The sequence below is a fragment of the Natrix helvetica genome, assembly GCF_964273705.1.
Source record: "Natrix helvetica genome assembly, chromosome: 2".
Taxonomy (NCBI): Eukaryota; Metazoa; Chordata; class Lepidosauria; order Squamata; family Natricidae; genus Natrix; species Natrix helvetica.
The window spans coordinates 247,287,362-247,359,450 of NC_138552.1; the positions used below are offsets into that span (position 1 = coordinate 247,287,362).

General features: G+C 39.4%; 1 protein-coding gene across 1 annotated transcript; it reads left to right on the plus strand.

Annotated features, from left to right (window-relative positions):
* Window positions 1-11,035: 11,035 nt before the first annotated feature.
* On the plus strand, window positions 11,036-49,175 carry PKDCC (protein kinase domain containing, cytoplasmic). The gene is made up of 7 exons (XM_081941215.1): window positions 11,036-12,181; window positions 27,553-27,675; window positions 30,544-30,815; window positions 32,066-32,145; window positions 33,450-33,557; window positions 43,135-43,308; window positions 46,342-49,175. The coding sequence occupies exons 1-7, from the start codon at window positions 11,441-11,443 to the stop codon at window positions 46,425-46,427; spliced, it is 1,584 nt and encodes a 527-aa protein (XP_081797341.1). The 5' UTR covers window positions 11,036-11,440; the 3' UTR covers window positions 46,428-49,175.
* The last annotated feature ends 22,914 nt before the right edge of the window (window positions 49,176-72,089 follow it).

The window sequence follows — 72,089 nt, forward strand, 5'->3', positions numbered from 1 at the left end:
ACGAACTAAAATAGGAAGATTTTCTTGCACATAATTAATGTTTCATTCATTCTGGAGGAATTTGCAGATATCCGTTAACCATAACAAATAAAAGCAAATCTTTGGGGAAGTAGGAACAATGAAGTTTAACAGACTACAGTTTGGCAAAGGGGTCAGCAGTATAGAATCTTCCTGATTCGGGAAAAGATATTACCATTTATTTCTAAATGTCTATCAATAGCAATAGCACTTAGATTTATATACCACTTTACAGTGCTGTACAGCCCTCTCTAAGAGGTTTACAGAGTCAGCTTACTGCCCCCAACAATCTTAGTCTTCATTTTACCCACCTTGGAAGGATGGAAGGCTGAGTCAACCTTGAGCCTGGTGGGATTTGAACTGCTAAATAGCAGTCAGCGGGCAGACAGCAGAAGTAGCCTGCAGTACTGCACTCTAACCACTGCACCACCGAGGCTCTATCAAGTCCTATATATAACTATATTGAAATGCTATGTAAATATATCCTCTTTTGAGGAAATAAATTCTGACTTTTTAACATTAACATTAATCAGGAAAACAGCTGGAAGAAACCTTGGAGGTCTTCTAGTCCAACCACCTGCTCAAGCAGGAGACCCTATACCATTTCTCTTCTTGAAAACCTCTAGTGATGAAGCACCTACAACTTCTGAAGGCAAGCTGTTCCACCGGTTAATTGTCCTCACTGTTATGAAGTTTCTTCTTAATTCCAGGTTGCTTCTCTCTTTAGTTTCCAGCAATTGTTTCTTATCTTGCCTTCTGGCACTTTGGAAAATAAATTGACTCCCTTTTCTTTGTGGCATCCCCTCAAATACTGGAATAGTGCTAGCATGTAATCCCTAGTCCTTCTTTTCTTTAGACTAGCCATATCTAATTCCTACAACCATTCTTCATATGTTTTAGTCTCTAGACCAGGGCTGTCAAACTCACAGCCTGCAGGCCAGATCCGTCACATGCTGGCCATGCCCATGCCCGGTTTAGTGAAGGGGAAAAAAAGTCCCGATACATCGACCATGACAATGTGAGTTTGACGTCCCTAGACCAGGCCTTTAATCATCTTAGTTGCTCTTCTTTGCAGTTTTTCCAAATCTCAAAATATTTTTTATAATCTGGTGAGCAAAATTGGATGCAATATTATTCTATCTAGTTATTAACAGAAATCAACCTAAGCTTATTCTTGCTGTTTATCAGTGTCTTTATATTACAAAAGTGGCTTTTTCAGAGGTCCTACTGTTGAACACCAAACCCTTATGTAGATCTTCCCTCCCATCTGATCTGCCAAGTCAAGCCTTTGCTTGTGTTGTTAAGTGCTAGAAACTAAATGGAATCCTCAGTTTTGCTACCAGTATGTGGTCTTTAAAGCAACTTTCAGCCTTCTGGCTTTTCCTTTTGGGCTATTGACATTCCTACTCCTGATCTATCTCAGGTAAAATTGTGATGCAAAGTCCCTGCCTAAACAAGACCTTTCAATAAGACAGAATTGGCTCCATTATCTGATCTGCAATCTCCAACAGAGCGGGAGGGTTAAGCCTCCATTGTGTGCTTGAGGGGAGGCTTTCCTTTGCTTATATGTGGAGGCTGCTAATCCCACTCTAAATGGATTCTGTGATTAAGATGTAAGGATGGTAAATAGCTGTTAGGTGTCTGAAAACAATGCCAGCAATTTGGAGGAATTATAACCCTTGAAAAAGGCTACTCTACCTAGAAGAGACTGATGGGGAGGATCTTTGTTCATGTCAAAGGGGAAATCAGAACCACCAATTCCACTAATTGGTTCCAAGAAATGGTTTTAATAAAAATACAAGAAAGGTGTTATCATGTCTAAAATCAAAAATAATGTTTGTATTTGCCAACTTTGTTTTGGGAAAGAAGAATCAATATTTACATGCATATTTATTCCTCTGATTTTTGTCCTAAATCACAGAATAAAATCAGAATATTTGTCTTATCTTTGACAATGCAAGTTTTCACTGATGAATGCAAATCATGCAAAAATATGGATTGAAGGCACTTTGGATGTTGGATATACAATCAGCCATTTGAAATTGATTTTTAGGATTGAACAAACAGTTCAATCACTGTTCATTGTCACTGGCCATTTCTTATGCTGGCTAACTTAGAACAAATCAACTGGAATTTGTAATAAATAACAACAAGATTAGAAAGACATGGCAGAAAGTAAATCAAGTATTTACTCAGAGGAAGATTTTAAAAAAGCTAAGCAGGGCTGACCTGGTTAAGTACTTAATTGAGAAAGCTACGGGAAATCTTAAAGCTATAGATTAGATTGTGATATCCAAGAAACATATTGAAAGAAAGGAATGATAACCATTCCTAAATGGTTGCCAAGGAAACTACACGGATGTGTTCATGGAGTGATTAGAAACCGAATTCAATTCAAGGAAGTATTTTTAAAAAAATTTAAACTGATATTCATTTGTCAACCAAATTTCAAAATGCTTTAAGAAATTCCATTGCCTGACATTCTGTTGTTCTTTTTAGCACTTTGGTAAGATGAATGCATACAAAGTATGTTTTCATAGATTATGACACACTGTTAGGAAAAAATATCTGATCTAATCTTGCTACTAATTATTTTATGTTTGCTTTCTTTTGAAAAGGTAGCTTATAATAAATCTATAGATCTGCAGCTCACTCTGTGGAAGAACAATCCTTGGGTGATTCATAGCAAAGTTTCTTCAGTTATGTCCCATGGAATACCAGTATTTTCCTAAAAAAGAAAAGAAAGTTTTCTACAAATTATTCCCAAAATCCAGAAGGTGAGTAATGAATCCATTCAGTTGGATTATCTGAATAAGTATTCAAAGATACTATTCATGAATTGAGAGGAGATGTTGGAAAATTTCTCCGACATCATGCTGAAAGAACAGCAAAAATTGCTAGATGATTTCTAGTTGAAAGTCCACCGTAGACATTCAGGGAAGAGAATTTGAAGGCCTACTACCATTTCCTTAAATGTAGCATTGTGGTAGAATATTTTCAATACAATGAAGAAAAAAAAGCCAAAATAATCTGAGTGTTATTCCAATTATGATTATTTTTTAACAGGTATCATTTCAGACTATTGTAATATGCTGTCATAAATCCTACTAGGATTCATAACTGAGGAAAGTAACATACTGTAAATTAAAATGTAAATTGGAAAAGGCAGAATTATTCAAAAGTGACTTATTTCAATATTATTCCTCCCCCCCTTTAAAAAAATAGAATCATGGGTATATTTCATTTTAAAAAGTTTTTTGTTTCATGGTCTTGAATATTTCTGTTTTACAGATACTGGGCAATAGCCATGGTCTTCCGCTGTGTAGATCATTGTTCATTTTAAAAGAGGTGTGTCTAAACCTGGCTTGGATTTTCAAGCCACGTTTCTCAAGCTGTATTAAATGTCCCTTTACTTAAATTACCCCCTCTGATTGTTATTCAAGCCAAATCATACACTGAAATGCACGAAGGAGCTTTTTGCTCTATTGGTTTGCAGGGAGACTTTTTTTGATTTTGAAATGCTCTCAAACAAAAAAAATTAACACATTTTGACATTAAAATATAAGTCAAATTAGAGTTAAAAAACCTGTTCCACTGTTTTTGGAGTTAAGCTATTTGTATCTGCTCTTTTGATCTCAGCTGTAGAATTAGTAGCAGTAGCAACAATGGACAATGAATATTATATTTAACAATATAATGATCATTATGTAAACTTGAACAATAATGGTGTACTAATATAACCCAACCAAATCATCAACTTCCTTTCATCAGAAATCTTCCCCTTGAGGACATCTGGAAATATTCAGGAGTTAATTGGGTACATCAGTCTCTTCACATCTGTAAAGTTTTCAACTTATTGACTAGCAACCTACTTTCTCCTGGCTAATCCATTTTCTGACCAAACATATACAAATATGATTCTGCAAAATGCTGAACACAAAGTAAGTGTTTTTTTTTTAACTAAGGCTTATTCATTTCCATTTGTTAGCTTAATGCCCTTATTATACAAACAATCATAATGGGAATAAATTAGAGACTTCAGTAGAAATTGGATGAGAGACTATTTTGTTTGGCCCGAATTTTGAAATGAATCAAACCATTTGAACCTTTGCTATATATAAAAAATGGGGGAAACAAATCTGCAGACACTAAGATCACATATGGGCCCTTGGGCAGTTTTGCTCTGCTTCCAGCAGCACCAGTAGGTGGCACTTAATTGACTGCATTTGGCCTAGATGTCCCTATGCCCACTCTGTTTGAATTTCATTCTGTGCTTCTTCTTAGATCATACATGCTTTCTGGAAATCTGCAACAATTAGAGTAGGATGTTCACACCATGAAATGTAAAAGCTGTGCTCATCAAAATCTCAATGTCACAGCTTATAAAGTCCACAGTAGTTCAATTAAGAGGTTTTTTTGTTTATTGCCGATTGCCTGTTCATTATATACCAGGATGCAGCAGTACACAATTTCCCACCATTTCACATTAAAATCTCTTTAAAACGTCATGATAGTTGCTTTTCTTTATTTGCTAAAAGGCAGTGTTATCATGAATACTAAACATGACTTTTAGGTGAAGGTCAATTGATACATGGGATTGCTGTTGTTGTTGTTAGTCATGGAGTCGTGTCCGACACATTGCGACCCCATGGACAATGTTCCCTTCCTGTCCTCTACCATCCTCTGGAGTCCATTTAAGTTCATGCCAAGTGCTTCAGTGACTCCATCCAGCCATCTCATTCTCTGTCGTCCCCTTCTTCTTTTGTCCTCAATCTTTCCCAGCATTTAGGCTCTTCTCCAGTGAGTCCTTCCTTCTCATTAGGTGGCCAAAGTATTTGAGTTTCATCTTCAGGATCTGGCCTTCTAGCAGACAGGATTGATCTCCTCTAGGACTGACCACTTTGATCGCCTTCCAATCCAAGGGACTTGCAGGAATCATCAATTCTTTATGGTCCAACTTTCACAAGCATACATTGCAACTGGGAAAACCATAGCCTTCACTATAAGCACTTTTGTTGGCAGCTTGATGTCTCTGCTTTTTAGTATGCTGTCTAGATTTGTAATACATAGTAAAGATAAAGGTTATCCTCACACATATGTGCTAGTCATTCTCGACTCTAAGGGGCAGCGCTCAACTCTGTTTCAAAGCCGAAGAGCCAGCGCTGTCCGAAGACATTTCTGTGGTCATGTGGCCAGCAGGGACGTGCGGTCAGCGGAGGCAGGGGAGGCAGAGCCTCACCGCTCTCATCATGAAAATAAAAAAAAGGGAAAAGGGAAAAGGCGCTGAGGAGCCTTCTGCACACATGGTCCAGGAATGGAACCACGTGTGCAGGAGGCTCCTCTAGCCTCAGCCTCCCTCCTGCACATGTGGTCCCATTCTCCGCCTTCCTGAGTCAACATGAAGGGGACCGCGGAGCGTGAGCCGTGGTCCCGCAGAGCGCGCTCCATGGTCCCCTTCATGTTGACTCAGGAGTCAGGCAGGAGGGGAATGGGACCACGTGTGCAGGAGGCTGAGGCAGCTTCAGCCTTCTGCACACGTGGTCCCATTCTCCTCCTTCCTGAGTCAACATGAAGGGGACCGCGGCTCGCGCTGATGATGTCACCAGCCTCACCAGCCATAAACCTCACCGCACGTCACTGGTGGCCAGCATGACTAAATGCAGAAGGTGGATGGAACACTGTTATCTTACCACCAGAGGTGGTTCCTATTTTTTCTACTTTCATTTTTACCTGCTTTTGAACTGCTATGTTGGCAGAAGCTGGGACAAGTAATGGGAGCTCATTCCGTTACACAGCGCTAGGGATGCAAACCGCCAACCTGCTGACCTATCTGATCGACAAGCTCAGGATCTTAGCCACTGAACCACCATGTCCTTTTTAATACATGGTAGGAAACACCAAATTTAGATCAGGAGGAGACTTTCACCCTCTCAAGGTTTAGGCAATTAAAGACCTTAGTTTGTCCAATTAACATGTGTTCAGTTTACATTCTGAGTGAATCACTGTCACTTTTTAAAGATTTGAATAATTACAATAATAAAAGATTGAGGGACACAAAATCCCAAGGGTTATAGATTGGTCTGCCTTTTCCTTTAAGGACTCTCTGCAAGTTATTATCAGATTCCCACCCCCTTTTAATTAGTGCTTCATGGTTGACATGCCATCCAGTTAAAAGAATATTGCATTTAAATTAGGAACATATTTTTGATGGAAGTTCAGATTCAGATTATCTTTTGGAATGTTCAGCATGTCACTAGAATTCCATTGTAACTTTAGAGTTTTGGGTTAAATATGGATCCTATCAGAAATGAGATGAATTTTCTGAGTTCTTCCTTCTGAGATAAGTTTATGGATCGTTTCAGCATTCCACATGGATTGATTGATTAAATAAATAACTTGGGGGTAGAATAGTTGGACTACAACTGGAGAGACCCAGGCTCAAATCTCCCAAGTTTCAGCCATGATTTCTGATCAATCATTATCTCTCTTTACCCTGCAGAATTGAAGTAAGAATAAACAGAGGAAGATAATTATGTGCAATCACTCTTTATGCATAAGAACCAGATCAAGAAATAAATATTAAAATATATTATGTAGTACTTATAATACAATATGCATTATATTTTATGTAGAAAAGTTGTTCTTTTGGTATCCAATTAGTTTCTTTTATGTATTTGTAAGCAAGAAAACAAATAAAAAATTGCTTCTAGGTTCTAAAACAAGATTCTACGTTCTACTCAAACATATTTTTGTGTAGAGAATTCAACTTGCAAGGTAAAGTGACTGCCCCCTCCTTTCTCTAAACTGCATTCTGTTTCCCTTGAGAACTGGTCAGCCACCATGCACAGTTGTCTGCACCAGGGAGGAGATAATTTACATGTAAATCTCCTACTTGCACTGTATCCATGAACAATCATATAGCTTTTCATTGGCATCACAGTACCATTTATAGAAGTAATGGACTACTCATCACTCTTTATACATAGAATTTTTACAAGGTAATATGTTGTCTGAACAGAACCCCTGTTAAGAATTAGAGGTATACAAAAAAAGGAGATAGGCACACTACTTTAAATTGTGTATTGTTGTTCCCCCTCATATTTCACCATTAACAGAGTTAGTTGCGAACTAAAATCCCAGGTAGAAATAGATTAAATGTTTTAAATCCTTCTGCTTTAAATTATTCATCTATTTAAACTGTCTTATTAACATTTGTATTTATACAAGGAAGCATTCAACAATCTTTCTTGGTTACTCTTGAGAGTTATTTCTTTTCCAATCCTTTGGCTTAGCCATTTATGCACCTGTTTCTTCTAGTTTTTTTCCCCCAGTGTAGATTTTTATGACTTGTTAAAGAAAAACAAATTCTTGGCTGGTTTAGGTTTCCTTCTTATCCCATTATAACCATCATTATCATTATTACCTATAGAAGCAAGTGTAGTACTTTTTCAGAAGGCTACAGAGGGTGCGAGGGTTAGGCTGGGGAATTGAAGTCACAAAACTTAAAAGTTGCTGAAATTGAGAAACACTAACTCCTGTGATTATGTTTCCCATAATCCGATTGATAAACTAACAAATACAAAGGTTGCTTTTTAGAACAGGTAGGTATTTCAAGCAGCTTTCATTTTATTTTTTTGCCTTGTTGGAGGATGCAAGAAAGAATGAAGAGCACGGTGGAGGGGAAACACGCATTTCATTATTTTTCAGCCACATTTAGTCAAGAGCTGTTACAAAAATACTACTGGGGTAGTAAACATCATTTTAAAGCAGATCGGGTTAAAATATATCACAACGAAACAAAGCAGACCGCTTGTTGTCTTTTCTCAGGCGCTTTCATTTCCTTTGCAGAAGGGACACGTTTCCCCGTTAGGGATGTTAGGGACAGCTTGCGCTTTTACAATTAGTACCGGTCCGAGAGGGACCTGACAAAGAAAATCGCCGGATCCAGAGCCACCTTTATCAAGATATTAGGCGGGCACCGATTCTTGTTCTTGCTTGTCCGCCCTTTTAACTCTTCCCTCTGGCAGACAATCCAAACAGCGCCTTAATTGCCGCGTTCTTGCTTGCTTTGCACCGGCGACCCGAATGACGCTCTCCAGCTAAAACTTTATCCATCCAAAGCTATTTCAGCTGGAGATCTCTCTCCCTCCCTCTCCTCCCTCCCTCTCCCCTCCTCTCTCTCACACACCCTTTTGTGTCCTTTCTGGGACTAATTTCATTTGTTAATTAGTTGCTAACAGCGTTGGCCCGGGATAGATAAGCACACCATTAGCACTCGGCTTCGGCCAGTCTCCAGCAGAGCTGCGGCGACCTCACGCCGAGCCCGGGAGATGCAGGAGGGGCGCAGAGCCTTTAACTCCCACCAGATCTCGGCGGGGCCCTTTCATCCCTCCCGCGGTAGCCACAACACAGAGCTCTCGGCTGAGGACTTTAATGAGGGCTAGGGCAAGCTCAGGGGGAGAAGCGGACTTCTAGGGATTTTTCTCTCTTTGAATCCGCTTCGCGCCCGGGCCTGTGAACCGGGAGAAGAGGTCAGGGAACTGAGAGGGAGCGCCCCTAATTTTCCTTTGTCTCTCTTTTTACATTTAAAAGCCACCAGAAAATTGTCCACTGTTTGTAAACCCGCTCCCAACTCTTAGCACGATGGTGAAATTGCTCTGCGTTTAGCCCACAGATGCCCATGAGGTGTGTGGGATTACAAGGCTCACCGTCCCCAGCCAGCAGGCCAGGAAAGGTGAGTGTTGGAGACTCGCACACCCACAGAATCTCGGGATAAGGCAAGCCAGCAGAAAGGTTCCTTGAAGCACCCGTCGACCCGTTCAATTTACCACGCCGTCCAATGAATTTCGGCACATCCCTCCTCCCCCCACCTTCCATGGGAGTTAAAACCCTTTGGCCTCGGGCGACGTCAGATTATAGGTGGAAAACTGAGCTGTAAATTTCTCACATAAACCTTCTCAGGAGATAAAGGAGCTCAAAATAAAGCTTTATTTCTCTCCGCCCCACAAACTTCGCAATCCACCTTGAGCAATGTTTGTACGTGCGTGCTTTAAGCACCTTTGGCCGGGAAATCGGCGAGCCGCTACGATTAATCAACCCGTTTCAATGGGGCTTGCATGTGCATTTAAAATCTGATTTTTATCCGGCCCTGCCCCCTTCGGTTATGCTCTGATGGCGAAATAGAAGAAGCCCATTGATTTAAGTATCTTGTCAGAAGAACGCTTACTTTTCTGAAGAGGGAGGGAGGACGAAGAGGAGGGAAATGGCCTTCATTACGTGGCTTTAAAATATCAATTCGTTCTTATATTTATTCTGTGAGTAAAGTCTAAACCCTTAACGTTGTTAAGACTTTGGGAAAGAAATGTAGGGCCCCTTTAAGCCAAACAACGGATTGGCCTGAAAAGCGTATTTGAAACGAGATGGCCAGATCTTGCCCTCGAGTTCAACCCAAATTGTTATGATTCCCACAGCGTGAAACTAACCCTATTTATTATCGCAGTTCATGTAATGATATTACTAATTCGGATACTCCGCCCTTACCAAATGATCCCAGAGCGAAGTTACCTCGATTATGCCTTAATACATGAATGGAGGGTAATGACACTTAATCCTTTGCATTGACATGGGGCGTGGTCCTATGCTACGACTGGATCCATTTATTTGACTATGCAAATTTAATACACCCCCCCCTTGCAATCAACTCTGGGAGGCAAACCAAAATAAAACCACATCCAGAGCAACAGATTTTCTTCCCGAGTTTTCACATTTTATCCAAACCATTGATTAATAAAATGGTCTAGGATTCCCCCTCCTCCCCCGCTCAAACCAAAGTTATAACTGAACAAGTTTCATAAATTATGCAAATTGGCCTATGAATGATTCTGGCTAAGCCTGTGATGTGAATACAAACCTTCAGGAGCCTCCCCTACCCGTGTTTACCGCTTGAGGTTGCTCTCATTTTACTAAGATTCCTAGTCTCGAGGATTACACTCGCAGCTGATTTTCCCGGTCAAATCGATCCGTTTGTCAGCCCGGTAGAGCGACCGATGTCACAGATTGATTGACATCCCTTCGCTGTGCATTTCGAAGGCATGGGGGGGGGGGGTGAATCACTTTCGTGGGAGGGCAATTCGGTCATTTGGCCTTAAGGGGGGAAAACGTATATCACATGTACGTACATATGTTCTTGAGGTTCATGATGGGCAGTATGAGTTAAATAAATATACATCCGATTTGCTTTTCTTTTTTTTAAACAGGAAAGTGTTTCATAAATAAAAGAAATCAAACATGCCACTCCTAGCTTCTTCTCTCTTTGGGGTTGCTACAGATTTTTGAAAGGTGGGCTATTAAAAAATCGAGTAATTAAACGCGGGCGCCAAACGTTTCCGCCTCGGGCTAACTGAACGTCTGTAAGTAACGCCGCGAAGACTGTCAAAACGGAACTGTCTGATGGTGTGAACAGGATGATGCAGGTCTATAAATACTCGCGAAAACTCAGGATGCCAAAACCAAATTCGTAACTAGAGATAAACACGCGGATCAACATGATTTTTGGAAGGTCCTGAAACGATCATCCGGAGGCTGGAAAGTGCCACTTCATTCCCGCTTTCTCGCAAAATGCAACCGTCTTTCCCACACCTCGCCACGGGATCAATTTAGAAACAGCGTGACTGGGATAGACGGGTGGAGGGCAAACGTCAAATCCCCTTTGGACCTTAGAGAGCGACGCCCTTGAAAGGCTCCTTATCTTTTTTTGCTCGGCCAAAGGCTTCGTTTCCCACGTTCTGCCTTCTCGAGGCGCGACACGACCTCGACCACGCAAGCGGGATATACTTTCCCCACCGTCCCGTTTCCTTCACGGCTGTCTTTGGGAGGCGACACCGTTATCGAGCCTCCCTGCCGCCTCTCCAGCCCGGAGCGTCAGGACCGTTTCTGGGAATTGTAGTTCTCCGTCCCGTTGCTCTCCGGCCGCCACCTGCGACAAGAAGACTTCATTTCCCAGCTCTCCTCTCTGCTGTTTTCCCTCTTCCACTGGCGAGGCCGAGCCGTCAATCAGTTGGCGTCACAATGAATGTAGCAGCGCTTGGGATTTTTTTTTTCTCTTTTTGGTATGTAAAAACTCTCCTTTTTTCCCCTCCTCGTTGCGGTGTGCCTAATAATAAGACTTTTAGGGCGGGTTTATAAAGGCAAGGCAGGAGGCAAGTGTCATGTGGGCTTCAGCTCGCCTCGCCGAGGAGTGGCGAGGCAACAGGGCTGAGTGAAGACGGGGGTTTGGTCGGGGTTCCTCCCCACCCCAATCTGTCCGTCCATCCGTCTGTCTTTTGGTCATCTGGAATGGTGCAAGCGAGACCGCGGCGAAGCTGATCGCGAAGGCAAAAGGCAGCCCCGGCAGGAAGATTCGCTGGTGGAGCTTCGCAAGGCAATGAAGCGGCAAAAGCTGGCCGTGGCAGCTGGCTTCTGTCTGTCCTTCTTGCTGGGCACTTTGCTCAACCTCTTATTCATCCCGGCCTTTGATCCCCTCCAGCAGCAGCAGCAGCGAAATGCGGGCATCGCGCACTCGCTGGCGGGCTCGCCTCGGGACAGGTCGTGGGAGGCGGCAAGGAGAAGCAGCGGCCGTCACCGGCGCTGGGATTTAGCCCGGCAGATCCGAGAGCGCTACGAAGAGGTGCTGCGGTACCAACAGAGGCAGCAGCCCGGAGAAGCCGGAGCGGCGAGAGCAGCCGCGGCTAAGTCTCGGCCGGCGGTGCGACCTCTGGAGAGGCGGCTCATGGATCTGGCGCCGCCGAGGCTCCCCTCCTCGCCCACTGACCGCAGCCCACGGGGGCTCCAGCTCAGTTCTCCCGGTCTCGTTGCCTCCGGGGCGCCCTGGGTCCCCGAATCTAAGCTAGAACTGTCTCTCGGGCCGCTTCGGTTGGGATGCCGGGACATTAGCAACGTGACCGAGGTCCATTACCTGGGCTCCGGCTACACCAAAGCCGTCTACAAAGCGGTGCTCAACAAGAGCCTGGCGGTGGCCTTGAAGTCCGTCGACTTTGCGGGGCACGACATCGACAATTGCGTTAAGCTCTATGGGTCTCTGGAAGACTGTTACAGACTGGCCTCCTATAAGATTGTCAAGGAAATGGTCCTTTTGCAACGGTTGCGGCACCCCAACATCCTCCAGGTAAGCAGGGGATCCCCTGGTCTTAGGGACTTCAGATTTGGGTAGACTTGCGCGGCCCAGACGGTGAAAGATGTGCGGACGCGGGGTTTAGGATTCAAACTCAGACTGGATTGCTTTTCCTTAAGCGGAATATTAAGGCGACGGCTGTTTTGTTATCAGCAGACAGAATGATTATTTGTCCTGGTCATAAACATATTTCTAATCTGTTCGCTTCCACCTGATGGGGTGGTGAAAGAGTTGTTCGTCTATCAAAATTAAGTTAAGACGTTCCAGCTGGCCAGGTGGGATTTCTTGTTTAGTGGGGGATGAGGTGTTGCAACCTAATTGGGAAGTTGCTATCAAGTGAGCTGAACTGGCTTGGAAGGTAAGGTAGGATCGTGTTTCAAGCAGTTGAAATCAGGGATAAATCCGGAACAAGATTTAGAATTTAAGAAGGTTGTTTTGGCTACCGATGTTCCTGTCAGAGGTCAAATGCCAGAGAAAAAGTTCTCAAGGAGTTTGCGGAAAAATGAATACTCTAGTGCCAGCCTCATCATCTTAAGGCCACAGTTCCAAACACTTTGAACTTTAAAGCATGTATAGATTCCCATGGAATTTATTTCCCATTTAAAGTCTCAATTGTAATGTCTAATGACATCTCTATAAATGAAGCTGAAAATCTTATGCAGCCTCCTGGCAAGTAAATCCTGCTGAATTTTCGCCTGAGCGAATTGCAAGAACCTGGCCATACAGTCATCAAGAGTCAATATCTGCTTCAGGGAGTCTTTATTTTTAGACATGCATAGTAAGGATGGTGTTATGACAGTCAGGGTGTTTGGGGACAAGGTGTGAAATGTTTCTTCTAAACTGGAAGTATTGATTCTATGGTGAGAAAGCTGGCAAAAAAACCGTAGTCTGAGTAATTGGACAAAATATGCAGTCACTTCTAAACTCTTCAAATTGTGTGTCTGTGTTTTAGGTCAGTTAGTTGTACGTGAATTAGGTATGGAATTTGGACCTACCTATTGGAAGTCTGTGAGTTCAGACAGGGAAGTGCTGCAATGATGTAAATGTGAGAATTTTACAGCAAAATGAAATGTGCAATACTCACCCAGCTGTTTCCTTCTGTCTGCATACTGAACTGGTGAAGGTTGGCAAAGCAGGGAGCTAATTTACTTTCGGCAACTCTTGAAATTTAATATTCTCCCAAATCATTGTGAATCTCCCAAATGAAAATGTGGGGCTTCACAACTTGTTGCTTGTTTTTGTAAGGATTTAATAAGGCACAGGAACACCTGCAACTCTGGGTTCTGGACTAGAACTTGACCTTGTTTCATTAGAAATCAGAATTGCTGAAAAAATAAAAAGTTTGAGTAAAGTCATTTCTCTATTTTTTTCCAAAGGCAAACCAAGGGCCATTTATGGTAACTCTGGTTTCCCAGTTGAATGTGCATCATACTAATTGGAAGAGGAGTTCATTGGTCAATTTCATAACTGCTTGAGGACCAATGTATGAAATTAATTGAATTTTGAGTGCTAATTGAAGCAGATTTGGAAATCATCCTGCCCAGAAATGATGGATGAAAAATCAAGGCTGATGTCAGAATGGGCATAGATGGATAGGCAGCAGCAACTCTCCTCATTCTTCATAAACAGCGAGCAGAGCAACAAGAGGGCAAAGTTTCTGTTACATGTAGCATTTTTTAAATTCTAGGTGCTTATTTGTTGTTGGGGGGAAATCACTCTTGTCAAAAGTACAGATAAGTCAATCAATGGAGCTTGACAGCCAAAACTTTTCCCCCCTTTTTCCTCCTTCTTCAAACCGACTTTTATATGTTTTTAAAACAAGGATAGTCTTTGAGATTCAAATTGACTTGCAAAGTCTCCCGCCTCTGGCATTGTCCAGAATGTCATACACTGGAGGAAAAACCCTCCTCCTTTTCATTTCCTCTTCCCACTTTCTTCTTTGACACTGTTAAACGTATGTCTGGGAGTAATCAGGGTTGTGGGTTTTTTTTTTGTTCCAAATCCTCATTTAAACCAATGCTCCATTCGGTTCTATTCTAGGTCATCAGAATCATTTTGTTACCTGTTCCAAATTTTCAGAAAAAGCATATCCAATAGGAAATCAGTCAGTTTTGTCCACATGGACATAGGCTTCCCTAGATTTCTCCCCAATAAAAGGGCCTACTCTAGAGGAGAACTTGATGCGACTTTTTCTTCTCCTTCTCTCCTCTGGACTCCATCCTATTTCATCCCAAGTTGTAACCATTTCTTTAGGTTGAGAACTGATTTTATGTGCTTCTTCTCTTGGAGAAAATAATTTGATGGTGCTCTTCAGTAATCACTGTACATGGGTACTTCCTGGAGAACTGCTCTTTGGAGAAGAAGGTGTGGATTTTCTGTAAAAAAACAGCAACACATCTTTTGTTTTGATTTTGGTCCATGAAATTAAGAAAAGGTGGACGAGAAGTTCTTTTAAGTATTTCTTGCAACTTGTCTTTCCTATCCTGTTTCTCCCCTTTTCTTTCTTGAGTGACTTGATGGCCACTTGGCCATGTTCCTTTCAACATCTACCTCTCTTGCACCTGCAGTTATAACTTTGTTAATTATGTGCTCTTCTCACACAAATATACCCCATCAATTATGGAATAATTCATTTAAATAATATGAACCATGTTCACCTATGAACATTTGTGCTTGTGAGAAAGCCAAAGCAAAGCAAGACTTCCTTGACTGGGATATCCTATACACAGCAGGAAAGACAGATGGAAAATAATAAAAAAAGCAATGTTACTGCTCCCAGTTTACTTAATTCTGTAAATCTTGGAGGAAATTGCAATGTGGATCTGTAAAATGCAAGTTAGGACTAAATAGTTGTTAAAAAAAATGTGAAGAAAATTGAAGCTGAGAGATTTAGCTAATTATGCTTCCTGTCCCACTCTTAGATTTTTTGTTTTTTCCCTGAGATCTTTGAAATAGATTTTTGAGAGGATGTGTAGAGTAAGGCAACACTGTGGCTTTCAGTTTCATGAATTTGTAGTCAATCCACTTCATTGTCTGAAGTGGGGTTACGGTTTTCTTTGAAGTTGTCACGAACTAAGTTTTTATTCCAGATAGTTAGTTCTGGTTTCATTCTGCTTCATGATAGGAAGCTGTAGCCCTTCAAAACTTCTAGATTCCTGTGTATTATTTAAATTTATATTACAACTTCTAATTTTGAAATCAGTTTGAAATGAATTGAAAGTCCCAGGCAAAGGAGTCTCACTGAATCTGCTAGAATACTGAATCTATTCTTTCTTCAGGGGTAAAATAAAATGGTATTTTAGAGTGTGGCTGAATATTCTGTTACTATTTCAGCTTTAAGCTGGATGTTCTATTGCTCAGCAGTTTTCATAGATTGCAAGAAAGGATCCATCTGAATATCCCTCCAGATAGGGGTGTCCAATTTTGGCAACTTTAAGATTTGTGGATTTCAACTTCCTGAATTCCCCAGTTAGCCATGCTGGCTGGGAAATTCTGGAAGTTGAAGTCCATAAGTGTTAAAATTGCCAAGGTTGGATACCCCTGCTCTAGACCAACATCACTCACAGATAGCCAACTGTGCTCCTCACGACTTCTTTCCCAGCAAGAGATGGCTTTCCTGACCAAGAGGTTCTGTTAGGGATAGCAATAGCACTTAGCATTATATACAGCTGTACAATGCTTTACAGTGGTCTCTGAGCATGTTATCTATTGCCCCCAGCAATCTGGGTCCTCATTGTACTGACGGTGGAAGGCTGAATCAATCTTGCGCTGGTCAGAATCAAACTCCTGGAGAGAGTAGTGAGTTAGCCTGCTATACTGCATTCTAACCACTGCCCCATCACATATCATGGTATCTTACCTGTGCATAAATACAGGTAGTGCTCAACTTATGACCACAATATCTGTTGTTAAGTGACCCATTTAAGTGAGTTTTGCCTTATTTTATGACCTTTCCTGCCTCAGTTGTTAAGTGAACACTCCAGTTGAAAAGTTAGTAACCTAGTTGTTCAGTGAATCTAGTCTTCCCATTGACATCACTTGTCAGAAGGTTGCAAACAGTGATCACATAACCTTGGGACACAGCAACAGTCATAAGTATGAAACAGTTGGCAAGCATCTGAAGTTTGACCCCATGAGCATGGGGATGTTTCAAAGGTTGTAACTGTGAAAAATTGTTGTAAGTCGCTTTTTTTCAGTGCTGTTGTAACTTTGAATGGTCACTAAATGAACTGTTGTAAGTCGAGGACTAATTTCACAAGGTTCTCCACTAGATATCCCTGACATCCTAGGTGAATTAAAGAGAAAAATAAGTCCCAGTCTTCTCAATAGTGACGAGAGAATTTAAAAATTTGCCTTGTGTCTAATATTTTGCCAAAGGCTTTTTATTCATTTCATTTCCTGTAAAATTGAATTTTTACTTTTCTAATATTTTTTTTGTGTTTTTTTTAAAAATTAGGTATTTGTTTTTAAATGGTTATTTAACTTCTATAAAGCCGCCTTAAGAAAATTTCTTTTGAAGATTGGGAAAAAAATAATGGTATAAATATGACTTAGCACACTAGAGAGATTTTTCCTGGTTTACTAAAAGTTTTTGCTCTACTTTCAAATATCTAAGACCATAAATGTGGTCATTTCTTCTGTAACGAATTGCATAGACCCAATGTCATGATGAGAAATTTGGCTTTCTTCTAAATTCTGAACTTTGTTTTCTTCCTTTCCGACTTGAAGGTAATAATGACAAAATGAACTTCTACTTCCAGGCACTAGCAATATGGGTGACTTCACTGATCTCTTTATATAAATTTCTGGGAATGCCTGAAACTCCATCCTTTTGACACCCCCACCTGAGACTCTTCTGGTTTCTGATTTAATTTTGACAGGGGGGAGGGCAGACTTTCTAAATAAACCCAGTCTGTTTAGGTGAATTTCCTAAAGCAAAGCTCTTAGTGTCCAGAGAAAGTGTAGAGAGCTTTCAAGAACAGAAGCTTATTTTCCTGTTGCTGCTTCCTTGAGTGCTTGGAATACACTGGAGACCACCCATTCTCCCGCTCTTCTCTCCAGTTCAGCAGCACATCCATCTACAGTGAGTGACGGGTTGCCAAGGGCCTCCAAAGCATTAGTGAATTAGTCTATTTATTCACGAATAGTGCCTTATTCTGGAGGGGTGTCTAACCCTCGGCCAGAAATCAGACTTGTGCAGGACAGTTTAGCGCACAATTAGTAACTCCCCTTTTTTGAGTAGGATAAGTTCTGGATGAACTCTAAAAATTCAAGGCACATCTCTTCCTGTCCAGTAAAAAAATATGTGGCCTTAATAAGTGACAATCTGATATTCACTCCCCATCTTTGGTTCATTAGAAGGCTCTTCCAATTTCTTGCTGTACTGATTCATGCTTTTGGAATTTCCAGGCTTGATTACTGCAATAAGAGTTGATCAGGGCAGCCGCTGAAAGCATCTTGGAAGCTTCAGCTCGGGCTCTGGGCACTTGAACAATGAGAGAGGCCCACCCAAACTATGGCTTGTTATAATAATATTAGATGGGTCAGTATTAGATGGGTCAGTACTTCTGATTCAAGACCACAGAGCCAATTGATTAACCTTAAAAGCCAAGAGCCATGTCAACGTTTTGGATATTTTTTGTACACTCATATTTATCTGACCTTTGGTTTCAGTAGACACCAATGCAATGGGTAGAAAATAATCCTGGATACAAGACACAGGGGGAAGGAATTATGGAGAGATCTGAAATGGTCACTGGGTTACCAAGCTGTTCAGGAGGTTTTTTTTTAAAATGTCCTGATTGTGCAGAATAATGGACAAGCCTGTCTGCTCCATGAAAATTGTTGGTGGACTTTGCTTAAGGTGGTGATTGGAACCCTGAACATCCCAAGTATTTGTGCTTTTCCTGCAATAAGTCAGCTTGCTCACATAAATTGAGATACATCTACCATTTTGATGTGCATCTTTATTTGCTGCAAGTCAGAGCAATAGCCATTGTTGTAAGAAATGTGTAAAGCTTCATGCAGGCTGATAATACAGTTGCTCCATTCTTTTTTACCATACAAGTAAGGAAAATCACATTGGCATGCTGCTGATCATTTCTAGAATGAAACTGAAGCTTAATAAACCAAACCAAACCTTGTCCAGCTTCTTTTAATCCCAAGGATGTAAGTCCTTGAACCATTGTCTGCATTTAGTTGACTCTCCAGAGTCAGACACGACTGGACAAGGGAACTATACCTTTTAAATGATTTTTTGGAGGCAACAAAACAATAAGTTTCTCAATTAGACTAACAGTAATATCATGGATATATGTTGTAGGATTGTTGCAAGGATTTCTGAGATCATATATATTAGCACTTGAAATTCTTGACAATGTTGGGCAATGTTATTTTTAATTAGTATGGTCAATCTATCCTTGGGTATAAAATTAGATCTGGTAGATGGCTTGGGACAGAGCCTCAGGTTTAATTTTGGATCGGAGTGAGTGAGTCAGCACAGATAGGGCAAAGGTTACTTATTCCGTATAGATTAGCCTTCCCCAAGTTGATGCTCTTCTAGTTGGAGGAAATTTGCATAATCTCTATCCAGCACAGGATAACTGAAAATGATGGGAATTGTAGTGCAATATATTTGAAGGTTACTGGATTGAAGAAAGGTGAGCGAAAGAGTTTGATCTTCCATAGGTGCCTTCTGTCATTCCTCAATCCATGGCAGGATGTTTGGGAAAGCTATTTGGATTTTTTTTTGTGTGGAGTTTCTTCTCTAATGGGAAGAACGAAGTCAAATGTTCTAAAACACTGAAAAAAAAATCTTTTATTTAGAAGATAGTACTTGAGTATTTGTAGTTTAGACATAGATAAGGAAATTGTCAAGTTTTAGCAGTCATCTCTTGAGGGAAAATGGTAGAGAAAAATAGTCTGGATGTGAGCAACATGTAATTGCATCAGGACTGTTAAATGTTTTCCTTTTTTGACAAGTACAGATAAATAGTTTAGGGCAGAAGGATAAATGGGATTTCTACCACCATAGTTAGGTTTACGACATGAACATTATATTAATCTTTTAGAAATGTATTTAGGATTGTAGACTAAACTTGTAACCTAGACCCAGTTGCTAGAGGGCAACTCCTGTTGCACTTACCTATGCTTATTCCTGATGAAGTTTATTTAGGATGACAGCCCCACTAAAAGGGGACAAATAAGAATGAATCTTCTGCTTCTGAATATAGTTTCCTGCAGCGTTGGATGATTGAAGTGGTAAGCAGATGAAAGACTGGTTTGACATCGCAACTTATTTGTAGGCAAACAGCTTTCCATACAGAGAAGTGTGGCAAACAACCCACACAAGGGATGTCAGCCTGATGATCCCATTTTGCTTCTACCTGGTTTGGCATAATTGAATTTAGTGTACAGTAATACAATACAATACAATAGTAGAGTTGGAAGGGACATTGGAGGTCTTCTAGTCCAACCCCCTGCCTAGGCAGGAAACCCTATACCGTTTCAGACAGATGGCTATCCAACATCTTCTTAAAAACTTCCAGTGTTGGGGCATTCACAACTTCTGGAGGCAAGCTGTTCCACTGATTAATTGTTCTAACTGTCAGGAAGTTTCTCCTCAGTTCTAAGTTGCTTCTCTCCTTGATTAGTTTCCACCCATTGCTTCTTGTTCTGTCCTCAGGTGCCTTGGAGAATAGCTTGACTCCCTCTTCTTTGTGGCAACCCCTGAGATATTGGAACACTGCTATCATGTCTCCCCTAGTCCTTCTTTCTCTTAAGCTAGACATACCTAGTTCCTGCAACCGTTCTTCATATGTTTTAGTCTCCAGTCCCCTAATCATCTTTGTTGCTCTTCTCTGCACTCTTTCTAGAGTCTCCACATCTTTTTTACATCGTGGCGACCAGAACTGAATGCAGTATTCCAAGTGTGGCCTTACCAAGGCATTATAAAGTGGTATTAACACTTCACGTGATCTTGATTCAGTAGTTTCTTATGATCTTCACAGGAACGGCTGCCACACATTTATTATGGCTACCAATATTACGTGGAATAACTCAGGGAGACTAAAAACAGTTAAATAACAAAAACATTAAATACTGATAAAGGGTAATCTTTGTAGCTCAGGGTTGAAATAGAAGGTCCTTGGTGTTCTCTGAGCTTGGTTATCTTGCAGACATTTCATTATCCAAACTAGGTAACATCATCAGTGCAGTAGCTAGTTTGGGTTAATGAAAGGTCTGCAAGAAAACAACAAAGCTCAGAGAACACTAAGGACCCCTAAAGTTAAACATCTCTCATGCCACCAAGTGCCAAAACAGACTCATTACAAAACTACATTTTTAAACTTAATTTTTTCAAATTTAGAAATTACCCATCTCCCTCACAGAAGGAGACTCTTCAAGTGAAATATTGAAATATAAAAACTGCATATAAAATTTAAATAAGAAGCAAAGATGGATAAAATTAAACATAAAAAGGTGTGTGTGTGTGTGTGTGTGTGTGTGTGTGTGTGTGGTCATCCAGATTCTCATAGCCTCCAGGCATTTAATGGAATATTTTCAACAGCAACCTTGACTAAGCTTATTGTTCTTTCCAACTCTAAAATTGTTATGGTCATTGTTTAAACCTGGAGTCTTACTTAACATTTCCTTCACATTTTATTATATAAGCAAGGAAATGCAGGTAAGAGTTCTCTGGAAGTATGTACTATGCATATTATCATGGAATCATAGCAACAGTGCAACCTTCCCCAATCTGGTATCTAAAAGTTTTGCAGACGGACAGCATTTAAGAAAACAAATACAAACTCTGTTATTGAACAAGTTTCTAACCTTGTGTATTTTTAAAAAAATAAGTGATTGCTTGATCATCTGGAGCTTTCTTATAATTTCACCTTACTTTGCATGCAATGAAAGACCTGATTAGTGCAATCCTAGAAAGAATGCTTTGTTTCAAGAGGCAGAGACTGCTTCTAAAATTTAAAAAAAAAATATTCTAAGCACCCCATCTAATATACAAATTATTCCTTGCTGACTGGTCACCCTTAAAGGTTATGCTTTCCTGGGCCTTTTCAAATTGAATGTGGTCACAAGTCTTTAAGTGGAAGGGGGTCTTCCCTTAGACATACATGTGACCCTGCAAGGGACATTTTCCTTGTAAAACTCTTCCAGATGACAGCTTGAAGTGTGTCTGTAAGATAACAGACTTATTCTTCTACTGTTTCAGCCCTTCCCAGTTCTTATCCTGCCAGGCCTCGCAGTCACCCTTAGATTGTGTTTGTATTTTTAAATGCATTCTTTCAAAACATTCTGCATGTAGTACATGTTGATGAAATGCTTTTGGTTAACTATAAAGTGGGTCATGATTAATTAAGGCAGTGTACTTTTGTTTTTCAAAATGCAGGTAATAGCTTAATGATGCCTATGGCAGAAAAACAATGCTTCCTTAAGAGCATTAAGTAGGAAAAGTCTGTTAAGTGCCCATTAGAAATTGAAATGGCACCATAGGGGAGGCAGGCAATTTTTTTAAAAAAATGCCTGAACATTTTTAGTCAGAAAAATTGCATTAAATAAATCTAAATAGGCTTAGCATCCTGGCAGCTAAATATTGTGTCTGTCTGTTATAGTTCCAAAGGTGATATTCAAATAATAAAGTATATTTTTTTCCTGAATTTTTCTAATACTATTTGGCAAGGGGAAATTAGAACGAATGAATATCTAAATCATCAGAACAGATTGAATAGAATAGATTAATTTCTACGTATATAGAGAGAATTAAAGCTGAGCACTCCTAAGGATCTCATTGACTTTGTGTGTATCATTTATTGACCCATTCATCTTGGATATGGCAAATCATTCACTGGGCATATAAGAAGTAAAGTATGATTCACAAGACTGGGAAGGTTCAATTGCTGAAAAATCACAACCTTCTATTTAACAAGAACAACAAAAATCCCCTCCCCCCTTTCTTTTATTACGGTGTCACTAGTACAGTTTGGATCAGTTTGTTCTGTATAACGCAAGAGGACAGTTTGGTATAGTGATTAAGGCACATGTTAGAAATCAGGAGTCCATGAGTTCTAATCTTGCCTTAAGTATGAATCCAAGTGGGTGACTTTATACCTATCGCTTTCTCTTAGTTCTAGGAGGAAGGCAAGGACAAACCATTTCCTAAATGTTTGCCAAGAGAACTGTGAGGACTGGTCCAAGTAATTGCCAGGAGGCAGCATTGACCTGAAGACCCAAACCCATGCAAAATATAGCACAATCAAGTGTTTGCTTGTTCCATCTCTTCCCTATTCTCTTAGCAAGTGGGCATTTTAGTGGGAGACATTTTGATATCCAGTTTAATGTTGCTGTGTTTGGAATGAAGGAAGTGGAAGAAGGAAAATCAGTTTAGTGAGGAGGAACCTTTGCAAAAGAGAGGTATCAAAGTCTGATTTTATTTCTGAAATTTTATTTAATTCTGTTAATTGCTATGAAGTTGCTCTCTATGAAGCCTGGTAGCTACTGGTAACTGCCTCTTTCTCCTGTTTCTTCTCGTGGTTGCTTTCTTTTGTGGAAGTGGAGGTAGGTGGGTTGAAGAAGGAGAGATTCCAGACCTTGCATTTTTGTTGGGAGATAAATATGCATAGTTGTAGTTCAGTGTCAAGACACTCTTGGCTACTATACATTGCAATGCGGAGAGGAAGGTTGAAAAATTATTTCCTTCAGAACTGCAGTAGTAGAACTGTTAATTTCAAACAATGGATGCAATTGTAAAGAGATAATGGTGATGTTTGATTTACTGTAATCAAATATAATTATAAGCCTTGTCGGTGGGCACAAATGCTCAGGCAGGCATAAACAGCATGTCTTAAATGATCCTTCTCATTTTGGGGGGGAGCCAATTACAAGGAAACAATTACTAAGGAACAGTTTTGTTTCTATTGTGCCTTATTCATCTAATGAAAACTTTTCCATATGGAAATTTTCTGGCGATTCCCCCCCCCCCCTTCTTGATAGAAATGCACTAAGGAGTAACTTTCTTCTAGGAAATATTTCATGCTTCTATGATATTATCTTGCAGCTGGTATAAAACAATGGTTCTATCTAAAGCACTTAAAGACAGGAAGGATAATATTAGTTAAAGATTAATAGCAAATTAATTATTATTGGTCTCGCTTCAAGTCCATACTTGATATGAATTTTGCTGAGTAGCCACATGTTATATCATTTCCTCTCAATCTGATTTTTCTTTTTGGATTTGTAGTAACTGTAGTAGTTTTCTTCTTAGATATTAAGTAGAAGTAAATTAATATGTGGTCTACTTGAAGACAGATGAAAACCTTCTTGGTAAGGGTTTTTCAAAAGTGGTTTACCATTGCCTCCCTCAACACTATTTAATATTTTTAAGTAAATGATTATATGCCCCTTAAATAATGCATGCAAACCTCTTTGTTGTTTTATCTTGATTCATGATAACTCTTTAATTAACAATTGAGTTGTCTTGATGCATACAAATTATTAAAGGGATGCATAGATCCAAATTGGTGTTTGATGGAAGTTAGAGAGGTCAAAGCAGTGCCACCTTCTGGTGATTCATTGGAGGTGGCCATATGTTCCTTTTCTTGTGCAACCCATGGGATTTGAGGTGGGGGGTGGGAGACAGGAGTCAGCCAAAAGAGCAGACAGATGCGGCTTGGTGAAGAAAGATAAATTACATAAAGTGCTTCTTTATTGCAAGAACGTTTCCCTAAGGCCCAGATGTTATCCTGAGCTTTTAAGAGTGAAGAAAAGATCTGTTAGCAGGAATTCTGCTCCTGCTAGAAGCCAGAGCTGATACAACTGTAAACTTGCCCTAACTATCCTTGTCATTATTAGATGAGTTGTGTGTCTCTTCCCTGAAGTAGCTGTAGCTGTCTAGATGCTAGAAACTATGAAGTGTGTGTGTGTGTGTGTGTGTGTGTTGGGGGGGTTGTCTTGTGTAAGGTGTGATAAGGAGGGGATCTTTTTACATAAGACACAAGGTACACAATGATGTTGGCTAAAAAAAAAAACCTCCACCACCCTTACTCACTTTGAGAACTGTCCTTCATGAGAAATAATCCAGGCTAATTTGTCTATTCCGACATATGCATCATATAAATCACTCCTAAAATCTCTGTTCTCAGTTGCTGCTTCTTTAATAGGAGCTGATGATTTGCAACCTCATCTATTTTCCTTAGGAATACTCCCTGGAAAGGCCTGCTATGGAATCAATTGCTACTAATTTCGGTACTGCTTCCAGGCTACTGACATTTACAGTGTAAGACGGTTTTATGTGTCTTAGGATGTAGAGAGCATGTCTATCTAAAAAGTAGACTTAAATTGATTTAGTAGTCAGTCCACATTTCACTTGAGAACAAAGGAAGGTATAGTTTGCTAAGGAGAGCTAAGGGGATCTAACTCTGAATTCTACTCTAACCATTACAAGAATTCTTTGGAGGAAACTCCAATCAGTGAAAATTGCAATGTGTGATAAATAATGTTATTTATTTACACACATCATCTAAGCTCTATTTTTCTGTACACTACTTCCACTCCACGGGGTGCACAAAATAGAGATGAGTTATCATGCATTTTCAGATGGTGATCTTTCCTCTTGGTTTGCTCAAATAGGTTCTATGCTAAATTATATACAACCTAATAGTGAGGTGATTAATATAATTGGAGTTGTACGTAATCACTTATCAAATTACACTGCTGATATAATTCCCCTTACTTTCTCAACTTTATATTTCTTCCTTAACAAGTCAATAATGTGATATCTGATCTTCGTTAAAATTAGTTCATGTCAAGGTGTGGTTTTCAACACGCTTAAATGAAGATGACTTTTCCTAAAGCAATTAAGGTTGGACATAGCACCACTGCGTCAATAATTCCTGGCTAGACTTCAGGGTGGCACAAAACTCAATGTGATATGATTTAAGAATTTAGTTATGTTGCTGCATTTTCTTTACAAAGTGGAACATCCACATCTCCCTAATGATAAGTAGCAAACGAAACCCAAATATATTCAAAGTTTTTTAAACTTTAGGAATATTGCCATATGACAGTTTCTCATTTGTCCTAGGCGGAAAGTTAATCCAGTTATTGGAAAGTTGCCCAGAGCACTGTTAAAACTGGTAGCTGAATTATATATTTTTGATGTTACAAAGGAGGAACACTATTCAATCCATGGAGACCAGCATTTAATCAATCTGATCTCAATTAAATTCAAATGTGGATTCTGCTGGCAGGAGCACTTTTTGGAATGTGACTCTGGTTCCTTCTAAATGTCTAAAGGATGTGCATAGCTCTGTCAAAGTTCTGCATCTTAAGGAACAAATCTGATGTTGGATTTTGTCAAACTTCCTTTAAAATCATAGTATTTGCTGTTGTAACAGCTTGGAAATTCTTGTACTCATTTGTTCTTTGTCTTGGCTTTTCCTGCAATAGTAATAATTACAGGCAGATGACAACACAATCCTCAATAGAATTCTCACTTCTCATATTTACTTGACATCCCCATCATCTTCGATCTTATTTCTGCCCTTCAACTGAATAACCACCTGACACTTCTCATTTCTCTGTTTCAGAAATCAAACTATATAGACTGAAAGTACAAACTATATAATGTTTCATGCCAAATTATCTACAGGTACTCCTTGATGTACGACCACAATTAAGACCATAATTTCCACTGTTAGGCAAGGCAGTTGTTAAGTGAGCCGCACCTGATTTTACAATCTTTTTTGCCAATGGTTTTTAAGCAAATTGCTGCAGCTGTTAATGAATCATGTGGCCATTAAGCAAATCTGACTCCCCCCCCATTGATTTTGCTTGCCAGAAGCCACCTGGAAAAGTTGTAAATGTTGAACACAACCATTGTAAATACATGCTAATTGCTAAGCACCCAAAATTTGATCACATAGGGATGCTATGACAGTTCTAAGTGTAAAGACTGGTTGTTTGTCACTATCTTTTAAGTGCCATTGTAATTTCAAACAGTTGCTAAACAAGTCAAGGACTACCAGTCAGAAGTGGTATTCTACCGATTTGGACCGGTTTCCCTGAACCGGTAGCGGAAATTGTGGGTGGCCCCGCCCACCTGCCCCAGCTCTATATCATCCCATTTAAGCCCTTTTTCAGTTTTTATAATTAAATAATAATTTAATAAATAATAATAAATATAATAAATAATAAATAATTTCCAGCCTAAGGGGACTCCTATCCAGGAATTCTGTGTCTCTTGTAGTTCTGTTTTGCAAAAAATTCAGTTGATTCTCAGGGAAAGCTAACAAAGCGAAAGGATAGAGTATAAAAACTTAAAGCATAATTAAAATTGATACTAAAATCAATTAATTATAATGGAAAGCCTGGAAAAAGAGAGGCGTTTTTACAAATTTTTCTAAACAGAGAGAAAAGGAGCTACATATACAGAAATGGTGAAATTGTAGGCTTGTCTGTAAAACTGTGTTTGTCTGCGGAACCTGCAAGAAAGCAGAGCAAATTACCTCTGTGCTGCTGCCAAGAAAAATCTGGGGACACGACCATATAGTTACCCAGGAGTTGAATTCAATTTGACGGAACCTTTACTTTTTATTACCTGCTTACCAGTGGTGGGTTCCTCCCGGATCGCACCGGATCGCGAGCGCTCCCTTTCAGCGCTCCACCTGGCTTGCGCGCTCCCTTTCAGCGCTCCACCTGGCTTGCACGCTCCCTTTCAGCGCTCCACCTGGCTTGCGAGCTCCCTTTCAGCGCTCCACCTGGCTCTCGCGCTCCCTTCCGGCGCTGAAACCGGAAGTACAGTTTTGTCCGGCCCTGGCGAAGCAACGACGCCTGTCTGCGCTCCACCAGCTCGGCTGGGAACGGAGATGTTTCCTCAGCGGAGCGGAGCGCCTGAAAAGTCTTTTCAGGCGCTCCGCTCCGCTGAGGAAACATCTCCGTTCCCAGCCGAGCTGGTGGAGCGCAGGCAGGCGTCGTTGCTTCGCCAGGGGCGGAGCAAGACTGTACTTCCGGTTTCAGCGCCGGAAGGGAGCGCGCAAGCCAGGTGGAGCGCTGAAAGGGAGCGCGCAAGCCAGGTGGAGCGCTGAAAGGGAGCGCGCGCGATCCGGTGCGATCCAGCAGGAACCCACCACTGCTGCTTACCTATCTTGGTGAACAGCCTCCTGCATAGAAGCATTTTATTTTGTAGGCTAACTCTTGTCCTGTTCTAAATATGCAAATTCTCTCTGCATAGTAAGGTTTTTGTCCAGGTTTTCAACTATATCGCTGTGTGAGGTCAGTAGATGATGGGATGATGGACAACTCCATAAAATAAATGGGTTTATAAGTTACATTTTCTATGTCTGCCTTTGCAGCTTCATGGATATTGTTACCAAGACAGCAATGACATCTCAGACACCTTGACTGCCATCACAGAACTAGGTTCACCTTTGGAGATGATACAGCTTTTGCAGACTTCATGGGAGGACAGGTTTCATGTAAGTACAATTACAAAGGTCTAATGACTGTTTTAATATGCACAAAATGAGTATGGGTAGTCCTTGCTTAGAGACTACGCAGCCAGCTACCTTTCAGAGTTATGATGGTATTGAATGAAGATGATCGATCCTTGTAAAGGTAGACCTCAACTTACAACCACAACTGAGCCCAAAATTTCTGTTGCTAAGCGAGACAATTATTAAGTGAGTTTTGATCCATTTTATGACCTTACTTGCCACAGGCATTCGGCGAATCACTGCAGTTGATGTTAGTAACATGGTTGTTAAGTGAATCTTATTTCCCCATTGACTTTGCTTGTCAGAAGGTCACAAAATGAGATCATATGACACTGTGACACTGCAACCGTCATATATATGAGTCAGTTGTAGGTGTCTGAATTTTGATCACATGTGATGAGGATTCTGAAATAAATGTGAAAAACAGTCATAACTCCCATTTTTAGTGCCATTGTAACATCGAATGGCCACTAAATGAACCGTTGTAAGTCAACGAGTACCTGTAGTTGCGGCACTTGCACTGACCCCATGGTCACCTGATCATAATTTAAATTTTTATCAACCGGCACACTTCTGTAATAGTTGTTGCATCCTGCAGTCACGTGATCCCATTTGCAATATTCACAAGCAAAATCAGAGGGGAAGCTGTCAGGAAGTATGAAGTCGCAACTAGGTGATGTTGGGCTTAGCAACTGCATGCTATTCACTTAATGATTGCAACTGCTGTAACTGCCATTGTGAGTTGGCACACTCATGTGATTTCCACCCCCCCCCACTTTACAACCATGGCACTTAGCGACAGAATTGCTGGTCCCAATTACAGCCATTCACTGAAGGCTCAAATTTTTCAACTTTCAATTTCCAAACATTAGGGGTGCTCAAACGTTGTGACACGCCTTGGCGATTGTAAATACATTTTAGTTACTTTAATATAATGTAGATGTGCCTCGTAAGCAACTGCATAAATATCATAACTTTTAAACATTGTGTTTATTTCATTATGTGAAGAGAGCCATTCTGCTACCTGGCACTTTTCAGCTGTATCGGGACTGGAGGTCTCAGCATAAAATACCATTTTGGTTAGGAATATGGGAGTTGAATCCCCTAAAAACTATTAGGACAGAGACTGATAGAAAAAAAAATGAAGAGGGGATCCCTGGGGGAAATATTAATATAATGGTACCCCGATACTCATCTTTAATTGGTTCTGGGAGGGGTGATGAGTACCAAAAATGATGAATACCAAACAGTTTTTCCCATAAGGAATAATGTAGTGAGCCACAAAGCAGCTGACACCAATAGGTTCTAGCTTGTATATTGAGTAGTAAACAAAGAATGACTATCGGGATAAAATTTTCAAATCAAAATGCGTTGATGAACTCGATGAGTTCCAAAGCAGTTGAGTACCAAGGCATCATTGTACTAATTCCAAGTTATTAAAAGGTAAGTGGGAAGTGCCAAAGCTTGTAGACTATGCCAGGGTACTGACACCATGAATATTTGCAATGGAAGAAAGAGGAAAATGATCACATGTGTGATAATGTCATACAAATAATTTACAAGTTACATATCTGTATAACTATGGCATTTGCATGATGATATCATTCATTACTGACCAAGACTTCAAAAGCTGTTTCAGGTGTCATGGACTGGCATTGGGTCTCATTGAATGTATAAGTAGTCCTCAACTTACAAGAGTTTGTTTACAACGACACATTAAGAAGTGACGTATGATTTTTTTCACTCTTACAACTGTTTCAGCATCCCCATAGCCACATGACCAAAATTCAGACGCTTGTCAACTGGCTCATATTTATGATGGTTGCAGTGTCCCAGAGTCATGTGATCACCTTTTGTGATCTTCCAACAAGCAACATCAATGTGGAAATAAGATTAACTTAACAACCATGTTACTAACTTATCAACTACAGTGATTCACTTAACAAATGTGGCAAGTATGATCATAAAATGGGACAAAACTCACTTAACAACTCTCTCATTTAGCAAAAGAAATGTTAAGCTCAGTTGTAGTCATAAATCAAGAACTACCTGTAAAATGAATACATTTTAAGGTGTGGCTTGTCTAGAACTTTATATTGTAGCAGAACAGTTTGCAACTGACAAGTATTTTTAATGGAGCAATGTTAGAAACCAGTTCATTCCATGGCATTTCTATGCCACATTGCTTCCCAAACAGACGCTCATGTGATGGAATTGTGTGGCTGCACCATGTGCCAGAGCTATCTGGAGGCAGTCCGGAGGTGGACTTTGAAATGTATCTTGCAAGATCATGCTGGCACATTGGGTAAAATTGGTTTCTGAGAAATTTGTGCATCAGGGGTGGGTTCTAGCCAGCGTTACTGACGGTTTGCTGATGTGCACTGGATGTGCGCTGAATGCACATGCACCTTTCAGTAAAAATTGTTCTGTGCATGTACAGAACTCCAAAACAAGATGGTGGCGGTGACTATGGCAACCAGGGAACCGGTTTGGGGGCGTGGCCAGCCTGGGTTACTGTCAGTTCTGCGACCCAGGCCAGCATACCACTACCGGTTCATTCGAACCAGGCCAAACCGGTAGGAACCCACTTCTGTTGTGCATGTGTGATGTAAATTTCATTTTCCACCCGGGACATCAGAGAGCCAGATTTGTATGCCAAGGACCAAGAAAAATTATTGAGCAAACTTTCCATGTGCACACTTGGCACTCATAGTTGTGGAATCTGTTTCTAATAATGAAGAAAGCTGAAGGCTTATTGTCGTTTTCCATGGTCTCAAACAATAAACAGATATTATTAGGATTGTTCTATTACAAAAGCCATGTGTGACAACTTGGCTTTTCTGATTTCAGATATGCTTCAGCTTAGTTCAGCTTCTGCATTACCTGGCCCATTCTCCTCTTGGCTCTGTAACTCTATTGGATTTCCGACCTCGACAATTTGTGATTGTGGATGGAGAGCTCAAAGTGACAGATCTGGATGATGCCAGCAATGAGGAAACCTCCTGCACTAGCAACAGAGATTGTTTCATGGAATTTCCAGCAAGAAATTTCACTCTTCCTTGTTCTGTTGACGGCAAATGCCAAAGCATGAATGAGAAGAGGAATCTTTACAATGCATACAGGTACTGATCCAAATAGACACCAATAATTTAACAAATCCAATTATTGTTTACATATTGAAACCAGAAAATAGGCATTAAGGAAGAGTAGCCTTATGTTACAAGTTATTGTAATGTCCTGAAAGTCACACTGTCCTGGAATATGAGAAGTTATACTTCAGAGACTAAAATAGGCTGGGCAGTCATTTGTGAAAGATTTTTGTTACTATATCCCACAAAGTTGATCCTGCATTGTGGAGAGGGTGAACTAGGTGAATACATCTCTTGATTATGGGGCAGGGCTAGCATTTTAAGATTAGTAATAGAGAAGGAGCTGGTTGATCTGTGAACCTAGCTTGGTAATGGTGATGCACATATATATAAGCTGAAAGAACAGTGAAATACATACTGTATATTTTTTGATTTATGACCAAAGTTTCAATGGATCCCCAAAAAGATACTTTTTCAAAATTCTGACAGCTGGGTGCTGTCAGGTGAACATATTTTTGGCACTTGGCAACTTTTATGGTTGTTTGCAGCATCCCATGATTTACACTTTTTTTGAATGGAAACGAGTGTTTATTTTCAATTTCCAGCAAAAAGCATTCATTGTAGACAATGGGTTTGCTTAATGACTGCCACAAAAATGTTGTACAATTGGGTTGGTCATAGGTTGGGCATAACCTACATAAGAATTGGCATGACATGCTCTTCTCTGCACTTTTTCTAGAGTTGCAACATGCTTTTTATAATGTGGTGCCCAAAACTGGTCGTTATGTACTAACTGATGTGGCTGACAAAATATCCTAAATGCAATCCTACATTGTATCATCAGGAGTGTGAAGAACAAGAAAAAATGTAATTTCTATCCATTCTGCGTTGTTGAAGAAAAATAGAAAAGTTAGGGGAAGTTATCTTACTCTGAATCATGAGATTTGCTTAATGAAGATAATTGGGACTGCAGAGATTGCCATCTCTTAAGTAATAAGGTCACACTTTACAACTGTATTCCTTACCAAGGGAAAGTTCAGTCCTAATTGCCACCGAAAGTCACCAACTACCTGTACAGAACATGGTTTTATTTTTTGCAATTCCCAGAGATGTGATAAACATTGATTGTGTGCCATTTTAAGTTGCTGTCGACCCCTAGTGATCTTATGGATAGATTTTCTTCATGAAGAATGTGCACATTACTGGAATTTTATTATTCATTGGTGTTCCTCAACAGCAATTACCAAACTATTGCAAACCTAACACGCTTCATTGTTTTCTAGGTTTTTCTTTACATATCTCCTGCCTCACAGTGCCCCTTCATCCTTGAAGCCATTGCTCGATGCGATAGTCAATGCTACCGGTAAGAACACACAAGGAATATTTCTGTATCAGACAAAAAAAAATCTGCATGATTCTGCACTCATCAGATGCCTCTGGATTGCACTGTATGAAGAAATACTTCATTTCTTGAATCCTAGTCCTTGATTTACAAGCACAATTGAATCCAAAGTTTATGTTGTTAAGTGAGACATTTGTTAAGCCATTTTACGACCTTTCTTGCTGCAGTTGTTCAATGAATCACTTCCCCATTGACTTTGCTTGTGAGAAGGTTGAAAAAAGTGATTGCACGACCTTGGGACACAGAAATGGCCTTAAGTATGAACCAGTTGCCAAACATCTGAATTTTGATCACATGATCATGGGGATTCTGCAAAGGTCGTAAGTGTGAAGTACAGTCATAAGTCACTTTTTCAGTGCCGTTGTAACTTTGAATGGTCCCTAAATGATCTGTTGTAAGTCGAGGACTACCTGTTCAGTACTGAATTTCTTTGGAAGACCTCCAATTTCTTGATTTTTAAAAATTTATGGGAAAGGGTAAGTGGATATACAAACTTTTTTGGCAACTCCATCGTGCTAGAGGTAGAAATCTCTCCAATTCTCACATTTTACAGAAAAGAAAAAACAAAAGATAAAAGATAAGCGGAAACAGCATCTTATTATACATTGTATCAACCATGTGTTCAATCATCTCTTTTGCCACTTTCTAATGTATCAACAATTACAATAATATTTCAAATACATTTATTTTTGTGACCTGAATCTTTCCAATATTGTTCCCTCCCCCCTGTCCCCAGGCGGAGCAGCGGCCCCTCCCTCCTTCATGTCTTGTATATTGTCACCTTTTTCACTACCTCTTATATTTTCGTCCTCTAGGAGGGCACTATGTTTTTTAATGAAGGCCTCTGCCTCCACAACTGTATTAATTCTAATTCTGTTTCCCTCCCAGAAGATCAAGGAAGACCTCCAATTTCTTGATGATTAGGATGAAGGTTCCTATTCTTCCCACTCAGCTACCTTAGCTAATCTGAATGGCATTTTTCAACCTCCTAATGATTCTATTCTTTTTTTCTTTCTTTCGCATTTTATACCACGCCATATAAAAGCGATACCTTTTTTTACATTTCTTTCTGGTTGAATTTCAAGGTGGAAATGTAAACACGAGAAATTAAACCTCCATTGATATCCCCACGCCTACTTCCCCTCATCCCCTCAATCAGTTAAAATGATAGGTTTGTGCCTTTCTTTCTATATTTCCTGGAGTTTCTGTACGGGCAGAGTTTATTTTCTTCTCTAAGTCATTTCCCTCCATTTTTCTTCTTATAGGAGAACTTCGCTGGGGAATAGATGAAACAGCCATTCATCTCGAAAGAGTTTTGTATATGTACAAGAGTGGCATGTATCTTAAGAACTCAACATGGCCACACAAATCAGGTAAAGTTCCAGCTTTTGAAATGGAGGAAATTTCTAGAATTTTAAAATACGATGGAAGAATCTGAAAACCATATTCAAACTGGTTTCCACAGAAAGTGGGAAGGGGAAATGGAAAGCTTCTTTAAAGTAGAACTTCATCTGTGGCACCAGAGGTGGGTTGCTCCTGGTTGGGCCCAGTTCTGGCAAACCGGTAGTAGTGGAGGCGGGAGGCTCAGCCCGCCCTCTTGGATGCTGCTGCGCATGCACAGAAGCATTGTGTGAGTATGCGAGCACGTGCATGAGCAAACTGGTAGCGCTGGAATTTGCAACCCACCTCTGTGTGGCAACATAGTCAATAAACATGCATCTGCATGAAAGCTCTTGTCAATCTGAGTCATCCCATAACTAAATGTTAATAAGATAAACCTTGGCTATGTTACAGAAGGACTGGATTCTTAAGCTTTCATTGCGCTTTAGTTGTAAAACGTTTTATAGTGCCATAAATTATATTCCACTGTAGTGATACAGAAACAAAGCATATGTGTGTTTGTGGTACCGAAGGGGAGATTTAATAGTTATGCATGTTCATTTCTAATCATAAATCACTGCATTATTAAAGTTGGTTTTCTGGAGACTCTGTGCAGATACTGCATTCAAAATATCTCAGTAGGTTAGTGGTACTGACTGCAAGGAACTAGGATAAATTATCAGCTGTAAATAGAACTTGTAAATAAAGAATTATGCATGCTCACTTTCTTGAGTTACTTATAAACTAATAAAGCCAAGATAAAAATCAAATCAAAGCAATTAACCAAGATTATTTTGAATCTACGGTAATTATACTTTGCAAAATTATTAAAAATAGTTTCCCACAAAACCCACGCTGATCAATGTTTCATCTGGGTCAATGTTCCTAAAATTCCATTTTGTGGAAAACTACTGAGCTCCAAATAAAACAAAATGCTCTTGACATGTTCTCAAGATCCGAAAAAAGATTTTTGGGGTCTTTGAACCATTTTTTTCCATTGATAAGTGCTGCATAAACCAATTATTTGTTTAGTGCTCCAAGTCCTGAAGTAGTTTAAAAAACACCAAACCAAGTCACCTTATTAGTTATATTTTTGGCTGAAATTGTAATGCTTGTTTAGAAGTAGGACAGATTTGTTATTTGTTTATTCTTATGTTCTGCCCTACATCAATTAGAGTGTGCATGAAAAACCATATGGTTTTTTCCAAATATATGCATTTTTAATATTCCCTTTTCATTATGTACTATAGGCACATTTATAAGATTTTCCCCTAATATGATCTGTTTTCTTGTTATTTTATTCAATATTCACATTTCAGTATTCATTTTTCAGAATAGATTTATAGATCACTGGAATAGAATTAGACATAGGTTTGTCAAGACTAATTGGCCCCATTAATTTCGGATGGTCTACTCTAAGCATGATTTTATCTGCATCTAACCTTGGCTTCACAAGTCATAGGCATATTTTACCATACTAAGATTTTGAATTCTAAAAAATAGTTAATTTTCCTTAATCCTCAACCAATTGATTTTTCAAGATTTGAACATGAAAGGAGGAGTAAAATAATGTCAAATAGCATATGGTGTAAATTAAGCAAAATAAATAATTGTAAAATTGGCCACTGGTTCTATTGTAAACATATTAGTGGTTAAGTTCATGTATATAAAGTGGAGACTTTTTTTTTTAAAAAAGTGGCCAGTTGTTATTCTGTTACATATAAAGGAAATTAATACCGATACTATGTTATTCTACAAATAAGTTTAAATCATGCTCATTTCTCTCTCTCTCTCTCTTTTTGGAAATCTGACAGAAACATTAATTTTGTCAATCCAACAAACAAAAGGGAAGAAAATACATTAGAAGTTTGATATACTGTAGGCAACAACCTGGGGAAAAAAAAGACTGGGCAGATTTCCAACTTGTAGCTATTTTAAAAACAACAGTCTGTTGCTGTGGTTGAAATAAATGGTCATTAGGACTGATTAAAGTCAGATTGAGAGTGATTCGAGCAAGTTAAAAAGAGGAAACGACTGCCCATTTTACCTAATTTATATTACATTGTAGTCCAAGAATTTGACTGGTTAGAGTAAAATGGGCTTGCTTACTATTCAGATAGTAAAGATACTTTTCAGAAATATTTGTTTTCCGTTCTATACTCACACTTTTAATAGTGTGCTTCTTAAATAGGGCATTCATTCGTATATGTTTACTTTCTTCCAGTAGCCACAAAGGTTGAGTTAAAAATAGTTTAAGCAGCAGAGGAAGCAGAGTTAACCAAAAACATTTTGCTGGCCAAGATGGTCAAGAATCCACCTTTTCCATGCAAGCTGATAATTCCAGCATCCAAAATAAAGTAGAATTTTACTCTGATTCTTGGGAACGGACAGAGTTCTTGTAAGGACAGCAAGCTATCTTAAGGTAAAGGCAAAGGTTCCCCTCGCACATATGTGCTAGTCATTCACAACTTTAGGGGATGGTGCTCATCTCCGTTTCAAAGCCGAAGAGCCAATGCTGTCCGAAGACATCTCCGTGGTCATGTGGCCAGCATGACTAAACGCCGAAGGTGCACGGAACACTGTTATCTTCCCACCAAAGGTGGTTACTTGCATTTGTACATGCTTTCGAACTGCTAGATTGGCAGAAGCTGGCACAAGTAATGGGAGCTCACTCTGTTATGTGGTGCTAGGGATTCGAACCGCCAAACTGCCAACCTTTCTGATAACAAGCTCAGTGTCTTAGCCACTGCATCCCTAGGCTATCTTAAGGAACAGCATTAAACTGCATGACCTAAATAACTCGGTTGCTCAATACATTTACTATTTTTAACACTTCAGTATCTGCTGTTTTTTTTTAAAGATCACTTCCTTCTGCTTACTGCTAGGAAAATTTCAGAGATGAAGGATGTCAGGCTTCTCTTAGATGAAACCAGAAATGTAAACTGCACAGGCAATGATTCAAAGAAGCAGATCTGTGTTAAGTAATTTTATTGTGAAAATTAGAACTGTTAATAAAGAATCACAGTGATTGCCAAGTATAAAATGCAAGCCCTATTTATAGTAAAACCAAGGGCCAACTTTTGCTTCTTTTGCTCCCATTGGCATAGACCCTCATAGTTTTGAGTGGAAGGAATGATTAAAGCTTGCTCCTTGTTACTGTAACAGACTAGTCTGATCTCAGCCTGTTTCTGACATTGCCAGAATTACTTCCAACCAACAAATCTCTACAATTGCCTTTTGGTTTCATTTATTAGCATTATAAGGCATGCGGTGTGGTGCCCCCTGATTGCTTTGCAAACTGTAAAGATAAAGGCTCCCCTCACACATATGTGCTAGTCATTACCGACTCTAGGGGGTGGTATTCAGCTCTGTTTAAAAGCTGAAGAGCCAGCGCTGTCTGAAGACATCTCGGTGGTCATGTAGTCGGCATGACTAAAAGCCAAAGGCGCACAGAATGCTATTACCTTCCCACCAAAGATGGTTCCTTATTTTTGTATTTGCATTTTTACATGCATTTTGAACTTCTAGGTTGGCAGAAGCTGGGACAAGTAATGGGAGCTCACTCCATTACGTGACGCTAGGGATTCGAACCACCGAATTGCTGACCTTTCTGATTGACAAGCTCAGCGTCTTAGCCACTGAGCCACCACATCCCTATCTGGAATCTGTATCTGCATGATAGCACTTAGATTCCATTAGCACAGGGGTGTCAAACACATGTGGTCACGGTGGTGTCACATAACGTATCGGGACTTTCCCCCCTTTGCTAAACTGGGTGTGGGCGTGGCCAGCGCATGACGCATCTGGCCCCTGGGCCGGGAGTTTGACTAGCAGCTCAGAGTTCCACTGTTGGTTCCTGTATTCTCTGACCTTGGTCATTTTATCTAGCTTGGTAGTGAAAGATCCACACTCAGAAAACATCAAGATCCCACCACTCAGACCTATTGGCTTTCATGGAAGCCATACATAATAAAAATAAATATCAACAAGAAACTGGTCAAATCCTCCCTGAACTAATAATTTTCTAGTTTTCTCACCTCTAGAAGAACAATAAAAATGGAATGAACTCCCTAGTTTGAAAGTCTAATAATTGCCAGTTTAGTATTGGTCTGCCATTTGTGAAAACCTGACCCAATAGTCTTATAAAAAAAACTTCAAATACACACAGCTACATACAACATTTGGAGAGAGAAGGAAAATACAAGCGATAGCTATAATCTTAGTGACACATGTCTCACATGCACATATAAAGGATATGCCATTCTTAGACAAAACTCTTAACTCATAAAAACCACTTATGCCAAATTCTAGGGGCCAAATGAAACAGTGCATGCTTTTATGCTTAGGCATTTTTCTTTTCTTTTTCATGATACTAAGCAAAATATGAGCAGGAAAATCTGTGAAGAAAGGGCTTCTTTTATTTAGCTGGTGGGCCAAATTGAGGCTTAATGCATTGAGTTTGGAACTTCTTCCCATTAACTCTTCTAATTCTATGCATATATTTAATCACATGCTTCAGATAAATTCTTCTGGGCATTTATAGTATAAATAAAGATATCTTCTATGGAGCTATAGAGGTACTCTTGCCATAGACTTATAGTGATACTTATGGGTTTATAATAAACCTCTGGCTTCAAATGGGCTAATTTTTAAGGACCCCCTTTAGCCGGCAGCTCTTCTATTTTTTAATAATCTTGCATCAATCTCTACTGTCTGTGTCAAGGCTGCTAGCATGTGCTGATGGGTTTATGTACCTCCTGGGTTTTCTCTTCCAGTCTGTGTAGCACAGGCAGCTTATGCTCCTGCCATTGGTTGGTTGCTTCTCTGTTCAGCCTTTCAGTTGTGTTGTAGCCAGTCAAATCACAGCAACACTGAGCAGAGCACAAATAACACCGTGTTGCTTTCCTTCATTGAGTGTCCTGCCAATTGTCAGCCAGTGTGGTCCAGTTGACAGAATGCTGGACTTTAACCTGAGTTCAGATCTCAGCTCAGCCATGAACTCAGTGGGTGGCCTTGAACATATAATTATAGTAATGTGAAAAACCAAGGCTGGAAGTCTGGGGTAAGAAAAGGCCTGGCTTACCCAGCTGTTGTAAGAGATCGGTCATACATACAGGGGTTGGTGAGCATTGCAGATTGTTATGCTTGGAGAATATTTCATTAGGGAAGGCTGAATTAAAGTATACCCAATCCCATTATCATTATATTGGGGTCTTGGGATTTCCTATTCAATGGGTTTTGTTTATGGAAAATAATTTCAATAATTTTTTTAGCTTTATTCAAATAGAATGAATACACACAGGCAGTATTAAAGAAATCACAGCAGGTTTCAGATTGCTTCCATTTCTCATATATATATATATGAGTATATATATATGTGTATGTATGTATGTATGTATGTATGTATGTATGTATGTATGTATGTATATGTATATGTATGTATATATGTGTGTATGTATATGTATGTATATATGTGTGTATGTATATGTATGTATGTATGTATGTATGTATGTATGTATGTATGTATGTATATATGTGTGTGTGTGTGTTATATTTGTACTGATAAATAAATAAAGGGAGACTAGTATAGATCTATTTCGAGCTAATTAGCTCTCATCAGCTAGCCATACCCTTACTGGGATTTGAACCCGGGCTGTATATATCTTAGGCGGGAGTTTTAGCCACTAAGCCACGGGCTCTGTTCCTTATCAGTTGTTCCTTATCAGTTGTAACACAAATACATACATACATACATACATACATACATACATACATACATACATACATACACATACATACATACATGTATATATGTATGTATGTATGTATGTATGTATGTATGTATGTATATAAACAACAACATATTATTAGCTGACTTTTGGGCTTACATGCTTATGGTGACCCACAAGAGGGAATATTTTAATGTTGTGTTTTGGATAAAATTGCTAAATTGGAAAATCAATTTGATTAATGATAAGCAATGGTGAGAATAAAATGCTACCCTGCCTAAAACTATCCTCGGTGAGTTGCTGTGGCTAAACTTAGATATTGTTGTGGTTGTCTGCTGAAAGCCCTTTAAGGACTATTAAACTATGTCTCCCATCATCCCTGGCCAACATGGTCAATAATAAGGGAAGATGGGTATTGCAATTGAGTGGCACATGTGCCAAAGGTGCTTTTTTCAAGAGGCAACTGGACTTTCTGGCTTTTCTTTGAAGACATTTTGCTTCTCATTCAAGAAGCTTCTTCAGCTGCCTCTTGAAAAAAGCACCTTTGGGACAACCATGACCTGGATGACAGAATCTCCATAGACACTGAGTTGCATATGGTGGCTCACATTATTCATCCCTCCTAAGGTAAATATATTTTAAGAACTGCACCCCTTATATCAGCTTGGTTAAGTTACAGTAATGGTCTTCTTTCAGAAAGGAAGACTTTCTCTGCAGCCATTTAGTTTGAGAATTTTCAAAGAGCTGCTAAAAAGTCAGTATTTTTTTTTAGTTCACTTCTAATTGCATGCATGTTTGATGTTGGAGTTTAAACATCTCCTCCCTTTGTAGTGTTTCTGAATCTCCAGTTAACTTTTATTAAAATGTCTAATCCTGTTTTAATGAGATTATAGTTCTGAAGTTTTTGAATTTGCAATAAAATGGGTTTTGTTAGGACTAAATTGCAGTTTAGCAAAGTTTATATAAATACAATAAATCTTTTCAATCTTTACTTTGCGTTGGTTAAGTAGAGCATAACGGGCAGATCCCCCACAGAGCTATTTAAGAAGTCCTGCCCAGACTGAACCTAATCTGTGCTAAATTCAGCTGCAAACTCTTGGTCCTTTCCAGCTGCCTCTGAACCTCTTGTCGTACAGTGTGAATTTATTTTCTTCGCACACAGTTTGAGCTTCCATCTTCTCTCAGCTGGAGGAATGTTAGCTTCCATCAGATCCATAAACAAGAATCTTCCAAGTTTGGAATCTTGTGAATCTTCTACATGCTCAGTTATGATGACTATATCAACTATTGAAACTCATGTGGAAAAATATCTGTCTCTGTCTCTCTCCCTCCCTCCCTCCCCCCTCTCTCTCACACACATAAACCTTCTTTCTTCGTCCTCCTCGTCCTCGTCCTCCTCGTCCTCCTCCTCCTCGTCCTCCTCCTCTTCCTCCTCCTCCTCCTCCTCGTCCTCCTCCTCCTCCTCCTCCTCCTCCTCCTCCTCCTCCTCCTCCTCCCCCTCCTCTTTTTCTTCTTCTTCATCATCATAATCATCCTTTTCTTCCTTCCTTTCTTCATGAAATGATATTTGGTTTTGGTAGTAGAACGCATACTGTTCTGATATTTAATTCATAGCATATCCTCTCATTTGAAATCTGAAAAGCTGTTGCCAGTCATCATAAAACTGATCTAGAATATGTTTTTATAGGCCTATTTATTTAATATATAGAATATACATACATACATACGTACAAGTGTGTGTGTCTTTATTCTTTTGAGAACAGGCATCAGAATTTCATTTTTTTAAATGTGTGCCAGTATGTTCACAGGAAAAAAAAAAGTGACAGTAAAGGTTATCTCATCTCATTAAACCTCATCTTAATGGCAGTGTAAAATAAATCAATATAAAACCAACATAGAAACAGAATAATTAGCATAATTATTAAGATAATAAAATAAAACATGTAATAAAATGACAATAATTAAATTAGCAATAAAAGGGTCTTTGGACATTAGCAATACTTGCTGCTCTTGTGGTTCCTGATGACATTCTTTCTGTTTAGAAAGTCAGCTGACATTTATTTCACTCAGTGCAGGGCACTGAATCTCCCATAGATAATGAATTCTATGTGCTACCCTTTCCCCATAGGCTGCTGTATTTGTAGAAGAAAAGAGAATAATTGTTGCAATGGGAGTGAATCCAAAATCTATGCCACTGCTGAAAATTTGCCAAATAGCTAATGGAAACCGTTAGTCTAGTTAGATGTCCAGGGTTTTCCATTCAACTTTACAAGCTCTCATATTCAATAACTTTCTATCTCAAGGCTCAGTTAGTTGTCTTTCTAAACAGTTGCATATATTTTTGTGGGCTTGTGTCTGCACATGCGCATCGCCTTCTGCACATGCATAGTGCTCACGCATGATGTTGGGATGGGTGGGCGAAATCTCCTGCAGCCGCCGCTACCAGTTCACCCGAACCGGAGAGAACCAGCTGAATACCACCTCTGCCAGAGACCTGTGGCTCCTGGGCTGTAAGCATCTGCCTGATGGGTGGTATTCCATATCCATGCAAGATGCCAAGAACAGAAAGATTATTTGTGTGAATCTTTTCACACAAGCAAGCATGTTAGGTAATGCTACAAGTTGTAGCATTAAATTAAATTAATTTAAGCACTAAATTCACTTTGTGGAGATTTCCCACTATTCTATTCTTTAAAAAGGGAATGGGGATAGGGTCTAGGTTGAGCTCTTGCAAATCAAAACAGATGTAATTATGGACTTCACATTTTGCACAACAGGAGAAATCCAAAAACACATAATTTCTAAATGTCGAATCACACAATCTATAATGTCCAAAATCAGTACAATTAGAAGTACACTATATGTATATGTATATGTATGTGTATGTGTATGTATGTATGTGTATATGTATATGTATGTGTATGTGTGTGTATGTGTATGTGTGTGTGTGTGTGTGTGTGTGTATACACAAATAACAAATTCTTGGGATGGGATTTTGGGAGTCCTGTGGATAAATAGAGCTATTCATGGTTAATTTAATTGATTGATGCATTCATTAGGGGTATCCTCAGACAGCTGGAAAACAGCACTGAGTTGTGAGCAAAACACATGCGTGGAAGGGAGACTAAATCAAAGTCAACCAAGAGTCTGTGCAGACAAGATGTGCCTGAACAAGAACCAACTATACTATTTTTACCTCATGTTTTTCTCTATGGAGCTCATCAGGTCACTGCCCTTTTGAACTAAACTGACAATGAAAAGTTGGCTTCATTAAGACTGTGCTTGTTCGTTATAAAATAGGTAAAACCCAGCTATGCTCTCCTGATTTTGAACAAGGGCTGGGAATGCTTATGAAGTCCTACTCTGTTCTTCCTCTTTGCATGTGTGGGACTACATTCCCCAGAATTCTTAGTCAGCATAATCAGTGATTGGGACTTCTGGAACTTGCAATCTTAACACACGTGAGGCACCAGGTTGGGGCTGATTTAAGAATAACAAGAGCTGAAGTCTTTGCTAATTGATGTAGATGATATTCACTCAGTCTGTCCACCAAGACCTCAGTGAAATCAAATACTTACTTTTCACAAGAAAGAGAAGTGGGATAGAATTAGAGGCACAGAGAGTTTCTTGGCAAAACTTATTCACAATTTTTTTTCTATCAAAGTGCATATAACAAAATATTCTTTTTGGCAAATGTTTGGTGCAAGATTAAAAGCACATACAGAGGCAGTTCATTAAAAAAATGGAGAAGAATGTTGGAAACATTTTTTAAGACACCATCAAAGCCCAATTTGCCAGAAACAATGCATTTTAAATGTGGATTTTCTTTGCTTTTTTCTAGATTATAAAAGAGTGCCTGAAGCTACAATAATCAATGAAAATTACAGATGCTGGCCATCCTACCATCATAAAGGGTGTCTCCTCTCTGTATTTGATGTAAATGAGGCTATAGAGGTATGCGAGAGTCATTCACAATGCACAGCTTTCGTTTTCATCAACCAAACAACTTGGACAGGTAATAGTTGCCAATTTAAAAAGTTTTATAATCCTAAATTAGCAAAATGAGAATGTTTTTTTTAAAAAGAAGATTGGCACATTCAGGCATCCACATAAGAAAATAATTAATTGTTCATGATATCACAATGATCTCTGTGATTATTGTACCTAGCTTTTAATATTCCTTGGAGACATTTGTTTATCAAGTAAATAGTAATTCCAAAATAGTTCACCAACTATGTAAATTCCAAAAAGGGATTCCTTGTGACTAAAGCAAATAGAATTGTCTGAATTAGGATCTACCATGTTTCCCTGAAAATAAGACAGGTCTTATTTTCTTTTGACCTTTGAAGTAAGCCTTATTTTCAGGCTTATTATTTTTGAGGTGCAGGGACGGTGAGTGTGGTCACCTCATGGCTGCTGCTATGTTGCAATATTTTCGGGGAGAGCTTATTTTCGGGGGAAGGCTTATTTTAGTGCATGTGCTCAAAAGCCTGATTGGGTTTATTATTCGGGGAGGTCTTGTTTTCAGGGAAGCAAGGTATGAATGGCAAATTGTGCTTTCCATCACATTTTAGTTTGCAAAAGGAATCATTTACAGTATAATTCAAATTTATGAGATGAATTACATTTGTTCTTGAGTTATGCCTATAATTCTCAGAATTCCAGCTAGGATGGCCAATAGTTATAGTGCCTGCCATTCTGGGAAATATACTTTCAAAGCATCTAGAAGAATCCATGTTGAAACAGGCTGCCTGAAGCTTTCAGGACAACAGTATACAATAATAAGAGCAGTAAAATTAATATCCAATATGAAATACAAATAGCAGAAAAATGTGAAACATTTTAAAATGGACAAATAGTGTGTGTTTGTGTGTGTATGTATATATACACACACATACACAGAAAAAAGATTAGCTGAAAACTTAACTATAGAAGATATAAAAATATAAAAGTCAGTCAAACATTACTTGAGGGAAAAACAGAAGAAAAAAAGGGATTTGCCTGGGATTCAAAATCATGAAAGATGGCTCAAAAATATCTTTATGGAGGGCATTTCATGGATAGGGACTGCTAATGAGGAGAATCATCTGACAAATCATAATGCAGAGAAAAACCCCTGGTATGCCTAATAAATAAATAAAGTGTCCTTTTATTTATTTATCAGCACAAATACAACACACACACAGACACACACACACACACACACACACACATACACATACATACATACATACATACACTTACTGTCTTGGGAGTATCCAGAGGACAAGTTCTTGATGATGATAGCACTTGAGAGAAGGGATTTAGGGAAGCCACTCTCGTTTGTGTTAAGACTAAGTCGGGGTCCATCAGCTACAATAATGATCCTGGAAAATACATTCCAACGCCTTTTCTTTATCAGTCTTGATGAGTTCCAAAGAGATTAGCCTGTGTGTGCTGGATGACTGTTTCCAGCTGATGCAATGTAAGCAGGATCTTCCTTTGACAAGTAGAGCATTCTGTTCTCATATCTCAGCACCCACAGTTCCTAACAAATGCCACCTAACTCAAAGGGCAGCCTATGAATGGTTTAATCATAGCTTTGAAATATGTGTCTGGCCTATGAAACAATTTACAAGAAATTAACCCAACAGAACATTTAACAATAATTAAATTACGTGTATGCAGACTCAAAAGTCATGCAAAATAATCTGGTGCGGCTTAGATAGCATATTATCCCCATTTGAACCTGAAAATTAGACTTTGTATTTTAGTATTATTTTTGGATGAACCTTCTTTGATTAGAACATTGTATCTCAATTTGTTTGGAGGGGTAATACTTGAAAGATAAGGTGAAAAGAATGGACACACACTTGTTAATTTCCCAATCTCTCCCCTATATATAGCTAGATAGATAGGCATGCACATAGCAAATTGTCCTCCCATGATTGGTCATAGCCAGAGATGGTATTCATCTGGTTCTCTCCTGTTCGGGTGAAACGGTAGCAGCGGCTGCAGGAGGCTCCGCCCACCTGCTCCGATGTAGTGCACTGTGCGGTGTTCACATTTGCGAACCTGTAGGAAATGTAAGTGAATCCACCGCTGGTCATATCACTAACTTTTGGGGTTGCACCAGGAATGGTGACAGTATTGCTATAATCAGAACATATGCCATGCTCTTCCACTTATTACAGTGTAATGGATTATTTCAACCAAGAGCTCTTCAGTATATATGACAACATTGCTTATTTAATAATATTATGCTTTTGTTGTATTAGATCAAAATAATCAGGATTTTAGTGGTATTTGTATGTCAGGAATCCTGGAATGTCTAGTTCTCATAGAGCAGAGGTGTCAAACTCATCATGTCACATTGCCATCACATGATACTTTGCAACATTTTTCCCATTTGCAGAGCTGGGGTGGGCATGGCCTGTGTGTGATGCATCTAACCCATGGGCCACCTGCTTGACACCCCCTGTCATAGAGCAATCATGTGAATATGTATCATTTATTTATCTTTATTGAATCCAAAGGCATTTGCAATAAACATGTCTCACACTTCTCTTATAGATGGGCTATGGCTAGTCTTCATAGGAGGGCTATTGCTTTCTTAGAAGTAACCACTGAGAACTCTTGATGTACAGTTGTGGTCCTGACTTGCAAAAGAAGAGGCTGCAGTTGGATAACTTTAGAGTTGGTTTTAGAATAAAAAATCTTTATACTTCAATAATAATGATGATGATGATGTAACAGTGATACCCATTGTCATCGGGGCACTTGGTACCATGTCCAAAAATTTTATAAGATACATCAACAAATTGCAGCTTCTTGTAATAACACCAGCGGAATTGCAAAAAACTGTGCTACTCGGAACATCATATATTTTAATAAGGCACTTGGTTGATACCTAGAATGCTGGCAGCAATCCGTATGAACCATTAACACCAGTCAGTGGTTTTTGTGATACATTTTTGAATGTTCAGTAGACTTTCATGTTTAATGAATTAATAATAACAATAACAACAACAATAATAATAATTTAAAAAAATATTTGTTGTCTGACAAGGTCGTCAACTTGTCTACTTCAAGATGGGATCCACTTCTATTGTGCCTGACCATGACAAGATAACATATGTGAAAGTGACTGGATGAAGCTTATGCGTCTTATAAACTCAATTCTGGGCAGATTTACTCAGACTACATCTACGTGCCTTACTTCATAGTAAGTGCACCCAGGTTTGTAACCCTGGTTCAATTGGTCAATATGACAGCTATTGGGTTGGGGTTTTTTTCTAATGAAAATGGCTTTTGTCTGCAAAGAAGCTGAGAATGGGGAGAAAACTGCACTCAAGCGCAAAACAAGTCTAAGAAGAGACCTTTATTACCTGAAGGAATGTGCAATACAATGACATTTTTAAAATGTGACTCTATATGAAGAAGCAGAATGAAATCCAAAATGTGACACACTGCATGGCTAGCCTTACAGTGTTAGAAAGCAGCAGCTTGCTTTTCTGACTAGAATTGTAAACCCTCTGTACAATTTTGATGAGGGTTGGCTGAAAATTTCCTTTTCATAAGAAGCTCAGGATTACTTATTCCAATATTTATGTGAGTAAGTATCATTAATGCAGCACTGTTAAATCTCTTGAAGATCAAACTTTCTGGAAGACAATCAGGACTTCTGTGATTGTATGAAAAATAAAAGTGTGAACATCAGGGTGGTCCTTGAGTAAGGGATTTATTTGTTATCAGAATTGCCATCCATTTTTTACAATCTAGTAATTCTGTCAGTTTCATTAAACCAGCAAAATTTGTCTGTGAAAAAAATATATGCTCAATTGCACAGTTTGCAGTAGATATTATCTTAAAAGAAACATTGCTTCACTTTAATAGAGGGAGAAATCAGAGGTGCGGTTCAGTCCTTTTAGCCTTCAAATATTACGACTGTATTCTTTCTTGAGGGTATCAAATATTACTTTAGCATATCACATGCTAATTCTGCAGCTCTGGGGACTCAATTTGCTGAATGGAGTTCTGAATTTTATTTTTTACCCAGTGTCCCCTGGTAGCACCACTGGAAATAATGCCACTTTTAAAGTTGCACATGTCATCTGCAGTTTTAATCTGTGTAAAAAGTATGCACTGTGTATCTGCTGCTCAGTTACTTAAAAAAAAGATGAATATGCTTTCAATCAGTCTAACTGGTTAATTGACTGAATTTTGCAAATATAGTACCTATACAATTACCCAAGCCTATGCCTAGTTTAACAATAAGCTAGAAGTTGCTCCTTAGTGTGATGATATTGAAGTATGAGAAAACTATACACTGTAAGCCTATGAGTGTTAGTAAATGGGCAGGGTAATTGCTGTCTTCAGCTCACACTCTAAACCAGGGGTGTCCAAACTTGGGAACTTTAAGACTTGTGGACTTCAACTCCCACAAGTCTTAAAGTTCCCAAGTTTGTACACCCCTGCTCTAAACTGAACCCATTTACTTTTCCCATATGGGTGAATGTATCTCACACAGCTTCAGAAATTAAAAGTTCATTATATATGTGGGCTAACCATAATCTCCTTAATAGGAGAAAGAGAATGAGGTATTATCATGTTACAGAAGCTTCTGAAAATTGTAGTCTGCTTATTTTATCCCAATGGACTTCATAGAAACCTCCAGCAATTAAGCCTATAAAGATCTATATAACTTATCTTCATTTTTTGTTAAATTGATCCAAGGTTATAGGAATGAATTGATCAAGTTATGCCTATCTGAATGCTAATGCAGAATTTTGTTTCTATATATTCCGGTGTCCTATTTTATCTAAAATAGGGCATAGGAATAGACAAAAACAAAATTTTGAACTGGCATTTAGATATGCATCATGAGAGCCTTCTCTGTGGGAGCGCCTTCCCTCTGGAATGAGCTGCCCCCGGAACTTCACATAATCCCTGACCTCTGGTCCTTCCCACGCACCCTAAAAAGTTGGCTTTTCCAGCAAGCCGGCCTGGCCTGTTAATTTTAACTTATTTTAAATGTATTGTCTTTTAAATTCAGTTTGGTTTTTTTGGATATGTATTTAATTTTTTTTTTAACTTTTGGGATGTGTGTTTTTTAATGTTGTACGCCGCCCTGAGTCCTTTGGGAGAAGGGCGGCATATAAATCCAATAAAAACAAACAAACAAACAAAACTTGATCAATGCATCCCTATAGACTTGCATCAATATTTAGAGTTGATTATTATTAATTTGGCACAAACTCAAAAGTTTTGAAATCTGACATTAAAATGCACACTTGAGATGTTTAATGAACTGAAAAGTCTGGATTCTCGTATTGATGTAATGGACTATCCAAATTTCTGTCCAAGGGACACTAATGTGAAAGATGTTCTCAGTTGCATTTGGTTCTAAAAATTCATGGCATTGTTCCCAGAGGAGGCAATATAAATGAGGACATAACATCCTGAAACTAGATGTTCAAAATACTAGTGAAAAAACTTTATTTGGGGCTAGTCACTTTTGTTTATCCAAAAGCAGAGAGAAATGTATCCCCTGCCACATCAAAATGGCAGCTACCACTAATGAGAGATGTATTTTATCCAGAGTATTAACAGCAAAAGATACATTTCTGCTGGTGATTGTTTTGAATTCTTAAGCTGTTGCTTACTAGCTTTAAAAATAAAATGTTTTTTAACAACAGCAAATGAATCCAAGCCTTAATAATCGAAAATTTGTAACAGGCGAAATATATGGATGTAGATTATGCTTTCAATGAAAGCAAGCAAGAAAATGTTAAACATGACAAATGTCATACTGTTACCTAGTTTGTACATCCAGGAAACTTTCTACTTTTGTTCTTAAATTGTTTATTTTTATATGAAAATAAAATGAAATGGATGAACTTCCTTCTGCTTTGGCTGTAACTTATTTATTTACTGATTAAATTTATATGCAACACAACTCACTGTCGAGTGACTCTGAGTGGCTTTTTGGGGTCAATACTGTGCTATCATAAAGGAAAGTTTCTAGAGATGGTTGTTGTCAAACCGAACAGGAGGCAGAACCTTGTGGCCTTCTATACGAGAGGCCTTTCTTCAAGCTGTGGATTGTCTTAAAACATAAAATGAAGTTTCAAACGACAGGAACTATACCTGAATAAAATCTAGACATTTCTAGACATCAGGCCTTAGAAATGGGACTGTTTTGGGATTTTAAAAAAAACTTTCCCTGGTTTGTATATCTGCCTCTCTCTGTGATTGTGTTTACTCACATTGCCCATCTCTGTGATCAAGCATGTTGTGACACAGCAGCTACAGAGACAGCGACTCAAACACGCCTTTATTCACAAAATTCTAACAGATACTACAGGAATCAAACCTATAGGATTATTGTGACGACAGGGTGGAGGAAATTCAGTTAGGTAGCTTAAATTCTTCTTTAGAAAGTTACTCCAATATATTTTTAAACATGTCTGTACAGAACCCTATACATTTCTTTTCTTCTGGTCTCTCCATGTATTGTTTTCACCTCTCCTTTCTGAAAAGATGCAATATTCTTATATCCAAATAGATTGGATTTGATCACATAGATTGTGGTCCATTACAGTTTGACATAAGTTTATGGTGCCTCACGGAATGGGACAACTTGTCCCAGCCAATTCACTACAGCCATCTTGCCATGGCCATCTCACTGTGGCCAATTTGCCATGGCTATCTCTCTGCAATCAACTCGCCATGGCCATCTTGCCATGCCAATCCAGCTTAGCCATCTCACTGGGGCCATCTTGCTGCAGCCAACTCACCATGAAACAACTACCCATAGCCAACTCACTGTGGGACAATTCCATGTGGGATAACTCAATGTGACAAATATTATCTGCTATTGTTTCTTCGACATCATTTCCATTCACAAAAATGGAAATCAAGTAGAAGAAACAGTGGTGGATAACATTTATCACATTGAATTATCCCACAAGGATTGTCCCATAGCAAGTTGTTCCCACAGTGATTTTTTTTGATTTTTTGTATAAAGCCTTCATTAGGTCACACTTTTAAAAAATAATTATAGTTTCTTATAGAATATGAATAGTAACCTATAGAATAGACTGCACAATAAAAGCAATAATACTATAATAATTTTTGTTCAAACTTTTTTAAAGCCAGTTTTCAGCCCAAAAGAACAAGTGTTCCTTTGAATGTCAGCTCTCGTGCTGACATTCGCGGGTTAGCAATTTTTCTGCGCTGCTGCTACCTCCTGACCTCGGCGAGGGTCTCCACGCCACCATTGCCAACGCCACCAATGCCACACCCGCTTGGCCTTGCTTACACAGCACTACTGCCAATGCTGCTGCTAGGCCATGCTTACACGCTGCCAACACCGACACTGCTGCTAACACTGCTTGGGCCACCACCAAAGCCCTTCCACTCATCTCTCTGTTGTTGGTGGAGCCTGTTAGAACCTCATGGACAGCAGCTGCACTTCAGAGCCTACTCTGAACTCACCCAACTCTTCTACTTGGGTATAGCTGCCCACTCTGAAGTAACTCTTCTACTCGGGTGTAGCTGCCTACTCTGAAGTAACTCTTTTACTCGGGTGCAGCTGCCTACTCTGAAGTAACTCTCTACTTGGATGCAGCCGAAAAGGAAGAAGGCAATGATGACACTGAGAGGGGGTGTGGCTGAGGGTGGCTGAGGGTCATGGTGATTGGTGCTGGTGATTTGGGTGGATTTGTGGGTGGAATTGGGCAGGGTAATGGTATATCTATGGTGATGGGATTAACTTTGTTAGAACTGACTTGGATTTGCTTAACATTGTATCATAGTCATTTAACGCTAGTTCTCACGTAGTTTCTTAGATAGAGATAAACTTTTTCACCAAACAAAATGGACTCTCTTTATTTTCAATGTGAATGCTGGAACATGACATTGCAACTGAAAATGGCCGAAGAAAGAAAGGTACACAATAATTTCTGTAGAAGGTTAAGTTTTGCATTCGTAGGATTTCTTGTGAGACACACAGAACCTTTCCATGTGCTGAAAATTTCAATGGTTTTGTATATTTCCTTTACTTCTTCAAACAACTTTGTACATTTCTAAGGTAGAAAAATGAAAGAAGCTACCAACTTTCTTTTTTTTTAAAGAAAAGAAAGAAAATTCTTCAGATCTGAAGAGACCTATACTATTTACAGAACACAAAAGGAACTGTCAATTTCTGAAATGAACAATCTGCCAGGCAAATTTAGCAAATGGGACTGGAGAGATGAAATTTTGATTGCAATACAGACCCTATTGATCTTAAAAATGTTGAATCTTTTCAATTTTTTAAAGTATTAAACTGCAAAAGGTGGATATTCAGTTGTTTTGCGGGTGCGGGGGGAGAGAAAGAAATTAGTAAGTAGTTTAATTGTTTAATTGTTTAAAGATGTTGGCCTTAAAAATGTTCATGGTAAGTTTTATATGCATGACACAATAAATGTACTGCTGCTGGTAATGGCAGCATTTTTAAAAAAAATATATATCTTAATTTTCAATTTGTGCTCCGATGTCATCTCATGAGACTGGAAGAAATAAAGTTGTTGTACACTATATACCATAAAATAAATATTTTTGACTAACATCTATTTAATCAAGTACCATTCCTATTTGCCAAATAGATATATGGGTACCGTAAGTATATTGAGGACAAAAAATGGAAATGGCAGTGAAAAATAAGAGGCCCAAGTGTAAAAAGTGTTATATACGCAAAGCAACAATTTCTGACATAAGATGTTGCATAAGTTGTTGGATACAACTTGACGATCCAAGGATTGTTGTATTAATATACATACAAAACAATAGAATGGAATACAAAACTTAGCTCAGCTCTAGCACGCTTGGCAACTACAATAAACACTGAAGTCTCCAGAATATAATGATAAAAATACAAATAAATCTTAAGATCACTGAATTATACTGCAGACTACTTACATGAGAAAAGGAATGAAAAAACTTCTACCACTCTTTTTGAAAACCAAACCTATCATCTCTATATCTCTTCATGTCTCTCTCTTTATCTACACGTACGCCCCGAGTCCCTTTTGGGAGAGGGGGCGGTCTAGAAATATGAAATAAAGTAAAGTAAAGTAAAGTGTGTATGTATGTATGTGTATGTATATATTACACACACACATAGTATATGTGTGCAATATACATATACATACATACATATACACACATGTATGTATATAGTATGTATATGTACTGTACATGTGTGTGTGAGCAGGTGTTTACAGCATGCACATGCACATACATACATACACAAATGCACACACAAAGATATGTACATAATCATGGGCATAGGATTAGTTCATTTACTTGTCTTTTATTTGCTTACTTTTAATAAAACTTAAATAAATAAGGTAGTAGTATTTTGAGACAAACAAACATGGAGGGTTACCTAACATGTACCTTCAGAAAATGGGGCTGGGCGTGGTCAGTACATGATCCATCCAGCCTGTGGGCTGTGAGTTTGACACCCCTGTTATAGTACAAGGATATAGAAGAATAAATAAATTGCCTTGACAACAGAAAACTGCTAATGGAAGAGTAGTTTTGGTGGAAGTAAGAAGCTAAATTGTGTGTGATTCATATCTGTGAAATGAGGTGGGTTTTTTCCCTCTCTTTCTCCAACATCTTTCAGGAGCTAAAGTGGAGACCCATCAGTTACAGTGGCACTCAGAGGAAGCTGAAAGTTCTTATCTAAAGTGAATCTATTGGCTGTCTTATAAAATATGAGCAGCTCATTGATGGGACAAAAGGAAGGAGTTTGGCAATCTGAGGATTTATTAGAGCATTCTTTAGAATTCAGACAACTTTGAGAATGCTTACAGTAGTAAACGAGTAAAAGATGGGAAAGAAGAGAAGGATGTCTTTTGGCCAGATAGAAGCAGATATGTACTAGTGAGGATTTCTTTTCTTTTCTTTTCATCTATGATTTTGTAGGAATCAAAAACAATTTCTGACTTTGACATTTAGAAGTATCTATGTTTCTGATGAAATTATGTCTGATGAAGGACCACTAGGTCTTCCAAAGAATGTTTCAAATGGAATACATGTTAGATTTCTTATGTTGGCAATGCAAGATTTTTGAAGGTGTATTACTGTATGATTCAGTGACAGCTTTCTTTTTGTTGTAAATGTGGATTTAAGTTTGGACAGAATTTAATTTTGAAAAAAATATTATAATTAAGGATACCTGTGTGTTGTTGAACTATATTCCTCAAACATGGAATTTGTGTTTTAATGAAAAGTATTGGCTCTTTCAAGGCCAATGTATACCTAAGGGACTATGCAATTAGAAAGAAAGTCAAGCTCCTGATTTGAAGGAATGGATCCTAGATATGAGTTTGTAATCTGTCTTTTAAAAATCTCTGTTCTAAACATGAGAAAATGAAATGGCACATTACTATATAGCCCTAGATCTAATGATAAAAAATAATAATTACAATAATACAATACAATAGTAGAGTTGGAAGGGACCTTGGAGGTCTTCTAGTCCAACCCCCTGCCTAGGCAGGAAACCCTATACCGTTTCAGACAAATAGCTATCCAACATCTTCTTAAAGACTTCCAGTGTTGGGGCATTCACAACTTCTGGAGGCAAGCTGTTCCACTGATTAATTGTTCTCACTGTCAGGAAATTTCTCCTCAGTTCTAAGTTGCTTCTCTCCTTGATTAGTTTCCACCCATTGCTTCTTGTTCTACCCTCAGGTGCTTTGGAGAATAGTTTGACTCCCTCTTCTTTGTGGCAACCTCTGAGATATTGGAATAATGCTATCATGTCTCCCCTAGTCCTTCTTTCTCTTAAGCTAAACATACCCAGTTCCTGCAACCGTTCTTCATATGTTTTAGTCTCCAGTCCCCTAATCATCTTTGTTGCTCTTCTCTGCACTCTTTCTAGAGTCTCCACATCTTTTTTACATCGTGGCGACCAGAACTGAATGCAGTATTCCAAGTGTGGCCTTACCAAGGCATTATAAAGTGGTATTAACACTTCACGTGATCTTGATTCTATCCCTCTGTTGATGCAGCCTAGAACTGTGTTGGCTTTTTTGGCAGCTGCTGCACACTGCTGGCTCATATTTAAATGGTTGTCCACTAGGACTCCAAGATCCCTTTCACAGTTACTACTACTGAGTAAGGTATCACCTATACTGTACCTGTGCATTCCGTTTTTGTTGCCTAAATGTAGAACCTTACTCTTTTCACCATTGAATTTCATTTTATTAGATAGTGCCCAATGTTCAAGTTTGTCAAGATCCTTCTGTATCTTAAGCCTATCTTCTGGAGTGTTGGCTATTCCTGCCAGCTTGGTATCATCTGCAAATTTGATGAGTTCCCCATTTATTCCCTCATCCAAATCATTGATGAAGATGTTGAAGAGTACTGGGCCTAAAACAGAGCCTTGGGGTACTCCACTGCATACTTCCCTCCATGTAGATGCAGTTCCATTGAGAACTACACGTTGAGTGCGGTTGGTCAGCCAGTTACCAATCCATCTGGTGGTGATGCTGTCTAACCCACATTCTTCTACTTTATCTAGTAGTAGGTTATGGTCTACCTTATCAAAAGCCTTACTGAAGTCCAAGTAAACTATATCAACGGCATTCCTCTGGTCCACTAATTTTGTCACATTATCAAAGAATGCAATAAGATTAGTCTGGCATGATCTGTTTTTGACAAATCCATGTTGGCTTTTGGCTATTACTTTGTTTGCTTCTAGGTGTTCGCAAATTCGTTGCTTGATTATTTTTTCCAGAATCTTTCCTGGTATTGAGGTTAGGCTGATAGGTCTGTAGTTTCCTGGATCTAATTTTTTCCCTTTTTTGAAGATGGGAACCACATCAGCTCTTTTCCAGTCCTCTGGTAGTTCCCCGGTGTTCCAGGATCTCTGAAAGATATAATTCAGTGGTTCTGAGATCTCGTCTGCTAGTTCCTTCAGAACTCTGGGGTGTAATCCATCCGGTCCTGGTGATTTGAACTCATCTAGGGTAGACAGGTGCTCACTTACCATTTTCTTCCCTATTTCAATTTGTGTTCCTAATTTTGTGGTGCTGCTTTTGATAGGTTGGACTGTTTTATCCCTTTGTGTAAAGACAGATGCAAAACATGAGTTAAATAGTTCTGCTTTCTCCCTGTTGCTTGTCACCTTCTTGCCACTTTCTCCTAGCAATGGACCAATTGTTTCCTTAACTTTTTTCTTGTTTTTAACATGTTGGAAGAAGCTTTTTTTGTTAATTTTTACTTTTGTGGCAAGCCTTTCTTCATTGTGAGCCTTAGCTTTCCTCACTTCATCTTTACAGGCTCGGGCTATTTGCTGATATTCTGCCTTAGTTATGTCCCCCTCCTTCCACTTTTTATACTTACTTTTTTTGTCTTTCAGTTTGTCAGATAGTTGTTTATGCAGCCATGCTGGTTTCTTTTGGGAGCTGTTGTTTTTCTTCTTCATTGGTATTGTGTTAGACTGGGCTTTTCTAATCTCATTTTTCAAAATTTCCCAAGCTTCTTGAGTTGTTTTCCCCTCGAGGATTCTCATCCATGGAATTTTTCCCAAGCTCTCTCTAAGTTTGTTGAAATTAGCTTTCTTAAAGTCCAAGACTCTAGTTTGACTTTGTTCTACTACTTGTGTTTGGATAATGTTGAATTCCAATATTGCATGGTCACTTGCCCCCAGGGTTCCTATGACTTCAACACCTTCTATCATTTCCTCTCTGTTAGTGAGAATTAAGTCCAGTATGGCTGATCCCCTTGTTTCCTTCTCTACTTTTTGGAAAACAAAGTTGTCTGCTAGGTTTGTTAGGAACCTGTTGGATCTTCCACTTGGTGCAGAGTTTGTTTCCCAGTTGATGTCAGGGTAGTTAAAATCTCCCATTACTATTGTGGTGTGCTTCCTACATACCTTAGTTAGCTGACTAGCAAAAAGTTCATCTTCTTCCTCTGCTTGGTTGGGTGGCCTGTAGTATAGACCTATGGCAATGTCATTTCCCCCACAACCTTTAATATTGACCCAAATGCATTCAAGATAGTTCTCATTATTGTTGTGCTCTATTTCTGTAGAGACATAGTTATTTCTTATATATAGTGCAACTCCACCTCCTCTTTTATTTGGTCTATTTCTTTTAAATAATTTAAATCCTTCTAGCTGTATGTTCCATTTGTCAGTTTCATCCCACCAAGTTTCTGTAATGGCAATAATATCATATCTGCCCTCTTTTACTTGAATTTCTAATTCTCCCTGTTTATTCCTCATGCTCTGTGCATTGGTATATAGACATTTGAGTCCATTTTGATTGACCTTGTGTTTACTGTCTACATAACCTGTATTATGCCTGACTGCCCCTATTTTCTTGCCACTTGTGTGATTCATGCACATGGTATGACAATCACTATTACATGCTTGGTTTTGCTTGACAGCAGGAGTGATAATCTTACCCACACACACATCTATGTTACATGCATTTATAACCCTATGAATTTTAGTTTGCTGGGGACAGAGATGTTCTGTATCTATTAATTCTCTGTCCCCGCTCTTCAGTTTAAATGTTTATCAAGAAAATCTGTGAATTTAATGCCAAGTAACTCAGTTCCTTTCTTGGATGGGTGCAACCCATCTCTTTTGTACAGTTTTTCATTGGACCAGCTACAGGCTTCATGACTAATAAAACCAAAGCCTTCCCTTTTACACCACTCCTTTAGCCAAACATTAAACTCTGCTACACGCTGGCCCTTCCCTTTTTGTTCCTTATATACAGGTAAAACCTCTGAAAAGATAAGCCTACAACCTATACTATTAAGTTCATACCCCAAGTTCTGGAAATCATTCTGCACAGAAAGTACATCTTTCTGGGATAGATCATTAGTGCCAAGATGTATAATAGCATCAACGTCACAGTCCTTACTTGCATTCTTGACTATCTTAAGAATACGCCTCTTGTCTCTGCTGGCAGTAGCACCTGGCAGACACCTGACCTCTTTTAAAACCTCCGTATCCTCTCCTAAATTAACATCTCTTACGATTGAATCACCAACCAGAAGGTGACTTCTCTTTTTACATACCTTGATCTTCTTCTGCGACTGATGTGTGATACCTGGTTCCCCTTTTCGCCTTTCCGAAGAAAGTTCTTCGTTTTGGACCACGATCCCCTGCTTATTTGAGTCATCATTATCACAACTGCCTTGACCTATCTCTTTAGTGTCCCCATTAAGGTCAGCAAGGGCACTATATCTGTTTTGCTGGGTCACAGCAAAAGCTTTGGGTTTATGGTTCACAGCTCTCAACCTGCCAGATCCCACAGTTGTCCAGACAGCTCTTCTCCTGCAAGATCTTTGTGGTAGAGGGGGCTGATAGTGTGGCTTCACCATTGAGTGGAATGGCTGACGTAGACACCTAGTTTCTGCTTGGAGAGCACAGATTACAGATTCTAGATAGGTAATCTGCCTATGTAGACTCGTAATTTGTTTACAAAGGGGACAGTATCCAAATTTGAAAAGAGTACTGCGAAAGACAGGTGCAAAACAGCTATTACATTGAACTAAGCCAGTCATTTTGAAATAAATAAAATCACAATCTCAAACACACTAATCCAGAATGTATTATTGCTATTTTGGTTTATAGATATATGATTCGCGCGCCGTTAGGCGCGCGGGCCCCCACCTCAGTGTCTTTGTCTTGTGACTCACCCCCTCCTTCTCTCCAGCAGCTCCAATTGTATATTGTATAATTGTATATAGATTGTTGTATTTATCATATAGGTTTCTCCCTTAATTAATCTTGCTCTTGTATTTAATTCATTTTAGTCATTCTAACATATCTGGTTTTTCCCCCCACTGTAATTATTTAATATAGATTCCTTTTTTTTGTATATTTCACCATTTAGAAAAAAACATTGAGGAGAAAAATAGTCTCCAACCTAGGAAAAAAAGAAGTAGGGGAATTGCATGAGATGTTAGGTTCTGGAAGGCATCTGATTGTCAATCAATCAGAATAGAGCTGGAAGGGACCATTTTAAACAAGTGGCTGTCCAGTCTCTACTTACTCTCCAGTGACGAAGCAACCACAACTTCTGAAGGCAAGCTCTTCCATTGGTTAACTGTCCTCACTGTTAAGATTACATAGAATCATACATCAGTTAGTCCTTATGCCAGGGGTGTCCAAACTTGGGAACTTTAAGACTTGTGGACTTCAATTCCCAGAATTCCCCAGCCAGCATGGCTGGCTGGGGAATTCTGGGAATTGAAGTCCACAAGTCTTAAAGTTCCCAAGTTTGGACACCCCTGCCTTATGCTGTCTTCCTCAGTCTAAAAAGTATTTAGCAAACAAGCAGTCCTAGTAGTTTTTTCATTATGGATACCCATACTAGAAGGTTTCTTTCTTCATTTCTTCCTTTCCATATCATCACCCAAGATTTGAGGTGTATCCAAGTATTCAACTAGGCCAGAAAAATAAGAGGAAGACATCTACAACTTGAATACTTGAGGGATAATTACTTTTAGCACTCAGGGGTTGCCACAAAGAAGAGGGAGTCAAACTATTCTCCAAAGCACCTGAGGGTAGGACAAGAAGCAATGGGTGGAAACTAATCAAGGAGAGAGGCAACTTAGAACTGAGGAGAAATTTCTTGACAGTTAGAACAATTAATCAGTGGAACAGCTTGCCTCCAGAAGTTGTGAATGCCCCAACACGGGAAGTCTTTAAGAAGATGTTGGATAGCTATTTGTCTGAAACGGTATAGGGTTTCCTGCCTAGGCAGGCTGTTGGACTAGAAGACCTCCAAGGTCCCTTCCAACTCTACTATTGTATTGTATTGTATTGTAAGTGCGGTGAATAGATAAAAAGTCAATTATTAAATGGAAAACTAAACTGGCGAAATTTGACAGAATTTGGTCATGGCAACTTGGACACACTCTTGCCTGAAGCCCATGAACTATATAGATTGTCCTTCGTTGTCTAAAAGCTTATGATGCAACCATTATGCTTGAAGCTAAACAAGTCTGTAGCTGGTCAGTGACAGATGGAAGATGGTGATGATAGAATATTTATGATACATGTGGGAAGAAATGCAGAATATAAACATTCCAAATAAACATATAATAAATTAAGTAATGCAAAAGAAAAAAAGAACCAATGTTGGGACACAATCAGGAGAAGGGGTTGATGGGTAAGAATGTAGTTGGAAGGAATTTGGGGAAATTTTAAAGGAAAAAAATATTCTGAACAAAGGGATACAGAGTAAAGTTTTTAGGGTTTGGTTGAAAGGCTTTGTATGATGCATTATTGTGATAAACTTGTACCTTATTTCCAGAATATCAGAGTGTCTCCCAAAAACTGAAGCTAAGCAGGGACGTGCGGGCAGGGGAGGCAGAGCCGCACCACTCTCATCATGAAAATTTTAAAAAAAAGGGAAAAGGGAAAAGGCGCTGAGGAGCCTTCTGCACACGTGGTCGGGAATGGGAGCGCTCCGTGGTCCCCTTCATGTTGACTCAGGAGTCAGGAAGGAGGGGAATGGGACCACTTGTGCAGGAGGCTCCTCTAGCCTCAGCCTCCCTCCTGCGCACGTCCCATTCCCCGCCTTCCTAAGTCAACATGAAGGGGACCGCGGAGCGTGAGCTGCGGTCCCACGGAGCGCGCTCCGTGGTCCCCTTCATGTTGACTTAGGAAGGCGGGGAATGGGACGTGCGCAGGAGGGAGGCTGGAGGGATCGCGGAGGAGGGATCGCGCAGCGTGAGCTGTGGTCCCGCGGAGCGCGCTCCGCGGTCCCCTTCATGTTGACTCAGGAGTCAGGAAGGAGGGGAATTCCCCTCCTTCCTGACTCCTGAGTCAACATGAAGGGGATCGCGGAGTGTGAGCCGCTGTCCTGCGGAGCACGCTCCGTGGTCCCCTTCATGTTGACTTAGGAAGGCGGGGAATGGGACGTGCGCAGGAGGGAGGCTGACATGGTCCCATTCCCCTCCTTCCTGAGTCAACATGAAGGGGACCGCGGCTCACGCTGATGACGTCACCAGCCTCACCAGCCGTAAAGCTCATCGCACGTCACTGCAACTGAGTGATCTTTGTATCAAAGAATAGGTTTTATAAAAGAGCATCTTTGATTCCTCCTTTTCTCTCACTTCTCCACTATGAAATTCTGATGGAGCAGAAGATGGGCTGATCAGCAATGCTGTTCCAGCTTATCTCCTCACCATGTTTCCATCCTTATTTGTCTACAGGGTAGCTCCCTTTGTAGAAATGAGGCAGATCATTCCAGCAGTGCAGAACATTGCACATGTCTTAGCCATAATAACAGAAGGCAAGTATTCATGCATGCCTGACCAACGATGAGCAGATGAGGGCTTTCGATGATATATCTGCCATAAGCTGGCAAACAGATTTAATTCTGCTGTGATCTGTAAATGGAATAGGGGAACAAACATTGACAAAAGAAGAAATACATCAGCCAGGTCTGAACAAAGCCATACTGGATGCTCACTCCTTGAGTTAAACTGGTTGTGGCTGCATGACAGAAATAATATGCAAAATTCCACTCAGAGACTCAAGAAAGGATTAATTTTTAATTCCCTAAAGCCAAATCAAGATACAATACACACGTTGTTTCAGTTCTTAACTCCATTGTTCTCTCTCTCTCTTTCTCTCTTTCCCTCCCTCCCTTCTGTATTTACACTCTTTCAGTTCCTGAATTGTGCTGTTTCTTTTAGATCACATCTTTAGATATTTTATGCTTTCTGCATGCCAATAAAATCTTACTGAGGCCTAGGATTTTTTAAAATAAAATTTAGATGGTCAAAAGCTTCCTTCACCAATTCATATTTTATTTTACTATCCTAAAACTGTTTCCTTTATTCACTTATTTCTGCTTAACCAGGACTGAGTTGTGGTATATATGCTCCTGAAGTATTAGTTGACGCCTCCTTCAGGTTAAGAAGTCACTGAATTCTACCTAATTATGGACATCAGGACAGTATTTTTCCTGCCTGGGTAGGGAGAAAGCTAACGTAGGTAGCATATAATAGGCCATATGAATTAATACATGGGGATTAATTATGCCCTAGAACCCTACCCTTCAGTTTTTGACATTGGAGGCAGCTGACTCACTTTTAAAAATATAAGCTCCCAAAGTGGATATTTTGATCTTTGTTAAGGACCAGCTTTGCCAAACTTGTTGATCTTTACAGTCCCATTGTTCTAGGTCAGCGATGGCGAACCTTTTTTGGCTCACGTGCCACAAGTGGGGGGAGCATGGGGGGGGGTCGTGTGCGGGTGTGCCGCACCCATAATGCAACGTGCGATCCCCCAGTGCGCATGCGCGCACAATGCGCCCCCACCCCATTTTTACATGCTTTTTTTGCCCTCCCCAGGCTCCAGAGGCTTTATAGGAGCCTGGGGAGGGCGAAAAGAGCTTCCCCCGCCCCCCGGAGGCTTCAGGGACCATCCGGAGGCTTCCCTGACGCCTTCGGAGCGCTTAAAAACATCCTCCGAGCAACCCAGAAGTCACTTCCGGTTTGCTTGGAGGGTCGTTTTAAGCGCTCCAAAGGCATCAGGGAAGCCTCCGGACGGTCCCTGAAGCCTTCGGAACGCTTAAAACGACCCTCCGAGCAACCCAGAAGTCACTTCTGGTTTGCTCGGAGGGTGGTTTTAAGCGTTACGAAGGCTTCAGGGAAGCCCCCGGACGGTCCCTGAAGCCTCCAGGGGGGGGAGGCTCTTTTCGCCCTCCCCAGGCTCCTATAAAGCCTCTGGAGCCTGGGGAAGGTGAAAAATAGCTTTTAAAAAGGTGAACTCAGCTGGCCAGCACACGCATGCGCGCTGGCCAGCTGACAGGGCAGCGCCTCGCGTGCCCTGACAAATGGCTCCGCGTGCCACTTGTGGCACACGTGCCATAGGTTCGCCATCACTGTTCTAGGTCATTAATTATGAAAGTTGGAGTTCAACTACAGAAGGCCTTAAGTTGGAAAAGACTGAATTAGAACATGTATACAACTACCAGATCCACATTGATGGGTTCTTATTGCAGAAGTCTCCTCTTACTTGATCACTGACAGATTACAATAAAATTAGAAAAATATATACAAGTTCTGTTCACACATAAAATGGCTGAGGAGGACCATGTAACATGTTCCAATATTGCTCTATCTGACACCTGTGCTGGATAAGGATAATGAGGATTGCAGTTCAATCTATATCAAGGGTGGATGTTGGTATGTTAATTTAAGATAAACATAGAAAGTAGCATCCTTGGGATGCATGTGGACATATAGCTATTCTGTTACCCAAAAGACAGAAGAGCTGGAAATTCTCATAAGGATCTTTTAGTCTATTGAGAGAGAATCAGCTTGTGGTGACTACTCTCTTCTTACTGTCAATAGAATCCAGAAAGTTGGCCAATTTAGCCAATTAGTCAGTCCCTGCTCAATGCAGGAATTTGATTTAAGACACTCCCAGGAGATAGTTCTCTAGCCTCTATGCATGGCATTCATAGGTTGCTGCTTTCATCAGAATTTCCCAAAGGTGCTTTTTCAAGAGGCAACTGGACTTTCTTGCTTTTTATTTGAAAAGGTTCCACTTCTCATCCAAGAAGTTTCTTCAGCTCTGCTGAAGAAATGAAACATCTTCAAAAGAAAAACCAGAAAGTCCAGTTGCTTCTTGAAAAAGCATCTTTGGGACAATCATGACCTGGCTGACTGAGAATCTGCATAGATTTTCATCAGAATGCCTAAAAATCTCTGGCTGCTCAGAGTGCATGTGCAATGCCAAAAATGTACCTAATGTTGTGGTCCACTGGTGGCTTGCGGAGCTGGCAGCAGATTCAGACAGTGAGATGGTTGGGGAGGAACATGGGCCAGTCCTGGAGTCTGGGAAAGGCTCAGAAGAGGACTCTCCCTCAGAGGCAGAGAAAAGGCCAGGGCCATCTGGAAGTTATATGCTGCCTCCGGAGCCTTCAGAGTCAGACATCAGCGAGGCAGAGGAACAGGGGGAGCCTGTTCCCAGTGCACGTATGCGCAAAGCTGCCAGAAGGCAAGAACAGTTAAGACAAAATGGATGACTCGGGAGGCTTGGAGATTATTGACCCCTCCCATAAGACATAAAGGAGAAGTAAAGGCACAGGAGCCTTCACAGAAAGCAACTTTGTTGATGGTCGGTTTAAATTCTGAAGCTCCGTTTTGACTCTGTGCTCCATGTGGCCTTGCAAAGCTGAGTACCAATTAGGTCTTTGGCAGCATTTGAAGGGAGATAAAGGTAGGTGCTTATCAGCCTTATCCCAAAAGACTTTGGGCAGACTTCTGTAGGAATCTTTACAAACTATTTGTGACTCATTACAGGCTGTGAATGAACATAATTCACAGCTGTTGAAATAAAAAGAGGATTTTTGGGACTAAGTGTGTGCTTTTTACTGTTTCAGGAAGCCTAGGTCAGGACACCTACAAAAGGGGGAAAGGCTTCATCATGTTGGCAGGATACTATTGTCATCAGATTCACCTGTTTGATCTCCCCATCCTCAGACATCCAGCACTGCTGCCTATTCTGGAACATCCAATGAAGAAGAGCCTATTGTAGTAAGAAGTGGGCATGGCTATTTCAAATGAGATCTACCCATTGATCACCTACTTCAGCAAGTGTCAGACGTTATGTGTTGGCCATCAGCACTGCACCAGTGGAGTTCCTGTGCCCATTTGCATGCCCAGATTCAGCTACTCTTTAGTGACACTAGAAATGGTTGGGGAGAGAATAGTGTGTACTCTTTGGAATGTGTATTGTGCACAGGAAATTCATGGGGGCATATTTTTCTACCACACATTTAAATATTTGCATCACTTCTGAATGAATGTCTAATGTGCTGTCCTTACGTCTCAAATTCATTCAATCTTAGGTTGATAAGATTTCAAGCAGACCTGTGTTGGATTGGAAAGAGAGAAGCTGGTGGTACAATAAAGGGAGAAAAAGAGAGAAAAAGCAGTGGGAAAAATGGCAAATTTGCTGTGTTTAACACATTAGGGGCCATCTGTATTTTATTCAAATAGCATTATATATTTGGTGAAAATATAAAACAGCTTTATGAGTCAGTGTACGTATGGCAGTCACTTCAATGTCTATAATGGAAAACATGTTTTAGATTGGAAGTTGCAAAGGGAAATCAAATGTTTGAAGTGTCAAAGTTGGACAAGTATAAAATATGCCTGACACTATAGCTATTGAAGCCAAAAGGAATAAATCATCATTTCATGAAAGAAAACCCCACCTAACTCTTGGCTGCAACCCTCATTTTCCAATGCTCAAATAAAATTACATATAACCTGATAATTTAACCAGACTTGTCAATGGGAGATGATTGAATCCACAGGCATCAGCTTTTGGGCAGAAAAATTCATTATGTTATCTGAAAAATGCTTTCAGACACCTAAGGTCTTTAATTCAAATCAATAAACTAAGAACTCTTTAAAAACCCATGCTTATTCCTAAGTATGAAAAATTGTGATGCTCTATTATGTTGTGTTATGGGTGAAAGTAGATAAATCAATGAAATAAATTTATTTGGGTAGTATTTTTAATTGGGAGAAGAAGAGAATAAATGCTGTTAAATAGGCAGTACTCAATTTCTATTAGGTCAAGAACAAAATATTGCCTTGAATAGTATGTCAGGACTCATTTTCACAAAGTGTGTGAAATCATCAGAAAAGTATAAAGTTAAACATGAATAAAAAAATTCCCTCTGCCCTCTCTGTCCTCTCCACCTCTTGAATAAAGTTTATTATTGATAAAAATGATATGATGATGATGATGGCACAGTGGTTAGAATGCAGTACTGCAGGCTACTTCTGCTGATAGCCAGCTGCCTACAATTTGGCAGATCAAATCTCACCAGGCTCAAGGTTGACTCAGCCTTCCATCCTTCCAAGGTTGGAAAAGATTGTTGGTGAAGTTGTGAAGATTAGGAAAAGTAGACATAAAAGTACAAAAGTAGAACAGAAATCTGGGAAGAAGAAGTTCAAATCATTCCAGTTTAAGAAACTGGAGGCTAAAACATATAAAGAATGGTTGCAGGAACTGGGAATGTCTAGTTTGATGAAAAGAAGGACTAGGGGTGACATGTTAGCAGTGTTCCAGTATCTCAGGGCATGCCATAAAGAAGAGGGAATCAAGCTATTCTCCAAAGCACCTGAGGGTAGAACAAGAAGCAATGGGTGGAAACTAATCAAGGAGAGAAGTAATTTAGAATTAAGGAGAACAACTTGCCTTCAGAAGTTGTAAATGCTTCAACACTGGAAGTTTTTAAGAAGAGATTAGATAACCATTTGTCTGAAGTGGTATAGGGTTTCCTGCCTAAGCAGGGGATTGGACTAGAAGACCTCCAATGTCCCTTCCAAGTCTGTTATTCTATTCTGTTCTGTTCTGTTCACCAAATGAACTCGATGAATAAATGAGGATGGGAAATCCCTCTTAAAGTTTCCAAGATGTTATATTTTCTGAGGTTAGCATTATAGATACCGTACTGAAGTCTATGTAGTTCTTACTTGCATGATCTTGTCCAGCTGCATGAGGTTTAACAACGACAGCCTCCTAGAATAAGAAAGGAATGTCATGCTAGGAGCGAAAAATATCCTTAAGCCAGGATAAGAGAATAATGAAGCAACTGTTGGTGGCTCATAAATGAAAGGGGAAGGAATAGAACAGATATTTCAAGATACTTCTAATGCCATCAATGCATTGATCTGGTGAAGCTTTCCCTTTAGCTTACTCCTAATACCTTACTTCTAATTCCTAGAATCATTTTAGTGATATTTATTATGAAATGAAAAATGAGAAGACAAACTTTCTCCCTTCTTATGTGTCTTCATACTTATGTTAGGGAAAAATACTTTAATTTTTAACCCTATACCTTCCCCATGTATTTCAGAAAGTGTGTAATTTTTACTTGAATCTCATTTTTCATCTTCTCAAATTTTTCTAAAATTTATTTTGTGGCAGATATACTAGAACACTGAAGGAGATAAAATAAACCCTCTCCACCATCTTTTAATTTATGTTACTTTTTAAAAATAAAAAATTAAGGTCCAAAAACAATTGCCCCAGAGTTTCAATGAAATCTTGTTTTTATGTTTTCAGCACTGAAAAACTAACAGTTGCTGCTGTTAGTAAAAGAAAAAAAATGTGTCTTATTTTTTTTGTTTTCTGTATTAAATATGAGAAATACTTTTAAATTAGACTTGGGATGGTTTGCCCTTTACAAATCTAATGGAAGACTATCCTTTGTTAAGCAGGATACCATAACTTCAGTCTTTAATTGCTGACCAGAGTCTAGACTCTAGAGCATCAACTCTGCAGTTATTAGAGAGAGGCAACTTCCAGTAAATCTGCCCCATATTCACAGCCACATTAGACTTCACCATAAACTTCCCAAGGATATGTGAGGAATCCTTCCTAGAGACTCTTAGTGATATTTGACCAAGAATCTCAAATGGTCAACAAGTTTCGGTTTCCTGTAACCAAATAGCTCTTTGTCTAATTTGGAAGTCAAAGGATATAAACTGTATTCCAGACTATCAATATTAAGCAGTTTAGAATCTTGAGATTACCTCTGCTAGGTAAGAAGTCCTAGAAAAATATTTGTGGTCTTCCTGTAAGCATTTGGTTGACCACTGTGGGAAACAGATGGTGCCTTAGATTCTGAGTTAGCAGAACTTTTCTGATGTTCTTATGAGAAATGTGCCTCTCCCATTAATCCAGAGTTATCAAGCATGAGTCATCCAGATTCCAGACCTTACAGTGAGAATGAATCAATGACATCAATGAAGCTTGCAACAAAATGTTAACTTGAAGAATAGGACAGCCATGCCTTTCCTTCCAAAACTCAATTTCTTCTTTTTATGTTTCATCTCTGCTAGTTAGCATTTTATAGTTATTAGGCAAATCCAAATTTTATGAGATGTTAAGGAGTCCAGTCCCTTTCTTTCTCTGCAAATAGTTTTACACTTCTTAAGACTGAATCTTAATCTTAATACTTCCCTTTTGTGTATGGGTGGTACAATTTTGGCTACATGGACAATTGAGCCTTGCAGTATGAACCCTGGAAACAATCAGGATGTTAATGAATATACAATAATGGTTTGGATAATGATTCAAAGTCTATAATTTATTTAAATTATTCTAAGTATATAAGAAAACTGATGTCAAGAAAAATTAAGTATTTCTTAAACAGCCCAAACTTTCTATGTAAGGAGTCTAGTGAAATTATTGGAATTACCCAAGTTGGATTTTGCCAGAACATTTACTCCCAGTTCTGGCTAGATTTTTCAAATAATTAGAAGTTTTCAAATAAAAGGTAACCCAGGAATGAGAATTGCTGCTACTATTATTTCTCTGCTAGGTCCTACGAAACTTTTTGGTTGTCCATAGCAATAGGAAAGGGCCAGTTAACATCTTCCTTGAAATACCACTTCTTTCTTTAGTTATCCTCAGGCTGCCTTTCAGTTTAAAACATATTATTTGTCATTTCAAAAATGACTGATAAAAACTTCAAAGGAAAAACCTGGAGATTTTCACCATACTTTTTCTGGTAATGTCCAGAACCTCATAATAATACTCCAGGGAGAATAAGTATTCAAATACAGTACTTCCATGTTCCCTATACAAATCTCACTAATGGTCCCAGACTTAGCCAATACCTAGGGAATTGTGAAATCCTATTTATCTGAAGGACAGGTTGTTAGAACCAGGCCTCTTACAATACAATACAATAGTAGAGTTGGAAGGGACATTGGAGGTCTTCTAGTCCAACCCCCTGCCTAGGCAGGAAACCCTATACCGTTTCAGACAAATGGCTATCCAACATCTTCTTAAAGACTTCCAGTGTTGGGGCATTCACAACTTCTGGAGGCAAGCTGTTCCACTGATTAATTGTTCTAACTGTCAGGAAGTTTCTCCTCAGTTCTAAGTTGCTTCTCTCCTTGATTAGTTTCCACCCATTGCTTCTTGTTCTGTCCTCAGGTGCCTTGGAGAATAGCTTGACTCCCTCTTCTTTGTGGCAACCCCTGAGATATAGGGCTCTTATTAGGTTACAATAAAGAATTAACTTCAAGCAATAGATGCAGGGAAGCTGAGATAGGTAAACTTGGAAGGCAATGCTGGGTGTCTTGAAGAGGAGAATGTTGAGTGTAAAAAGACTCATTTGACTTCTGAATGTGGATTCAGGATTTGGAAGCATATTCTCCTTCTTTAAGTTACCCATACAATCATCTGAAAACATAGAAATGATAGCATCCCAGGTCATAGGTGAGAGAGAGTTAGCCATTTAGGAGGAGAAGAAAAAATAGCACAGAAGGGTGAGAAAAGGTAGGCAAGGAACTACAAAACTGGATGGAGCTAATACGTGTTTTCTTTTTGTAAATGGATTTCTTTCTGGGGAACAGAGTTGAGAGGGTGTTTGATCTGCCTAGTTGATATATAAACAGACAGACAAATAAATATCCGTAGATATATCTATAGTGGAGGAAAAAAAAAGTCAAGATGGCAGCCACAACAATATGATCAAAGTTCTCCCTGTTTTTTATGTGTAGTGCAGATGAAGAACAGGCATAGCTTCAGTGTTACCATAATCACAGGACAACCCTGGACATTTACTTTCAAATGTTCTTCCTTTACTCTTTCTTTCCCTCCCTCCCTCCCCCCTCTATGTATGTATGCATGCATGCATGTATGGATGCATGTATGTATGTATGTATGTATGTATGTATGTATGTATAGTGCCCACGCACCCTGACACACACATTTTTGTATTCTATGTATATATAAATAAACCTTTGTATATTCTTCAGCGTGAGCCTGAAAAATACTTAATTGCAATCTTTAATTGGCTCAGATTATAGATTAATCAGCTAATGCTCTAGCAATCAGTGGGGTTCATTTTTAATTGGTAGGGTTGTTAATTAAGACCACATGAGATTTATTGCGGAAATTGTCTTGATTTAGACATGTTAATGTAAAAGAGAAGGACTAAACATATGAAAGATTGTTTTCCTTTTAATCAAAGAATAACTTTTCTTACTTAAATTGTATTTCTTTTGTGGTATACTTAGTATTTTAAAATGTTTCTTTTGATGAGAGGAACAATTATTTAAAAGTTTGCTGTGCTGCAGTCACACAATTAATCAACATCTATACTAATGTGTGTGTGTGTGGGATAAAATAGTTGCATCATGTACCTTCATAAAAATACCACATTTATAAATAAACTCATCAGTGCAAGAATATATCTGTTATGCTTAAGAATTATTTTGTGAATGGCTATTATCTATAGGTAATTATCCCCATGTGTACCATCTGCATTTCATTTCCCTTTAACCTTACTGTTTACACCTCTCCTACTTAACCATTAGTATATATCAGGGAGCCCAATTTGTGGGGGGCTAAAGGTCATACTAGATCTTTCAGTGACATGCCAGTGTCTATATTTTATAATACGGTATAGGATGAAAACATTGGAGCAAGGTGGAACAAAATTTTATTTAATATTAACATTAGTTTAATGTAAACCGGATTAATTATGATGATTAATTTCATTAGAATATGATTACTCCACGTGATCTTTAATATTTTTCTCTTTCTATTAGAATCATAATTATAATTTATTGGCAACTTTTAGATAAGCTTTCTGGGTCTATGTGTCCTCCTTAGGAGTGCAGCTGCACATTTTTTATTTATACGGATGCTCCCATTTAGGATTACACTTGATGTAATCTGGAAAAGTTTATTCCATGATAAATCTTTGGTTTTTAAAATGCCACAATGTTCTTTGTTGTTACCGCTAATTGTACCGTCAGACTCCTTTATTCTCTCCACATGGGGCAGACCTTCTTGGTGGCATTCCTCCCCCCTCTTTCTAGTTCTGTCTTTTTCTTTATGTCCTAGTGTATTTCTTCAGTGGCTGATTTGGGCATGTTCAAAGAAACTTTTTCTTAAAGATGTATTCACATGCTGGAAGATAAGCAGGCCAGATGAGACAAATCCATCCTAAGGGTGACATACCAATTAATCAAAGGGATTACTGCTGAGGCAATTATCATCTTTGCAACCCTTCACTGCCCTGACCCTTTGTTTGCTGGAGGTGAATGGACTTAGGCAGCACATGCTGTTCCCATTGCCGGATGCATTCTGGAAGAAGCTTTCACCATTTTTGTAGTCGCTTCTTTCTCATTCATAAAATTCTACAAAGGACATTGAATTAGGAACGCACTCCACCCGAAAGCTGTAAGTCAGCTCCCTGTCAAGAAGACCTTCAAATAATCTTTTGTGGTCAAAAATATGGGATTCTTTGGGGCATTTGAAAAATGAATGAGGAACTGATGAAGAATGGATGCAGCATGTTAGCATGTCTATGTTGCACATTGAAAGATCTGTCCATGCTTCCCTGATCTCTTTTTGTGGGATTTAATTGAGACACAGGAAACCAAGGGGAATCAAAGCTTCTGGAAACCAAAAGGTTCCCATGATGGTGGGGAACTGGAAAGGCTGCAGAGAAGAGTAATGAAAGATGGTCAGCTAAATTCTATGAAAACTGAAACGTGTCTCTTGTCCTTTCACTTTTACCCCTCTGCCATCATTTTATTTCATCATTTCATTTAGTTTCATTTATTTCATATCATTTCATTTCTTTACTTTCTACAGCTACCAATTTGACAAATGACAAAAGAGCAACAAAAACATCAGCAAAAAAAAAAAAAAAGAAACATTATACCTGGGGCAGCTTTTACAATTACTTCAAAAAAAAATTCCCCAAAAGCACCTCACCTAACTTCTTGGTCCAATGCTTGAAGAAAAAGCCACGGTTTAATGCCTTACAGAAGAGCACTACAGTTGGGGCCTTCCAAGTCTAAGGTGGTATGCCGGGTTGCTTTGGAACAGCTGTATCCATACAGCTGTATGAATGATCTTCAATTCATCTAAAGCAGTGGTCACCAACTGGTGGTCCGCGAGAAAATTTTGGTGGTCCCAGAAAAAATATGTGCATTTTTTATATTGCACTAAGTCAGGGGGCCTCAAACTACAGATCCTTGTCCGGATATGTGCAATGAACATTTGTGTTGCTGCAGAGAGTCTCCCCCTTCAGGGTCTTTTTGTGGGGGTCAGAGGGGGGGGAATTCCAACTTGGGGTCTGCTTCAGCCTCCTGGTGTGGGGCTTTGGGTGAAGGCTGGAGGGAAGTGCCGGTGGTGGCAAAGATCCGGAGGGCCTTGTTCCAGTGGGACTGTATCATGGCCTGGAACTGGCTAGGCATCTCAGCCCGCTGAGGCTCCAGGCGCTGGTAACTGGCCTTGCACTCCCATAGGTCTTCCCTCTGCTTGGAAAGCCTATGCTCGTAGTGAGATGCTTCTGCTGAGCTTCTTTCTTGGTCAGATCCAATTTGAACTGAGCCAGATGTTTTGTCAACTCTTTCTCATGGTGGCTGCTTAGCTCCAACAGCTGCTTCCTGTTGGGAAGTGGGTGGGAGGGAAGGGGCAAGTAGAGGCTGGCGAGCAGAGGTGGGTTGCTCCTGGTTTGGCCCGGATCGGGCAAACAGATAGTAGCAGTGGGGGGGGCTCCGCCCACCTGACTGGACATTTCTGCGTATGCACAGAAGCTTCTGTGCAAGATAGAAGCATCATGCATGCAAGTGCGCATGGATGTATGCGTGCACGAGCGAACCAGTAGTAAAACAAAATGGAAACTCACCACCGCTGGTGAGGCACCTGTTGACTTGAGTGACATCGAGTTGGCCATGCCCACCCAGTCACATGGCCACCTAGCCATGCCCACCCAGCTG

Coding starts and splice junctions, on each gene's coding strand:
- PKDCC (XM_081941215.1), top strand. CDS start 11,441: ATGAAGCGGCAAAAGCTGGCCGTGGCAGCTGGCTTCTGTCTGTCCTTC. Junction 27,676..30,543: donor CATGGGAGGACAGGTTTCAT/GTAAGTACAATT, acceptor TTCTGATTTCAG/ATATGCTTCAGCTTAGTTCA. Junction 32,146..33,449: donor TGCGATAGTCAATGCTACCG/GTAAGAACACAC, acceptor TTCTTCTTATAG/GAGAACTTCGCTGGGGAATA.